The sequence below is a fragment of the Salvelinus sp. IW2-2015 genome, linkage group LG17 (assembly GCF_002910315.2).
Source record: "Salvelinus sp. IW2-2015 linkage group LG17, ASM291031v2, whole genome shotgun sequence".
NCBI lineage: Eukaryota > Metazoa > Chordata > Actinopteri > Salmoniformes > Salmonidae > Salvelinus > Salvelinus sp. IW2-2015.
Window position 1 is genome coordinate 7,329,330 of NC_036857.1, and position 72,089 is coordinate 7,401,418.

Sequence of the window (72,089 nt, forward strand, 5' to 3'; positions counted from 1 at the left end):
TCAGAAAAGTAACAAAAGTAGGCCTACAGTATTTTTATTGATTTATTTCACCTTTATTTAACCAGGTAGGCTAGTTGAGAACAAGTTCTCATTTGCAACTGTGACCTGGCCAAGATAAAGCAAAGCAGTTCGACAACATACAACAACACAGAGTTGCACATGGAGTAAAACAAACATACAGTCAATAATACAGTAGAAAAGGTCTATATACAGTATGTGCAAATAAGGTAGGATAAGGGAGGTAAGGCAATAAATAGGCCATAGTGGCGAAGTAATTACAATATAGCAATTAAACACTGGAATGGTAGATGTGCAGAAGATGAATGTGCAAGTACAGACACTGGGGTGCAAAGGACCTAGATAAATAAATAAATACAGTATGGGGATGAGGTAGTTGGATGGGCTATTTACAGATGGGCTATGTACAGGTGCAGTGATCTGTGAGCTGCTCTGACAGRTGGTGCTTAAAGCTAGTGAGGGAGATATGAGTCTCCAGCTTTAGTGAGTTTTGCAGTTCGTTCCAGTCATTGGCAGCAGAGAACTGGAAGGAAAGGCGGCCAAAGGAAGAATTGGCTTTGGGATTGACCAGTGAAATATACCTGCTGGAGCGCGTGCTACGGGTGGGTGCTGCTATGGTGACCAGTGAGCTGAGATAAGGCGGGGCTTTACCTAGCAGAGACCTGTAGATGAGAACCTTTGGAGCAGTGGTTTTTTTGGCGACGAGTATGAAGCGAGGGCCAGCCAATGAGAGCGTACAGGTCACAGTGGTGGGTAGTATATGGGGCTTGGGTGACAAAACGGATGGCAATGTGATAGACTGCATCCAATTTGTTGAGTAGAGTGTTGGAGGCTATTTTGTAAATGACATCGCCGAAGTCGAGGATCGGTAGGATGGTCAGTTTTACGAGGGTATGTTTGGCAGCATGAGTGAAGGATGCTTTGTTGCAAAATAGGATGCCGATTCTAGATTTAATTTTGGATTGGAGATGCTTGATGTCTTGAGTCTGAAAGGAGAGTTTACAGTCTAACCAGACACCTAGGTATTTGTAGTTGTTCACATATTCTAAGTCAGAACCGTCCAGAGTCGTGATGCTGGAGGGGCGGACATCCTGGTATTGCTCTTTCCTTATTGAAATGGGGAATAAAGGAAGAATGGTTTCATTTTCAATAAAGACACAATGAAGACATTGTTAGATTGAATGTATGCCTTTAATACAGTCTTTATCTCTGTATTACAGCAAGTCAAATAAAGATTTGTGCAAAGTGGAAGTGTGACTTCTTTCCCCAATGATTTCCTAAGGCTAGTTATCAGTTATTCTATACCAAGGCTAGATGAGGCTGAATGGCAAAAGAATTCATGTCCTTGGTACATGAAGAGAGGAAAGAAGGAGAGGAGAGCTGAATGAGCGGTGTCGTATGTGCCCAGTGTATTCCTGGGTGATATTATTTTGGGAGTGGGACAGAGCTTGGACAGTGTTTTTACTCATTCTTTGAAAAAAATGTTGTCTGCTTTTTTTAATGTCTATATTTCTGTAGATGTTTTTTTTAATCGTCATTATCCTTCCCCCTTGAAAACATATAGAGGATTGTTCCACTGATGTTACCTGCATGATCAGAGGTCAGGCAGACTAAATTAGATTAGACAGGTCCTCATGCATGTTGACTGGCAACAGGTGTTTTTATAGCATGAAGTCTACTGCAGAACTATGTGTATGTGGTACCACCCATTGTGGAATAGTTTCTGTACAGCATATATTGTAGCTAATACCTCACGAGAGATGGATTTACATGCAGGGTCATTACATGCAGGTCTCAGTTAACCCATAGTTTGCCTCCTTGATGTTTAAACCACATTCTAACCTGAAAGGGGCAATATGATCCTGTTGATAAAGACTCTTTTGGGGGAGAGTTTCAGCCTGGCTTTTATCAAAACGTAATCCATTTAAGTTATTATTAAGACCATTGAAGATGTAAAGAGTTCATCTTGCATAAGAGCAGGAAATAGATGTGTGTGAATACAAAACCAAATGTGGATTTTTTTCACTGTGTAGACAACCAACTAACATCACCCTTTGGATCTTTTTCTAACATTCCCCTTTGGATCTTTTTCTAACATTCCCCTTTGGATCTTTTTCTAACATTCCCCTTTGGATCTTTTTCTAACATTCCTTTGGATCTTTTTCTAACATTCCCCTTTGGATCTTTTTCTAACATTCCCTTTGGATCTTTTTCTAACATTCCCCTTTGGATCTTTTTCTAACATTCCCCTTTGGATCTTTTTCTAACATTCCCCTTTGGATCTTTTTCTAAACATTCCCCTTTGGCATCTTTTTCTAACATTCCCCTTTGGATCTTTTTCTAACATTCCCCTTTGGATCTTTTTCTTCATTTATATTGGGGTTGTTTTTTCAAGCCATTGTATGCGTACAGAGAGAACTTGAATTAAAGAATGTAAATAATAATCCAAACGTCTCATCTCACTTCATCATAACATCTCTCGCTCTCACCATAAGGTCACTTTAAATTGTTGATACTTTTTATAACCTATTGCACATACAAAAGTGGGATTTTATGTTATTCACTCAAGACCACATTTTTTTGTGTTTTTGCACCATCATATTTTTCCCATTACTCTGTTTAAATGTCCAATAAAATGTATGTACGAGAAACAGCTTGACCTGGCAACCTTTGGGGAGATAAGTGGAATTGAAGAGTCTGACATGGAATATATACCCTAACCTGTGATCTGTGTAAGAGGCCATATCTAGTGAGAAATTGTCAGTTGTAACCCACTCGGTTGTGGCTTTCAGCCCTCTCAAAATATTACAAATCATTGGAGCTTCAAATGGGTTAATTAATAACCTTTGGGATTTAGGATGTTGAGGAAGTGGCAATGAAGAGACTAACATGGAATTTCACGCCTAACCTGTGATCTGTGTAAGATGCCATATCTAGTGAGATATTCTCAGTTGTAAACCCATTAAGCTGTGGCTTTCAGCCCTCTATCAAAATAATGAAAATCATATGAGCTTAAAAAGAGTTCATTAACAACCTTTGGGGTCAAAGATGTTGAGAAAACTGGCATTGAAGAGTCTGACATGGAATATAATGCCTAACCCTAACCTGTGAAAAATGTATGTACTACCACAATATCCGGCCTACCCCCAATTCAGTAGTGGTCTTCAGTGAGGGGCACAGCTGCATGTTTCTGTCCTCCATGACATACATAGAAGATCCTAAATCCATTTCATTAGATCAGAACAYGATGGATCAACAGGGATTCATATTTCTGGTTTACAACCAAAAGTATATTGTGTTCATTGTTTTCCCAGCCTTTATGTGATGGGATTAAGGACAGGTGTCACATGATGGATTAAACATGTTTGYAGAATTTGACCTAGTGGTTCCCAACTTGACTTATTTGACACATGCTATACATCACGAGGAAAATGCAGTTTAAAGTCATTCACCTTTGGATGAAAGTGTCCTATATCAGTCAGGTTTTCACTGCAATCCATTAGGGAATCACATAATGACTGTGTGGACTCTATGAATAAACCTGCTCTTCAACATGTTTGGCTTGCAGTATGTTCGGCTTGGAGTCTTGCATCGGAAGTTATGGTGATGACAGTAATACTGGAGGAGGTCCTTGGTAAACAGGATATAGATTTAGTATTTTGTCAGGCCTTATTTATTCAATTTGCCAATGTCCCCCTTTCTGAGAATATAGAGACACCAACAAAAGGTTGGTTTAACCTCACAAAGCAATCATCTATGAAGGAACAATATATTTTCTCATGCTATTTTAACTAGCAGGGATTCAACAGCCTTAGTCAAGGGTTTCGTAAAATTGGTTTTATTTAATCTGGTATTTTTTCATACAGTATATGAACTGTTCACACACATACTTGTATATATGGTTTATGAGGTCAATCAGTTTATAACATGGTTTATGGGGACCCACCCTTTCCATGGTCCTATTGATGAAATACATTTTTTTATGTAGAAGATACATCGGACTTCAGATTTGTTCAAAGGATCATATTGGAATAATACGCTTGTAAATACACACACACTTGACATTTTACATTTTAGTAATTTAGCAGACACTGTTATCTAGAGTGACTTACAGGAGCAATTAGGGTTAAGTGCCTTGCTCAAGGACAGATTTTTCACCTAGTCYGCTTGGGGATTCAAACCAAGAACCTTTCAGTTACTGGCCCGACGGTCTAAACCGCTAACGTTTCTCCAGCCCCAGATTTGATATCATTCTCCTTGCTTTTACTCTTGAGTAGGGCTGGATGGAGGGAAACTTCAACCTGAAAAACAAACACATTTCCCACACACATGCCCAGGTTGTAAAATGCATTTAACACAACAGTTGTTTGGCACAAAACATTTACACAACCGTTGTGTCAAATGCTTTGTTCATCAGTTTTACAATCTGAGTGTGTATGGAGGCCATTAAGGAAAAAAAGACACTGTGTATTCAAGCTGTAATTTCAATAAGATTGAGATTTGTAAAGTCATATATTGGTTGGTGGTGACATATGACTTACTTTTCTTTTAGCTCCTAGGAGCATAGGGCTTCAACAGCATTGAGTAAGGGTTCAGCCCACAGGGTCCTGGAGACACGTGATGCATGCAGCCCCACCACAACAACCAGCCTGGTCTCATAGACTAGACGTAACATAGTAAATGTAAATCCGGGCCGCTCCAATTAGTATTATATGTTACATTTGGTATGGTTACATAAGACAGATGGTTACTTATGGCCAAAACAAAAGAAGGGTGGTTGGTCGGGGTAGATAGGTGGGCATATAACGCAAACTTCTAGCAACCCAAAGGTTGTGAGTTCAAATCTCATTAAGGACAACTTTAACATTTTAGCTAATTAGCAACTTTTCAACTACTTACTACTATTGAGCTACTTTGCAACTCCTTAGCATGCTAGCTAACCCTAACCATTCTAGCTAACCCTAATGTTAAACCATTTTAGCTAACCCTTCCCCTAATCCTAACCTTAACCCTTTAACCTAACTCCTAAACTTAACCCTAATCTAACTAGCTAAAATTCGGAACATATCATACGTTTTTCAAATTCATAACATATTGTACATTTGGCAAATTCGGGAAAAATATTGTATGTTTTGCAAGTTCGTAACATATAATACGAATTGTAATTCGTAACATATCATACGAAATGGGTGATGGACATTCACAAAAAATACATACCATACCAACTTAACATATCATACTAAATGGTGTCTCGGATTTACTTACAGAATAATACAACATGCTCTGAGACCAGGTTGCGATACTGCACAGTCAGGTCCAAAATTATTGGCACCCTTGATAAAGATGTTTCAACGGCGTCATGAACTTTACCCAGCACAAGGACATTTTTGCCAAAAACCTGGTTGCCTCCGTTAGGAGGCTGACTCTTGGCCGCAAGTGGGTCTTCCAGCAACAAAATAACCCCAAGCACACACCAAAATATCGAAAGGTATTGAAAACAGTGGTGCCTTGTTAGACAAAATATTTTTCTATAAGCAATTGTATTAATTTAAAATAATATAATTTCCCCATATTTTTGAGCATACAATGTAGCTCAGTATTTGTATAATTTAATTTACACAGTATTTTTTGCTCACCTTTATCAAGGGTGTTTTTTTGTTATTTCTGCGGCCCAAAATGCTTGATTTTGCGGCAGCTTTCTGAAATTCTGCAATACATTTTGCGATGTTTTTTTTCACGTTAATTTCATATAAAGCAATAAATAAAGTAATATGTGCTCAGTTTTAGGACGGATTTAAGCATAATACATAATACAAAAACAATTAGAAACATCTAGTGCTCAATTCTGTTTATTTTCCTGAACAAACAGCTCTGTCATAATCCACTCACACATTCACTCACATACACCACTCCTCTCCATCAGGTTTGGGGCTTGCTATCAACACAAGATGCACCTCCTATTCCTACTCACTTTCTCTCTCTCCCATTCTCTTAAAAAAGCTGATCAATCACTTTCAATTTGAGGATCGATATTTCTTTCTTAAAAGTTGTCTTCGTTAAGGGAGATAAAGAACAGAACACGTAAAAAAATAGACTTGTGGTTGATTATTACTCAATTTCTAAAAAATCCCAAAAGATTGTGCTTTCGTGATCCGTATTAAGTTTCACAGAGAGTTAAAACCGCAATGCTGACAAATTGCACTCAGTGCTTTGAGCAGCGCTCTCCATAGACAGTCTGGGGAGAGCAGAGTGCCGACCACCCTACTAAAGCCAAGGTTAGCGGAGTAAAAGTTTGAGGAAAACGCCACTCACCTTGATTCTTTCAGCGCTTGCCACAGTCTTCCCTGCTACCACTTTAGTCATGGTGATCTGCCGCTGCTGTGGGCAATGTTCTGACATTCTCATATGCTTTTCTGATTCGAAGTGACTGTTGATTGTCGACTTTCTCTAGTTTCCAAAAACATTGGAAATTGTTTTGCACGATCGTTAGCTGTTATTTTAGTTGGCAAATGATATTGATTTCTGTTCATTGTTCATTGTATTGGTCAAAATTGAGGGCTCTCGCATAATATGCCCTGATTGGTTGATTTTGCATTTAATTATGAGATCGCAGAATCCTGGAGGGACTGATTAATAGGCTAGGTTGTAGCAACCTGGTGTAGCAAGCTGATGGGTAAAGGGAACATTTGAGTATCATGTAGTAGCCTAAACCTATCGATGTTACATTGAGCTGGGTGAATGGAATATGCATGACAGTCATCCAATATGCTGTAATATAAATACAAATAACGCTCATAAAAAAATAATAATCTTAAACGGCACCTACCGCAACTGAGTGGAACCGCCAACCGGATGCTTCACATTTATACATCCAGTGAAATATCTGGCTCATTGTTCTGTTTGTGGTTGCTATATATCTAACTATCTCTCTGTACCCATTTCTGATGATCCATTGATCTCATCTATGATGTCTTGATGGCTGGTGTCGGCAGCTACATGCACATATCTTTTACAAATTGTTAGTACCAATGAGAGTAGAGCTACTGAATTCGGACATCATATACACATGTGGCATTGCGTTGGCAGCCATATTGGACTTTCTATCCATCCCTGGAACCAGGACCACATTCCTCACCAGCGCGGCAGTATCCTACTCGAAGGTATTCTTTCAAAGTGTATGTCAGATACTGAGTGTTGAAAAATAATAATTAGAAATAATATATGCTCCTCTTTTCTACTGTATGTATGTTATTCATAATTAATTAATTATGTGGTTGCTAGCTACATTCATAAAAACATTGAAATAAAAAAAATCTACATATTTTCGCGGACCACCTGCAGTACCTCTAGGGGTCCTCGGATCCCAGGTTGAATACCCTTGCTCTATAGTATTGGCTGGCTGAAACCAATCACAGTATATGAAGGCTGAAACTAGTAGACCCTGCTGCCGTTAGGTGTTTCCGCAAGTTCATTAGAATAAGTCTTGTCCATAAAGGATATTGCACATATCACTTCCTTCTTTTTCATCCTCTATTCTAGCTGCCACCCGGAACATATTGAACAGTTGCACAGATACAACATCGGCTGTGATTCATTTTTATTAATTTGCGAAAACATACTATTTCAAGCATTTTATTGCCTATTGTTCTGAACGAACGAAAGCACAGGACAGACACCAGCGGGAATTATAGATACATTATGGCGACATCAAAGGATTGTTTTCAAAGTAAGTGTACGCCGCCCCATAAGAATGTGATTTTCATGTAAATGTTGGCTACTTTGTGAAATCCATAGACATTAAAACCAGGTACAACCGCCTAGAAAAACTGTAAACCGCAATATGGTTTACCGTATAGTGAAAAATGTATTTYCATGCTTGTTTTCGCATGCCTGTGCGTCTGTGTCTACTCTGTGCTCCAATATGTGTGTGCCAACTTTGCGTTGATGCGCGTGCATGTGCTTGCGTCACCTAACAATGTCCCTCTGTTTCTCAACGTTCCTTTTTTCAAACTGCTGTTTTCTATCGACAGCTATCCACACAATGCACAAGGCAGCACTGCTGGCCCATAGAAAGCAGAAGTCAGAGGACACATCAACCCTTCTTGGAGGCCAGTTGCCAAATAAAGTTGTGCATGATAATAATTACATTCCACTCATGACTACTGGTCCTGATGTGTCAGAAAAACAGATGCAAGAGAAACCACAGTCATTTCAACATGCCATTCTAATGGCATTGCCCAAAGATAGACACCAGCCGAAACCTGTTATAGTGGTTGGTCCAGCTGGAGTTGGCAGAACCACTGCCTTGGAGAAGCTAATAGTGGACTGGGCCACTGGCAAACATCTCCAGCACTTTTCCTGTGTCTTCCATTTCACATTCAGGGATCTGAATGCCCATAAGGGGGTGCTGTCTCTGCAGGCATTGCTGCTTCAGTGCTACAGTCACCTTTCCCCTGAGTCCCTGGCTCTAGTCCTGCAGAATCCAAAGTCTCTGCTGTTTCTGTTTGATGGGCTGGATCAGTACCAGCACAGCCTGGAACCCCCCACATCCCTGACCCTCTGCTCGGACCCTCAGCAGCCAGCCTCAGTCTCTATGCTAGTGGCCAGCCTGGTGCATGGACCTCTGCTGAAAGGGGCAGCCATACTGCTGACCTCAAGGCCTACCGCAGCCAGTCTTGAGTCTCTAGATGGCTACCGCATGGAGCTGTTGGGGTTTCTGAAACCCCAGAGGAAGGCCTATTGCGACAGGTTCTTCTCTGATCCAATTGTAGCCAGTCAAGCGTTTGAGAACATAGAAAGGACAATGGGGTTCTATGATTTCTGCACCTCTCCTAGATTCTGCTGGATGACATGTTCCATTTACAAGTCTCTGATGGAGGCTGGAGAGATTCTTCCTGAGACACTAACCCAGGTGTTTGTTTATATCACCATCCACCTTATTCGGGCACTGTCATTGGACACGACCAATGCCAGAGACCTGGTGACCTCCCTGGGTAGAATGGCTTCCCATTGCTGTCTTGGCCCAGATTCAAACTGCTCCAAAGAAGAAATGGCCTCAACTGATGTACAACAGTTCCTAACAACTCCAACATCAATGAAAGATTTCCTGCACGTTGATGGTGACCTGGAATCGGACAACTGCATTTTCTCCTTCCACACCCAGAAGATCCAAGAGTTTTTCTTGGCTGCATCCTTCTACTTAGACGAGTCAGAAGCAGTGAGTGTGGAAGAGCTGTTGGAGAACCATGAGGGTTGTGTAGAGTTTCTCGACCTTTACCTGGCAGGGCTTTCTGAGCCCTCTCAGAGGAAGCCTCTGGAATCTGAACTGGGAGAGTTCAACACTGACCACATCATGGACTTCAGCAGCTGGTTTAAAAGCACCTCTCGGAAGGCACTGGAGAGCTATCACACAGACAGACACCTCCATTACTTTCATCTGCTCCATCAACGTCAGAATGAGAAGCTGGTGAAGGAGATCATCACTCCGTCTGCCCGTGGCATCAGCTATGGCGTTCTGGGTGTACATGACTGTGTGTCTCTCAGCTATATAGTGACATGTCTGGGGGAATGGGATCAGCTGAATCTGTACAGCAGCAAGGATTTAACTGAGGAAAAAGCCAACCTTTTGGTTCCTGCCATACGTCTCTCTCATAAAATAATGTGAGTAATTGAGGAAACAGAAAATCAATGTGATTTGTTGTCTAGTATTTTGTTGCTAGTAAGTGTGACCCAATTCAGTTTGGTAAATGATATGATACAGTGGCAATCAATACCTCTCATCTGCAACTAGAAAGTAAAACAGAAACCTAAAGCATGTTTTTCAGATCCTACCATTGTGGGACCACATACATGCATACAAATAATCAAACAAATTATGTATCTACTGTAACGACCCTGGTTTATAAGTGTGGATCGCAATACTACTATTCTACAGCTATACATATTACTGCCTGGTATGGCAACTGCTTGGCCTCCGACTGCAAGGCACTACAGAGGGTAGTGCGTACGGCCCAGTACATCACTGGGGCCAAACTTCCTGCCTTCCAGGACCTCTATACCAGGCGATATCAGAGGAAGGCCCTAAAAAATGTCAAAGATTCCAGCCACCCTAGTCATAGAGTGTTCTCTCTGCTACCACACAGCAAGCGGTACCGGAGCACTAAGCCTAGGTCCAAAAGACTTCTTAACAGCTTCTACCCCCAAGCCATAAGACTCCTGAATAGCTAATCAAATGGCTACCCAAACTATCGCATTGCCCCCCCCACCCCCTCTTTTACGCTGCTGCTACTTTGTTTATTATCAATGCATTGTCACTTTAACTCTACCTACATGTACATATTACCTCAATTACCTTGATTAACCGGTGCCCCCGCACATTGACTCTGTACCGGTACCCCCTGTATATAGCCTCGCTATTGTTATTTTACTGCTGCTCTGTTATTATTTGTTACTTTTTAAAATATTTTTTATTACTTAACACATTTCTTTCTTAACTGCATTGTTGGGCTTATATTAAGGGCTTGTAAGCATTTCACTGTAAGGTCTACCTGTTGTATTCGGTGCATGTAGGGGCTCCCGAGTGGCGCAGCGGTCTAAGGCACTGCATGTTAGTGCTAGAGGTGTCACTACAGACCCTGGTTTGATCCCGGGCTGTATCACAACCGGCCATGATCGGGAGTCCCTTAGGGACTCAGCGTTGTCCGGGTTAGGGGAGGGTTTGGCTGGGGTCATTGTAAGATAAGAATTAGTTCTTAACTGACTTGCCTAGTCAAATAATGGTAAAATAAATCAAAATGATCTCAACCAGCTTCATGAGGTCACCTGGAATGCATTTCAATTAACAGGTGTGCTTTGTTAAGAGTTAATATGTGGAAGTTCTTTCCTTAATGCTTTTGAGCCAATCAGTTGTGTTGTGACAAGGTAGGGTGGTATACAGAAGATAGCCTTATTTGGTAAAAGACCGTCCATATTACTTTAATCATATTACTTTTTCATATTACATCATTACTTTAAGACATGAAGGTCAGTCAATCTGTACATTTCAAGAACTTTGAAAGTTTCTACAAGTGCAGTTGCAAAAACCATCAAGCTCTATGATGAAACTGGCTCTCATGAGGACCGCCACAGGAAAGGAAGACCCAGAGTTACCTCTGCTGCAGAGGATACGTTCATTAGAGTTAACTGCACCTCAGATTGCAGCCCAAATAAATGCATCACAGAGTTCAAGTAACAGACACATCTCAACATCAACTGTTCAGAGGAGACTGCGTGAATCAAATCAAATGTTATTTGTCACGTGCCGAATACAACAGGTGTAGATCTTACAGTGAAATTCTTACTTACAAGCCCTTAACCAATGATGCAGTTTTAAGAAAATACCAAAAAAATAAAAATTAAGAAAAAAGTAAGCGATAAGAAAAACAAATAATTAAGAGCAGCATAACAATAGCGGGGCTCTATACAGGGGGTACCGGTACAGAGTCAATGTGCGGGGGCACCGGTGTCGAGGTAATTGAGATAATTATGCATAGATAATAACAGAGAGTAGTAGCAGCGTGGGGGGGGGGTGCAAATAGTCTGAGTAGCCATTTGATTAGTTGTTCAGGAGTCTTATGGCTTGGGGGTAGAAGCTGTTGAGAAGCCTCTTGGACTTAGACTTGGCACTCCGGTATCGCTTGCCGTGCAGTAGCAGAGAGAACAGTCTATGACTAGGGTGGCTGGAGTCTTTGACGATTTTTAGGACCTTCCTCTGACACCGCCTAGTATAAAGGTCCTGGATGGCAGGAAGCTTGGCCCCGGTGATGTACTGGGCCATACGCACTACCCTCTGTAGTGCCTTGCGGTCAGAGGCCGAGCAGTTGCCATACCAGGCAGTGATGCAACCTGTCAGGATGCTCTCAATGGTGCAGCTGTAAAATCTTTTGAACATCTGAGGACTCATGCCAACTCTTTTCAGTCTCCTGAGGAGGAATAGGTTTTGAATCGGGCCTTTATGGTCAAATTGCTGCAAAGAATGTGATTGGGAGTCCCATAGGGCGGCACACAATTGGCCCAACGTCATCTGGGTTTGGCCGGGGTAGGCCGTCATTGTAAATAGGATTTTGTTCTTAATTGACTTACCTAGTTAAATAAAGGTTAAACAAATAAAAAATTTGACTATTAAAATTTGATTCGATCTTTTGTCGCAAACAAATGATCTGTAATTACTGTTCCTTTCCAGATAGTGGAAAGAGACATATTACAGTATGATTTACTGTATGCATGGTATGTAGGTTACTGTACATTGTATAAATTAATTCCAAAACATTTACGTAACAAAAATGTCACATTTGTACAATTTTAACAGTTCTTAAAGGGGAAATCTGCAGTTGCTATATTCATTTTAGGACTTATAAGTTAATGATATATACCCATTGATTCTTGAAGAATATAAATGCCTCATGATTTTAGCTCAACTGTCTTACCCCATCAGAACCCCAAATATAAGCATATTTTACTCCCATGTTTGTAAACAACAATTGGAAACAAACACTAGCCTCAACATGGTTAAAACTAGAATTTTGATACCATGGATGGTCAGTCCTTGTATCCATAGCTCTGTCTATGAATTTGAGTGGTTACATTTCTCCAGCCCCATTCCTCAGTTTTTTACCAACACTGGTGGGGTGGCTGCTTTGTTATTGTTTCAACTGCGGATTTGCCCTTTAAAACATCACCAAAGCTGCATATTCATGCACATCTCTTCATTTGTTTTGTCCACAGCCTGGTTCAGAGCTCTCTTAGTGCTGGGGCTCTCGCTCACCTGGCCTCAGCCCTCAGCCAGGGAAGGACCACAGAGCTGGATATGTCCTACAACCCCATGGGTGACACAGGCTTCAAAGTTCTTTGCACAGGACTTGGGGACTGCAACATACAAACATTAAAGTGAGTTCCATCTTACTTCACAGAATATGACATTTACAGTGTTTGCATCATGCCATTCAAATGTAATGCACAATCTAATATTGATGGCGGTGTTACAGTAAATTACGATTTCAAAATGTTCTCAATTTCAATAGGTTATTGAAGACGAGGTCCCATACTACTCATAGACGGAATATAAAGCATTTAAAACATATGGCACCATAAACTTAATTATTACACTATAACTTCCTTATAACAGGGTTGTATTGGCATTTGGCGCATGCTATTGAATTACGTAATAGTAAAGTCACTTGATCTGTTTGTTGTATCTAAATGGATGATGATTGGTTTCTGTAGACTTCCAGTGTGCGGGTTAACAGAGGCTTGCTGTGGGGACCTGGTGGCAGTCCTGACCTCAGACAAATCCCATCTCCGCGTGTTGGAGCTGAGGGGGAATACGCTCCATGACCAGGGGCTCAGGAAGCTGAGCCATGCACTGGGAAGCCCTCACTGCAAACTGCAGGAGCTTCAGTACGTACTCTAGCAAAGATATTGTAATGGTATCATTTTGGAAGAAGAATACATCTATGACTGACAGTTCAAATATCATTATTAGCCTGTAATTAGTTGACTTTGTGAAGGTTACCGAGGTGTGAGTTGACGGGGGGGTCCATGGAGGCCTTGTCAACTGCACTGTGCGTTGGCCAATCAGAGCTGAGAATACTGAACCTGGCACAGAACTGCCTCACCGACCAGGGGGTGGATTGGCTGGCCAAGGCTCTCCAATATCCCTGCTGCCAACTGCAAAGCCTGATGTAAGGACCAGATAGATAATGGATGCAGTTATTATAGTTATAATAGCTCACTCAAGTCTCTAGGACAAATAAAAAACAACACATTGCTCAGATATGGAGATTTGTGATATGACATGCAGAGTATCTCTCCTGATTCCCTTTCTGCTCTATCCCTTGCCAGATTGTTTGATAATGAGTTGACAGCTGCGTGTTGTGCTGGTGTGGCTGAGGCCTTGCAGTCAGAAGGCTGTAGGCTGACTGAGCTGGATCTGTCTGTGAATGCGTTGGGCCAGGAGGGGGCACTGCAGCTGTGTATGGCCCTCAACAAGCCTGGATGCCCACTGGAGAAACTGCGGTACTACAGTCCGCAGCATGCTTGTTATGTATTGAGTGTATTATCTGTTGTAGTCTGGGAACCCCTTGGAAAAGAGACGATTCATGCCTTTGTATCAGAACCAATTAGGGTTTTCTGTTGCAGCTTGGTACGCTGTGAGTTGACTACCCTGGTCTTCAAGGAGTTGGGCGTTTTGCTGAGCAGTGGGACCTCTGGACTGAGAACACTGTCTGTGGGCCTGAACAAAATAGGAGACGAAGGAGCCAAACACCTCTGGGTCGCACTGGGAAACAAACGGTGCAGTCTGGAGCACCTGGAGTAAGTGAACAGACAGTGTGCGTCTCCGGATCAGTGTAACACTTGAATCCTCTCACTTTGTGTGTGTGATATGTCACATCAAAGATTTAGAGGTATATACCAAGGCTAAGTCCTTGGCAAAACTGAGATAATGGTGTGTGTGTGTTAGTGTTGAGATGATCCAGCTGACGGATGCCTGTGTTGGAGACCTGAGTGCGGCGGTGAGGGCCAGTGGCTTCCTGAAGAGCCTGGTCCTGAAGAACAACCATCTGACTGACACCTCAGTCCCAGCCCTGGTCCAAGTCATGCAGGATAGTCGCACCATGCAGGAGATGAAGTGAGTGAGCCAAGTAGTGGTGGATTCCACTGATACATTGTAGTAGTATTGATGGTTCTCTATACAATAGTATTCATGTTTTAGTGTTCAGTGCGATTTATATAGGACCACACCAGAGGCTAGTGGGAGGAGCTATAGGAGGACAGGCTCATTGTAATGGCTAGAATGGATTAAATGTTAGTCAAACATGTGGTTTCCATATGTTTGCTGTGTTTGATACGTTCCAAAGAAATCCATTCCAGCCATTACAATGAGCATGACCTCCTATAGCTCCTTCCACAGCCTCCTCTGTACCACACGCAAAAGACACGTTGTTTCGTAATCCCTACTGCTGTTGTGAAATTTGTGCTATCACAATTTGTCATGTGAAAAGTGTAAGGGTTCTTCTGACATTTGCCTTCCTCTCTTTCAGTCTGCAGTATAACGACTTCAGTGAAGACATGTTTGAGATGATGGACCAGTGTGCAAAAATCAAATACTAAACAAAAAATACCTTTTAAAAATGTCACCACCAAAAAAACTTGACTAATTTAGCCTGAGAAGGCTAAATAAAAACCAATCCCTTGACAGTATTTGTTTGATCCCTCCATTCTTTCTACTAGTATAGAGTTACATGACAATGGGCTTCAAACAGCCATGGGCTGAACGGTGTCTGATAGTGAACACATTCATGAGGTTACTTGTGTGCCATTGCTAAAGTTTTGGTTGTCAAAAGATGTTAACTAATGATTTGGTTCAAATAAAGGTTTTTAATGAGAAAAATACAGATCATTTCTACTTTATTTTTTCCCCTCAGATGAGGGGAGGCAGCATATTCAGTAAGGCACACAATCTCTTACAACCATTAAAATATCACCGGTTTCATCTATAAAGCTCTCTCCAAGTAAAAAAAAAGGTGAGTTATCAAAACATTGTAGAAATGAAGAAGCAGTATTTGACCGGTAAAACTTCTATGAAAACTTTCCTCCCCTATTTCTACTATAAGCAAAGGCAAAGTTGTAAACTTGATACAAAGAAACACACAGTGATAAATAGGTCCTCAAGGCAGCAAACATTGTCAATTTTATCATCGTCTTCACAACCCACACCAGTTCTGAGAGGGTTTGTTTTTCTGAAAGTGAAAGAAGAGTTGAAGTTCAGTTAAACAGAGCTGGGACCCAATTAAGTGGCACAGCAGAGGGGATCCATTTCAGAGACCCCCGTGTCCAGTTCATAATCACCTCTCCCTGTGTTCAGTGGTCTTTTGTTCCACCTTTGGTGAAGCCATTGGTCCCGTTGTCTTTTTTTGGTGATTGCTCGCTACCGTTTGGTTGTGACTTGTTCCTGCTCTTGACATTGGTGTCCGTCTCCTCTTCTGAGCTGCTCTCAATGTCACTGCGGTCATCCTTCGCCACCTTTTAAAAAGGGACAGAGTTTGTGCTCAGTAACAATGAATAGTCTGCAAAGGAATCATACAAGGAATCAGATCATCAACGTATTACTGTTTTTCCTCGCTAAACCTAAATAGGCGGTCTGCGTAAAAGGACAAATGTTTTGATATTGGCAAATGTTTATTTTTAGGTCTACAACGTGAGCATATTACACAAACTATCACTGTTGCTACCATAGGTTCACTATTATTCAGACGGAGTAAAGTTAAACACACATACACACCTTGCCCTTGAATATGGCTTTGATGGCGATTCTAGCGATGAGGTAGAACCAGAAGACATGAAGAGACTGCAGGACCAGAAGCAGGCCGTTCAACAGCCACCAGGACCTGTACGGACCGACAATCTCCCAGCTCTCCACCAGCACACTGTATATGATCCTTCAACAGACACACACAACCAAGCACACGCGTTACCAGGGCACCGTCACAAGGAGACGCCAAAGAGCCAAATCCTTTTATAGAAATCTAATGAATTATACATCTATCCTATAGTGCTAAGGACAGAATGGCTGGYGTTAGATAACGCAGCTCTGTGCCTTGTTGCATAATTCAATATGTACCCCCCCTTACCAAAAGGGATAGATGACAAGTCGCGTGATGAAGAAGACGATGCTGAATACTACAAAGCCGGTGTCACAAATCCGCTGGTACTTTGCATAATTGGCCAACTTGGCCAACTTGGGGGGGAAGGAAATGAATAGGCACATGAGTACAGATAGCAAACCAGCAAACATGTTTAATTCTCCTTCAATGACACCTCTCGCTGTACCTTGGTAAACAGACATGTTAAACAGTCAGATTCCAGTTAAACAGGTATTAGCTAAGTGCAGCAGTAATGCACACAGCTGTTCAAACACAGAGTAAACACTCGCCTGGGTGAAACCCCGTACTCACACCCACATACACCATAAATAATATTTCAGTTGTGTGGAACCACCTCAGCCAGTAAAAAGACAGCTCTACACATACAGTATAGCATAGGCCAAAGCCAAATATTTTGAAAAGAAATGTACTTTTTGAATATTGTTCTAATTCTAGACATTCAGTTACATAGCATTGTTTAAATATTCCCCATGTACTGTTAATGAGGAGCTAACATGGCTGCCATAGAATGTTGAAGTGTCATGTAAGTACATCATAATGCAGAAACCGCATTGGCCAACCTTCTAAATACATGGCTCTAGTATAGGCACTTGACATTTTATCTACCTCCAGCACGATGTCGGAGGCATCATGGACACACATGACCATAGTGCCTATTCGCAGCATGTTGTTACAGTAGGAGAAGGTGATGAGAGTTATGGTGGCCAGGTGATGGACAAACATGATGAGGAAATCCTGTCAGAGGACAAAGGTAAACAAAGAAATAGAGGGATAGATAGATAAAGAGGTAGACAAGGGGGGAGAGAGAGGGGGAGGGAAAAATATTTACACACATGCCATTTCATTCCAATAAAACGCATAGAATCACTGAGTGAGTGGAACCAAGGTCACAACAACCTGGTCTATTAAACCATCCCAACAAGTTCATTGACCTGACACAATGTCGTCACCAGCTTTTGAAAAGGCCGCATCTGCTTGGCAATGAGAATTCTTCCACACATGATTAATGATCTCCTAGAAACTTCACCAGATACTTTTAGTTATATATTAAACTAGATTACATGTACTGAGTATATTTTCTTAACTTGAAACGACATTGATTTTGCAATGTGTTTGTCTTCATTGCTCCTGCTTAAGGATCTTTGCATTTGTAATGGTGTACAAAGATGCTAGGGTCAAACATAGGAGTATTGGAAACCTTTACAACCTCATACAACATGCAAAACTTGCTAAGTGATATAAATAAAAAATCTTCCTTTCCCCTTGACCCACTACCAGAGAACAGCACAGTGCTAATGTAATTCTACCTCTTCCAGCAGCACCCATGTGACAATGGATTAGGTCTACTCTCAGTAGGATTGGACTCTGGGCTAGTGCTTCATACATAAACTCCTGTCCCAAACTATGCCTCTACAGAAACTCACTGCTGCGTCTAACCTGTTCATCAGAGTTTACACAGTATCGTAGGCCTTCTATTACAAAACAATAATTACCTTGCTAACCTAGAGTGAGACGAAAGTGTCTCTGAAATGAAGTAACAAAAACAGGACATACTGGCACCAATTCTTGCTAAACGACCAAAGACTTTCCAGAAAATCAAGTGGATTTAAATAGCTTGCATACCAGCTACAATAGATTGGCCAATTAGCATGAATGAAAGCCACTGACTGAAGTGGTGGTAGGATTAGTGTTTTTGAGAGAGGGGAGCACAATAGCTGCATTTTCAATGTCCACCTACCCCACTACAAGTCCACCCACTGTGCCCCTCCAACCCAGTCACCTGACTCACCTTCCTTTTGATGTCTGTAAACTGGGAGAACATGAGGGACCAGTAGAAGGCCAGCTCAGCTACATAGTAGTTGTACTGGCCAGGACTCAGCGTCTGTGGAAGCAAGGTGTGGGCCATATTGAGAACATGAACAACCCCTATGGTTAGGAATTGAATCTTCATCTGTTGACTATTTAGATGAATGATCATGGTATTTAGGTACTTGGTATGTAGATCCTTCACCTGAAATGGGTAGTTGTACCAGCATTGCCGTGTGTCCCACATCCAAGGAGACTAGAGGAGGACATGCACATGTCAAAGATAATCAAAGAGGATAACAATGCTTATCAATATGACTTCCTCTTGAAAGCAATCTGCATAGTCAGCATGTTATTCTTATTGTTACTTTCTTTCCTATAGTAAAACATTTTTTAAAAGGGCTCCTTTCAATTTAAAGTGTGTTTGAATTATATTAAAGTTATTTAGAGTAGTGCAGTAGAAGTCAATTCAACTCACCACCCACAGATAGCGAATTGCATAGGTAAATATACCGGTATAAAACGTCAACCTCCACCTATGATGCAAAACAAAGAGCAAAGGAAACATAAAGAAAAGAAACAGAACAGCAATGCTGAAGCTAGTGCATCTAGATTGATTAAGACTTTTCAGAACCTACATGCTCTCGCAGAACTTTGTGAGTGTACTGGGCTTGTCCTGGTTCCTCCGGAGTCGGAACCATCTCTGGACTTTCCGCACATCCCAGTCCAGCTGCTTAGAGAGCCCCTCGACCCGCCGCGAGTCTGGACTCTGAGGAAAAGGCGCAGGAGACAGAGACACTGCTTTAGTGTCAAAAACACTACATTGCTGCCCTGCTAAACAAGTCAAAGGAAAGTTGGCTACAGACAAAACAGACTGGCATCTTAGAGCTAATTGGCTTTGGACAGTTATCAACAAAATCTGATTACACTTTCCTGAGTAGCAAGTAAAAATCAAGTTCATCAGTGTGGAATACATCTAAGATAGGTTGGATTTTTATCATTTCCACTTATTTATTTTTTTACTTCCACTAATCCACTTGCATTTACAGAACATCCCGTTCATTTACATGTGGTGAATTGCTTTTACACCGTGAGCAATAACATAAGAAACATTTCAGGTCACAATGCTGCATTTGTCCACCCAGCAGCAGCATATGAGACCAATGCTTTAAGTACCGTTGTGGATGTAAACACCCTCTCCAGGACAGCGTTGGGCTGGGCTCGCCGGCTCTCTCCAGCCTGAATCTGAAGTATGTTGGCACAGGGCTTGGCTACTAGCCTAAACACACACACAGCACCAGAGAGAGAGAGCAATATTAAACATGGACACAGGGTTGGCTCTACAGTACCTACAGTTCTCCAGAAACCTCAGCAGAGAAGATCACGGCTTTCACCAGGGACCTATTCCACAAACAGACAGGGCGCCTTCACAGTTTACCCACAAATGTATTGTATGTGCAGTGGGTGTATGTGTGTAAGAGAAAAGCAGTTAGAATGAGAAAGGGTTGTGGAGGAAAACAGACAGTCAGAGGGAGAGTATGAGGAGGAATGTAGCACTAACTCTAAACAGAGGAGGCTGATGAGCTGTCATGTGAGAGGGAGGTGGGTCAGGAGGAGAAAGCTCCTTGCTGAGAGTGAGACAGATCTCAGTTTGCTGGTTAGTGTCTATCACAAGACCTCCCCGACCTCAGTGTACTGCCTCTGACCCATTCAAACATTCACTTCCTTCCTATCACACAATCCAATGTACTACCTAGGCCTAAACATATGCCCAGCTAACATTTCAGAAAGCATCTGTTCAGGAGAGGCCTTGCTATGCAGAGAATTCAAATTACCTATTTGGATAAGCAGACAGCCAGCATCCAATTCTACTGTGGTACACAGAAGAGAACACCAGTAGTGCATATCATCAATAATCTTGTGTTTCCATTCCTTCACCCTCATTTACAATAATCTGAAATCATATGGATAGTTAATAGAAAGCAGATGGGGCAGTAGGCAGCCTAGTGGTTAGAGCTTTGTGCCAGTAACCAAAAGGTTGCTAGATTGAATCCCCAAGCTGACAAGGTAAACATCTATCGTTCTGCCCCTGAACAAGGCAGTTAACCCACTGTTCCTAGGTCGTCATTGTAAATAAGAATTTGTTCTTAACTGACTTGCCTAGTTAAATAAAGGTGAAATAAAATACAAATATGGATAGACACATCGACTATTCACTTTTACCAGTTCCTTTGCTTATTTCACATCAAAACAGCCAAAAGGGACACAAAGATAAGGCCTTTGAAAGAAAAGGATACAAAGAGAAGAGCCATTTTAGACGTTAGAGATGCACACAATATAATCCAATGGCCATGTCACTTGCAGCAGTCAGTTTGCGTGAACTTCGTCCCTCTACAAAGATTAGCATCAGTGCAGTTGACCAAATTACTCGCGAGAATGTATTTATTGGTTACAGAGATTACTCAAAGCCTGGTTACTAAGGGACTGTATGGCGTTTAATAGAACACAGGTCAATGAAGCCAGAAGGGTTACTGCTTCTCACACCAGTGGCACAAAAAAAACTAAATTAGGCTACCCTTCAGGTTAAACAAGACACCTATGATCCAAACGTTGTATACTCAGTGGCTATTCGTAGCCTACTGTTGGCCTACACACAGTAGCATACTAATAGTATTTTCCACAATAGTGTTTGTGTCAATAGCCTAAATTATATAGACTAGAGTAGTGTTGGGAACCTATCATCAGAAAACAATGCCTCCTTATAGGCCTATCATGGCCCAAGGGCAGTTCGCTAATTAGTTCCTCTGACTGGCGCTTAATAAGCGCGCGCGCGCACACACACACACACACACACACAATCAGTTTAGCCAAGGACTTGGCCTTGGTTTATACCGCTAAATCTTTGACACATATCAAATGCGGAAATCTTTTGTTTACAAAGACAAGTCAATACACGTTACTTTGTTACATAGCCTACCTCTCAAATAAAACCCTGACAGCCAACACGCCAAAAGCAAGCGGTAAGCATGAGAGTAGCTGGTCAGCTCTGGGGTACTCCTCTCCTGGTGGCGGGTGCTCGAGTTCCGCCCAAGTAACATTCGGTGGAAGCCAGAAACTCTCACTCCAAAACCAAGCTGAGAGCGAATTCATTTTGTGGTGATGCCGGTCCTTCTCAGAACAAAAAAACAACAATATGTTGTGTGTAGCTGTGCGAGGGAGAATCCACCTGTTTCAGGCACTACTTTAGTAGACTTCCCATAAGTGTGTGGAGCTAGAGTCTGCTACTCCTGGACAAGTTGAGGAAGTAGGCTAGGTGCGCGGTGTCACCTCCTTCTTCCCCAGCACCATCAGCTCACTGGCATTTTTGGAAACTCTCCTTCCCATGAGACCGCGTAGTCACGACGATACATTACAGGTAACGCCCATAACTGGCAACGCCCACGATGTGTCAGAGTTTTCGAGCATCCCTTTGTGTGTCATGAATTGCATAATAACTAGCTTACGCAAAACTAAAAACAATAATGTTAGTAATAATTTAACAAGAAAAATACAAAATATGGAGAGAGGCTGCATAACTTTGGGTGTTTTCACATATAGTCCACAACAAAATAACCGATCTCAGTCCTCTTTAAAGAGAACTCGGGTAAAAAAAAACAATAACTCAGTTATCTTTGTACTCACACTACATTTGCCTTTGAATAAGGACTCAACTCTTGCCAGTTCAATTCACATATTTGTGGTCCCAGTCCTATTTGCATTCACATTGCTATGTTTAGAAAGGAACCAATATATTTGTCCAACATTCACTCGATGCAATCAAGGTTTTTACAAAGTAAAGGACAAGCCATTCCATCTGAACGTGTAATCGGAAAGCTAGATACTGTACCTACTTATATTTGGAAGTTAATAGATTGCATTTAGTTAAAATATGTGATAATTGTCATCAGAAGATACTATTAACATCTAAATATTATTTGTAAAAAAATAAAATAGCAAAAGAACAACTGCAGATTAAATAATGCTATAATTGAAAACTGAACACCCAATGTAGGCTTATGTCCCTAGAATAGAATTGACTTTGTACCCTATCTTGTGATTCTCACCAAATATGTTGTTGACTTCTCACAATATTCAAACCCCACAATCGAATAAACAGTTTATGAAATCACACTTTTTTCGCGAATCTGCACATCGTTGTCTTCTCTCGTTTGTGGAACCAATGTTTTTTTTCGTACCTTCATTTAACTAGGCAAGTCAGTGAAGAACAAATTCTTATTTACAATGAGGGCCTGGCAAAAGGCCTCCTGCGGGGACGCGGGCTGGGATTAAAAAATATATACAGTTGAAGTCAGAAGTTTACATACACTTAGGTTGGAGTCATTAAAACTCGTTTTTCAACCACTCCACAAATTTCTTGTTAACAAACTATAGTTTGGGCAAGTCGGTTAGAACATCTACTTTGTGCATGACACAAGTCATTTTTCCAACAATTGTTTACAGACAGATTATTTCACTTATAATTCACTTCATCACAATTCCAGTGGTCAGAAGTTTACATACACTAAATTGACTGTGCCTTTAAACAGCTTGTAAAATTCCAGAAAATGATGTCATGGCTTTAGAAGCTTATGATAGGCTAATTGACCTCATTTGAGTCAATTGGAGGTGTACCTGTGGATGTATTTCAAGGCCTACCTTCAAACTCAGTGCCTCTTTGCTTGACATCATGGGAAAATCAAAAGAAATCAGCCAAGACCTCAGAAAAAAAAATTGTAGATCTCCACAAGTCTGGTTCATCCTTGGCAGCAATTTACAAACACCTGAAGGTACCACATTCATCTGTACAAACAATAGTATGCAAGTATAAACACCATGGGACCACACAGCCGTCATACCGCTCAGGAAGGAGACGCGTTCTGTCTCCTAGAGATGAACGTACTTTGGTGCGAAAAGTGCAAATCAATCCCAGAACAACAGCAAAGGACCTTGTGAAGATGCTGGAGGAAACAGGTACAAAAGTATCTATATCCACAGTAAAATGAGTCCCATATCGACATAACCTGAAAGGCCGCTCAGCAAGGAAGAAGCCATTGCTCCAAAACCGCCATAAAAAAAGCCAGACTACGGTTTGCAACTGCACATGGGGACAAAGATCATACTTTTTGGAGAAATGTCCTCTGGTCTGATGAAACGAAAATAGAACTGTTTGGCCATAATGACCATCGTTATGTTTGGAGGAAAAAGGGGGATGCTTGCAAGCCGAAGAACACCATCCCAACCGTGAAGCAAGGGGGTGGCAGCTTAATGTTGTGGGGGTGCTTTGCTGCAGGAGGGACTGGTGCACTTCAAAAAATAGATGGCATCATGAGGTCGGAAAATTATGTGGATATATTGAAGCAACATCTCAAGACATCAGTCAGGAAGTTAAAGCTTGGTCGCAAATGGGTCTTCCAAATGGACAATGACCCCAAGCATACTTCCGAAGTCGTGGCAAAATGGCCTAAGGACAACAAAGTCAAGGTATTGGAGTGGCCATCACAAAGCCCTGACCTCAATCCTATAGAAAATGTGTGGGCAGAACTGAAAAAGCGTGTGCGAGCAAGGAGGCCTACAAACCTGACCCAGTTACACCAGCTCTGTCAGGAGGAATGGGCCAACATTCACCCAACTTATTGTGGGATGCTTGTGGAAGGCTACCCAAAACGTTTGACCCAAGTTAACAATTTAAAGGCAATGCTACCAAATACTAATTGAGTGTATGTAAACTTCTGACCCACTGGGAATGTGATGAAAGAAATAAAAGCTGAAAGAAATCATTCTCTTTACTAGTATTCTGACATTTCACATTCTTACAATAAAGTGGTGATCGTAACTGACCTAAGACAGGGAATTTTTATTTGGAATAAATGTCAGGAATTGTGAAAAACTGAGTTCAAATGTATTTGGCTAAGGTGTATGTAAACTTCCGACTTCAACTGTCTGTAGGACAAAACACACATCACGACAAGAGATATACCACAACACTACATAAAGAGGTAGCGCAGCATGGTAGCAACACCACATGACAACAACATGGTAGCAACACAACATGGCAGCAGCACAACATGGTAGCAGCACAAAACATGGTACAAACTTTATTGGGCACAGACAACAGCACAAAAGCAAGAAGGTAGAGACAACAATACATCATGCAAATCCACCACAACTGTCAGTAAGAGTGTCCATGATTGAGTCTTTGAATGAAGAGATGGAGATAAAACCTTACAGTTTTAGTTTTTTTTTTTTTGCAGCTCGTTCCTGTTGCTAGTTGCAGCACACTGAAAAGAGGAGCGACCCAGGGATGTGTGTGCTTTGGGGACCTTTAACTGAATGTGATTGGCAGAATGGGTGTTGTCTTTAGAGGATGAGGGCTGCAGTAGGTATCTCAGATAGGGACGAGTGAAGCCTAAGAGGGTTTTATAAATAAGCATCAACCAGTGGGTCTTGCAACGGTTATACGGAGATGACCAGTCTGAGTTTTTGAGTTTTTCTAGCGATAGTTGTACAAAATCTCATCATAAGACACTCCCAAACGGTTTAACTGGGAAATTAATTGAAGTGACCTTGTTCTTTTTCCTAGTTTTTTGTRGTTCATACTATTCTGTAGGCCTATGTATAGAGCTCTCTTGCTTTTCTACCTCTCTTGCTTTCTACCTTTTCTCACAGGATACTTACGGGAAATATAAAAACATATATTGTGTGTCTCCAGCATAAAGACAATACAGTATAAATTGTATAAAAGTGGACATTGATGAGAATTTATTGATCTGGTAGGGCCTAATACAGATTTAGTTACATGTTTAAGGGTAACTACATGACCTGACTAGAACAAACGGGGCCCTAGTTCAACCCTTTAATTAGGTTCCATATTTTCTCCACTCCAGGTCACATCAAATGGTCAGAAAAAACTTGGGTCCCTACAGGAAATATTTTATTAACTCCCTTCTTCATTTRTACTAATCTGTACATGGATGATCAAATGTATCCATTCAGTCTAGGAGGAAAAACGTTGTAGTACTGTGGAAGTCACAGTACTTTGTTGTCACACACACAAACACACACCTGAGTGGCAGTATTACCCTGGTGGTATTTATGTTTTATTTTTTCATTCTGTTTTGATTCACAGTTCTCTAGGTTGTTCTTGAGACTGTGTAGTTTCAAGTTTTATTAGTTGAATGTACAGGATACACGTGGTATACACTGTCCAATGAAATGCTTACTTGCAGGTTCCTTCTCGACAATGCAACAACAATATGAAATAATAAAATGTTTTAGCATAAGTATAATAAAGGAATGCACAATTTATATTACAATATTTACACATGTATCAGGGAAGTGTACTGGCAGTATTTCCCTCATTCATGGATTTCCTAGATTAGTCTCTTTGGTTTTGCTAAATCTATTTTATTATTGTGTCCCATTCTGAACTTCTGGCAAAGCCTCCTAACCGTATTAATGTCACACCACATTAGTTCAGTGTATTAGTTGCATTCTCCACTTCTAACATTACACCAGTTTATATTATGTCATACTCCACATCATTTGTTTCTGTTTATTCTATGTCCTGCATTTATTGTCAACAGTACCCCTTTCAGAGCTCAAAATGTTGCAGCATAATTTATCCTTATGGAAACATATGGTCAGCATGGAGTTAAATTAAAGGGAAATGGCAGTGCCCTACTTGGCATAACAAGGGCACACACACAGACACACATACACACACTCAGAAACTCATACACTCACACACTACCCACTCTCACACAATCTCACATTGGAAGGTCCTATTGTTAGGCTAAGCCCCCATTTCTACATCAGTACCAACTGGCCTGGGAGCAGCTCATTCCCTGAACAAAACCTCCCTCTGTTTCAGTATGCAGCTGCAGCTTCCGAGATGCCCCAGTCAGATTCATGACCTAGTGTGGAAAGACTGGGACCCTCCACCATGAAGAGGGGGGACTATTTGTGACAATTATTGTTTTGATCTGGATGACCTCTATCATTAGATTTTGACTACCCTCAAGGTAATCAACCAGTCATTTTTACTGTACCAGTGGTTCTTTTCCTAACATGCCTTGGAAAATAGCTTGGCAGTCTGATGGATAGTCTTTGTTATTGCATTTGATGTCCCCCTCTTCAGATGGACTATTCCATTTCGCATCTGAAAAATCAGATAGTTGGAAAGAATTCTTCATGCCAGGGACTGCTGTAGCCCCAGCACTGATTATAGCAGAGAACACCTGACCTGAGGTAATATCACATTATTATATGTTTTGAAATGTAATGTACTTATATAGGCTTTATTATTTTCAATTATTATCCTTTCATTTTTAATTGCTTTCATAGAATTGTAATACAACATCTCTTCATAAAGTCCTCAATGTATGTTGTATGCACATTCATTTCACATTCAATTACATTTTTCAGTCTTGTGCTTCATATGTTATGTCATTGATTTCTTCTTCTGCTATGATATCTTGTCAATATTTTATTCTCAAGTTAGCTCATCTCTCACCCCGAACTGTTTGCAAAGTCACTGTACTCATATGAAATGATAATGTATCCTTTTTTGCAGATAAGCAAATGGATCATCAGGAGCTGAAAGAACCCATGAAGGTCACACTCATTAAAGGTGAGTGAGACCTTTTCTTTATTCTTATTACATGTAATTGGACAGATTATAATAACTGACCGGGATCAGTTCTGATGTCTCTAACCAGTCACCTCCTATTCTATTACGGACTTGTGCAAGTCATCCCAGACCTCGTTGCCGAGTGAGGAGGAAAGGGTCAAAGAGAGAGAGACTTTGTAAAGGAAAGACTGGGTGTGGAAACGGGACATTTAAGAGCTCGCATTGCTATAAAAGGCATTGTGTTTAGGGCCACAGTTCTCTGGTTTCAAGTGGAATCAAACCGTAATCTGAAGGAGCCTTTAATACATTAGGGATCACCTCAAATGACTGTTAAATGACAGTATTGACATTTAGGTTGACAGGATTGACAACCAATTCTAACAAGAGAATAACATTTTAGAGAGGACACTGGAGTACCTTGTGTATGTTCCTGATGCATGTCTGTGAGTGAATCAATTGTGCATGATCAATTAATTAGTAATGCCACTAGTCACATAGGCTATACAGAACACATTGGCTATTCACCATAACAACAATAACACATTTGACCTTAGGGTTATCTTTTTTCACAGTTTATAGTGTAAATCTCATCAGAGCTTTATAATATGAAGTTACCCTTATAACATAGGAATCATTACACCTGCAGTATATTCTGTAGCTGTAAACCAAAGCATCAGGCCTAGACCAGAAGATTTCTTTGTGAGTGTTAATGTATAAAAATACAGTACCGGTCAGGGAATCATGAAGCCTCTGACTCAGTTTTGAATGGCTGCCACAATGGTAGCGGGCTTAGACATTAGGGTGGATGGAGCATGACGGCTATAGCCTTCAGCATGATGAGATGTAAAAATAGAAAAAGGGTTAGAAGGATTCTCATTACATTCATTCTGTGGTGCCTATGAGGGAACGTAATGGTCGATGAACCAGCAAGTCTGAGAAATATTTTTAGACGTAGAAAGGAATATTCCAGAGTTGTGTTTTTTCATCCGGCATCATTTGATGACACCAAATATCCCAAGAAGTAATGGCCAACCATGATGTGTCAGTGAGAGATAAACCTTTAACATAGGGATGTCAACAACAAAATACATTCCGGGGGCCGTGTTCGGTTTTTAACGAGATCTGGAGGGCCGCACTGAAAATTGGTTATATTTCCTCGCGGTCAGAATTTGCATAAAATAGTCCTCAAACGTTTTTGGAATTTTATAAGCTCCCTGACTGTCTAGCTTTCATTTTGGTGATTATTAGCGAGCTGAACACAGTCAGGAAACGGTATGGTAGGTCCATTATCATTTTTACACAGTTTCGATTTGGTTTGAGTTATTTTAAATGAAATATCGTTTTTTATTTGTATTTTTTGGGGCCCACAGGCCATATGTTTGACACCCCTGCTCTAACACATCCTCTTACTATCGGACACATTCTCTCACACACACAGCCTCTCTATCTCTCCCTCTCTCTTGCTTTCTCTCTCTCTCTTGCTTTCTCTCTCTCTTGCTTTCTCTCTCTCTCCCTCTCTCTTGCTTTCTCTCTCTCTTGCTTTCTCTCTCTCTACCTCTCTCTTGCTTTCTCTCTCTCTCCCTATCTCTTGCTTTCTCTCTCTCAGTTTCTCTCGCTCTCTCTCACACACGCTGACACATTTAACCTCACTCAGCTCCTCACGAAGAATCCATTTCCTCAGAGAAACACACACAACGAAACTGACTCAGCTCCTGACATATGCTCCGCGCAAACATCCATACACACACCTACACACGTTCTCATGCTCATTCAGCCATTTACAGACATGCACACACATGCACACACACACAAACACGCACTCTCTCAGATAGAGGCCAGAGCATTCCTCCCTGTCTTCACACACAGTGGGAGGTCATGTGCCTGAACAGGGGTGGGGGGGGTGCACCACCAGCCTCCAGCAGACTCTAAGCACTGCTTTGTTTATGGACATTGATTAGCATAACTAACATCTCTGATTAGTTCTCTGGTTTGACGTCAAAGCTAATATTCCACAGTAACGTTTGCACATGTGTATTTAAACGAGCTAGCGAGTGTGCGAGGTTGTGTGTGCATGTCTGTTATCTGAAACACCCATATTGTTAGTTTCTGCACTGATACAGTGTCTGCCACAGTGATGTCATAGCCCTCTGATATCTCCATTTATGGTGCACAGGCTCCATCTGTTATGGCGTCTTGTTTTGGCCTCTGCCAACGCTTGATCTAGGATGAGGTCGTCTCTTTTTACAGCCCTGGCAGATTAGAAGAAGAGTTTTAGCTGGCTTTTATTCCATCTATTTTGAGAGAGAGTTATGCGTTGCTTTCTCTACTAGTCATCTTTTCGACCTATGAAATCATAGTCAGTAGAGGTCATTGCTTTGAAACTGTGAGAAATGTGATTACTTTGAGGGTACATCAAAGGGCTTGACTACTATAAGTGCCCGCTAATATAAGCGGACCCCGATATGTGAGTTCAGATGACATTATTAATTATTCTATTTTTGGGATGTAATTAGTTTATGTAATAGTAAAATTTTTGGTCATCTTGGGAAATTATCTCACATTTCATCCATGGCTAAATGTAATCTGTTGGCAGGGAGTGGGGAGGCAAAATAGTCCAGAGAGTCAGACATTCAGTCAAGTTTGACATTAGCTTTGGAATCTCGCAAAGGCCTAACGAGGGTAATAGAAAGTACGAGACCACATGTGGCTAATGTCAGTCATCTATAATTTTATGATAATATTTGTCCTCATTTGCCCCTACTGTAGATACAGTGGATTGGGAAAGTATTCAGACCCCTTGACTATAGCCTTATTCTAAAATGGAATAAATCGGGCAAAACAGCAAAAACACGCTTTTGACATTTTTGCACATTTACAAAATATTAAAAACAGAAAGGCCTTATTTACATAAGTATTCAGACCCTTTGCTATGAGACTCGAAATTGAGCTCAGGTGCATCCTGTTCAGTGGTGTAAAGTACTTAAGTAAAAAGACTTTAAAGTACTAAGTAGTTTTTTGGGGTATCTGTACTTTACTTTACTATTTATATTTTTGATGACTTTTACTTTTACTCCACTTACATTCCTAAACAAAATAATGTACTTTTTACTCCTTACATTTTCCCTGACACCCAAAAGTACTAGTTACATTTTGAATGCTTAGCAGGACAGGAAAATTGTCTAATGCACACACATATCAAGAGAACATCCCGTGTCATCCCTACTGCCTCTGATCTGGCAGACTCACTAAACACAAATGCTTCGTTTGTAAATGATGTCTGAGTGTTGAAGTGTGCCCCTGGCTATCCGTTAATTAAAAAATATAGAAAATTGTTACATCTGGTTTGCTTAATATAAGGAATTTGAAATTATTTTTACTTTTACTTTTGATACTTAAGTATATTTCAGCGATTACATTTACTTTTGATACTTAAGTACATTTAAAACCAAATACTTTTAGACTTTTACTCAAGTAGTATTTTACTGGGTGACTTCCACTTTTACTTGAGTAATTTTCTTGAACCTCTTAAAGCTAGGGGGCAGAAATTTTATATTTGGGAAAAAACGTTCCCAAGGTAAACGGACTATTTCTCAGGCTCAGATATTAGAATATGCATATAATTGACAGATTGGGATAGAAAACACTCTAAAGTTTCCAAAACTGTCAAAATATTGTCTGTGAGTATAACAGAACTGATTTTGCAGGCGATAACCTGAGGAACTCCAACCCGGAAGTGCTTTTAAAAAACAAAAATCCTTGTTCCATTGCTTGCCCCTCCTCCATTTAAAGGCGTATCAACCAGATTTCTTTTCCAATGGCTTCCTCAGGCTGTATCCAAGCTTTAGACATAGTTTCAGGCTTTTATTTTGAAAAATGAGCGAGATTTATCAAAGCGCGTCAGTGGATGACCAGGTGTCCTTTGATTGGTTCCTGCGCAGAAGAGATTTGGCTCGACATTTTCTATCTCTGTAGAATTGAACAGTTTACCGTCTGGTTGAAATATGATCGATTATGTATGTTAAAAACAACCTGAGAATTGAATATAAAAAACCTTTCACATGTTTCTACGAACATTACGGATAATTTTGGGAATTTTTGTCTGCCCTTCAGTACCAGAACGAGCTTGTGGTTTTCTGAACATAACGCGCAAACCAAATGGCGATTTTTGGTTATAAAACTAATCTTTATCGAACAAAAATAACATTTATTGTGTAACTGGGAGTCTCGTGAGTACAAACATCCGAAGATTATCAAAGGTAAGCGATTCATTTTATTGCTTTTCTGACTTTCGTGACCAAGCTAATTTAAGGCTAGCTTTTTTAGCAGTGATTGATACACTCACAAACGCTTGGATTGCTTTAGCTGTAAAGCATATTTTCAAAATCTGACACGATAGGTGGATTAACAACAAGCTAAGCTGTGTTTTGGTATATTTCACTTGTGATTCCATGATTATAAATATTTTTAGTATTATTTTTGAGTTTGGCGCGCTGCCAATTCAGCAGTTGTTTACGAAAATGATCCCGTAAAAGGGCTCCGTGTGGCAAGTTAAGGTATCTTTACTTTTACTCAAGTATGACAATTGGGTACTTTATCCACCACTGATCCTGTTTCCATTGATCATCCTTGAGATGTTTCTACAACTTGATTGGAGTTCACCTGTGGTAAATTCAATTGATTGGACATGATTTGGAAAGGCGCACACCTGTCTATATAAGGTCCCACAGTGCATGTCAGAGCAAAAACCAAGCCATGAGGTCGAAGGAATTGTTTGTAGAGCTCCGAGAGAGGATTGTGTCAAGGCACAGATGTGGGGAAGGGTATCAAAACATTTCTGCAGCATTGAAGGTCCAAGAACACAGTGGCCTTCATCATTCTTAAATGGAAGAAGTTTGGAACCACCAAGACTCTTTCTAGAGCTGGCCCCCAGGCCAAACTGAGCAATCGGAGGAGAAGGGCCATGATCAGGGAGGTGACCAAGAACCCAATGGTCACTCTGACAGAGGTCCAGAGTTCCTCTGTGGAGATAGGAGAACCTTCCAGAAGGCCAGATGGAAGCCACTCCTTAGTAAAATGCACATGCCAAAAGGCACCTAAAGACTCTCAGACCATGAGAAACAAGATTCTCTGGTCTGATGAAACCAAGATTGAAACCAAGATTGGCCTGAATGCCAAGCGTCACGTCTGGAGGAAACCTGGCACCAACTGTACGTGAAGCATGGTGGTGGCAGCATCATGCTGTGGGGATGTTTTTCAGTAGCAGGGGCTGGCAGATTACTCAGGGTCGAGGGGAAGATAGACGGAGCAAAGTACTGTGAGATTCTTGATGAAAACCAGCTCCAGAGTGCTCAGGACCTCAGACTGGGGTGAATTTGTAACGACCCTAAGCACACAGCCAAGACAATGCAGGAGTGGCTTCGGGACAAGTCTCTGAATGTCCTTGAGTGGCCCAGCCAGAGCCCGAACTTGAACCCGATCTAACATCTCTGGAGAGACCTGAAAATAGCTGTGCAGCGACGCTCCCCATCCAACTTGACAGAGCTTGAGAGGATCTGCAGAGAAGAATGGGAGAAACCCCCCAAATACATGTGTGCCAAGCTTGTAGCATCAAACCCAAGAAGACTTGAGGCTGTAATCGCTGCCAAAGGTGCTTTAACAAAGTACTGAGTAAAGGGTCTGAATACTTATGTAAATGTAATATTTCAGTGTTTTATATTTTATACATTTGCAAAAAATTGGGTATTTGTCATTATGGGGTATTGTGTGTAGATTAATGAGGGGGGGAAATTATTTTATCAATTTTAGAAGAAAGCTGTAACATAAAAAAATATGGAAAATGTCAAGGGGTCTGAATACTTTCCGTATGCACTGTAAGTCTCCACCCTGTCATGTTGGTCTGTCTTCTGCTGAACACTGTATTTACCACCATTCCTTTCCCAGATGAGATGAACCGATCCAACACGGGAACAAGTGACTCAGAGAAAGTCATCAAGCATCTGAACGAGGAGCTTCGTGAGGCCCAGGAGCTCTCCAACACAGGAAAACTGAAATGCATGGAACTGCAAGGTAATGGAAAAGCTTTGGGAATGACACTCACACAACAGTGGATTATAATATAATAGTAATATATGCCATTTAGCAGACGCTTTTATCCAAAGCGACTTACAGTCATTATCCAATACTGTATAAAGATAACAGGCACAAGCATACACACCTTCACACAACAGCTGCAGCAGTGAATGTTCATAGTTAGAGAAGTTAACTTATTGTATTATTTGTGTCATACATTATAGGTCTCCTGGAGGAGGAGAGGAGAGCCAACAAGCAGCAAGCTGACGAGTCTGCAAAACAGTTGAAACTCCTACACGGTAACTATAGACCAAAGTGTGTGTGTGTTGTTTGAAGTTGCCTTGGATCTTCCTTACTAGAATTACTTTTGGGGTGTGTGAGAAATGTGTAGGAATGTGTGTGGGTAGAGCTGAGTTTTTGTATGTATGCGTCACTGTTCATGAATCTAGGCTATTGTATATGTGGTTAAAGTTTGTGTGTAGTTGTGTTGTTGGTTCAGTCCTGTGAGATAGAGAGAGCTTCACCGCCTTTTGGATGTCTTTTGTTGGTGCAGTTCCGGACCGGCCTTGATTTCCACATCCAAAGACATCTATGTTTGGTTCAGATTTTGTCCGGTCTGGACCAGCCTTGATTTGGCCCAAACATAGACGTCTATAAATGACATATTTTAAACTTTCATTCAGAACCAAAAATGAGCTTCATTTCAACATCTGTAAAATACGTATTTTCAACATCTGTAAAATAKGTATTTTCAACATCTGAAAAATAAGTATTTTCAACTTTCATTCAGAAGAGTGATAGTGATGAGGATGTGACTAAGAAGGTGACCAGCGCTGTGGAGAGGGTGACGTCTGACTACCACTCCGGTTCATCCTCAGATGAGGATAGTGACCTCAGGGAAATCGTCCCTCCCCTACCGTCCTCCAAAATTGCCACACATACCAGGTGATCTACCCAGCTGCTCCTTTGTGGCGTCCTCCAGTGCCCAAGCAGAAGAAGATGGGGCCCTTTAAAGGATATAACGGCCCTCCACGTCCTCCCCACTATGGCTTCAGACCCCAAGGCAGACCCACACAGCCCTTCGGACACAATGGCTGGGCTCTGCCTGGCCAGAGAAGGGGGCATGGATACTGGGGTGGCACTCCAGGCCTGACTTACTGTTAGGGACCACTATAGCAAGTGTTGACGTTAGTATTAGCCTTTTCCATGTGCTCAGGTTTCCTGAGCTGTTGAGGGTAACCAAGTATCCGTCTGCTAAATGACAAAAAAATGTCAAGAAAATGTACCTGATTTCAATGTCCTGAAAATAGGTATTTTTTTACATCAGGAAGATATGCCTTTTCAACGTTCTGGAAAATAGGTATTTTAAACATGGAAAATATCTTTTCACCTTTCATTCAGAACCTAAATTGAACCTAACTTCAACATCTGGAAAAATATGTATTTTCAACATCATTTTGCTTACTGGGACTATTCTAGTTTTGCTGGGGCAGAACAGCAAGGACCGGCACTGATATAACTCTTCTCATCCTTAAAAATGTCCACTGTCTTCTGTGTGAGCAGGCCAGCTGCGTCAGCTACAGGACGAGCTGGGGGTCCTTAGAGAACAGAAAGACAGCGCCTCCCTGAGTTCACAAGATGAACTGCACAGATCCCGAGAAGAAGTGAAGACGCTGCGTCGCACCCTTGATGCTGCCACCGCCGATTGGAAGCGGGAGGTCTCTACGGTCCAGGGTAACCTAGCAACCGTCTCCAAGGATATGGAGAAGTGGCGAGAGACAGCCAGCAAGTATGAGCGTGAGATTAACGGCCTCCAAGGTGACCTACAGCAGCAGAGCAAGCAGTGGCAGAAGGCTGCCGAGTCACAAGGTACCAGTGGTGTAAAGTTCTTAAGTAAAAATACTTTGAAGTACTACTTAAGTTGTTTTTTGGGTATCTGTACTTTACTTTACTATTGATATTTTTGATGACTTTTACTTTTACTTCACTATATTCCTGAAGAAAATAATGTACTTTTTATTCCATACATTCTCCCAGACACCCACAAGTACTTGTTACATTTTGAATGCTTAGCAGGACAAGAAAATTGTCTAATTCACGCACTTAAAGAGAAAATCCCTGGCCATCCCTACTGCATCTAATCTGGCGGACTCATTAAACACAAATGCTTTTTTTATGTCTGAGTGTTGGAGTGTGCCCCTGGCTATCCAGAAAATCGTGCCATTTGGTTTGCTTAATATAAGGAATTTGAAATTATTTATACTTTTACTTTTACTTTTGATATTTTAGCAATTACATTTACTTTTGATATGTAAAGTATATTTAAAACCAAATACTTTTACTTTTACTCAAGTAGGATTTTACTGGGTGTCTCACTTTTTACTTTAGTAATGTTCTGTTAAGGTATCTTTACTTTTACTCAAGTATGACAATTGGGTACTTTTTCCACCACTGCAAGGTACTACATATACAATGCATAGAAAATACATAACAAATATTGATACTCTGTACACACAATATTTATCTGAAATAAGGAGTGTTATTTATGTGATTTATAAAGCATTTGTACACAAAGTTGCATCCATGTGAAAGTATATCCACATCAACTTAGTTTGGGCAGCTAATTAGCCCCGAATAGACTGACTAAATAGTTTTACTGAAAGTATCAAGGAGTTGGCTGAAGCAGAAACAGACTATCACCCAGGCTGTGATATAATGACATGTCTGAGCGTCCCTATGGTTTTCTACAGCAGGTGAAATGGAGTCTATGCAGAGGGAGTGCACCAGCCTCCAGAGGGAGGTGTCATCCCTGCGCTTGGAGAAACAGGAAGTGCTGAATACACACCAGAAGGAGAGTGCTGCCCTCAAGGCGGAGAAGGAGGAACTGCTCAGGGCTCACCAGAAGGAGAAGGGGAACCTACAGAATGAGAGTGCTGTCATGCGCTCAGAGAAAGAGGCCATGCTGAAGAAGCAAAAGGAGCTAGAGAAGGATTTGGCCAGGTCAGTCTGTAGTCTGAAACACAACTGGCAAGAGCATCTGTGCCTAAACATCATACACAGATTCGATTGGGCGCAACTCAACTCAGAAATGGTCCCAGTATTTGCACGTCTGTCTCTGCCACTCTCACACTCTCCCTTGCTCTAATGCCCAGTTATCTTTGACTCTTTCTTTCGTGCACACACCGACATACACATATATATACACACACTCTCATTAACAGACCAATACATTTGACATTGAAATGGTCACAATTAGAATACATTGGTCTACAAATCATTCATAGACAGTAACACTGTTCCTGAACCTCTGTCTCTCTCTCTCTTTCTACCCCTCTCTCTCCCCCAGCTCGCGTGCCCAGAGTGCTGAGCTGGGCAGCATTCTGAAGGCCCTGGAGCTCTCTCAGGTGGAGATGGAGAAGAGGCTGGGGGCCCAGCAGGAGCAGCACCAGCAGGACAACACCAAACTTCAGAGCCAGCTGGACCAGTCAGACGGCCGCACCAAGGACCTGCAGAGAGAGGTGGGCACATGCATGCTGTCTTCCTCTCTTCCTTGAAGTAATCCCTGATCTATGATCTGACATGACTGGATAGGCTAAAAAAAGCTACATTATAAACTGGGTGATTTGAACCCTGAATGTTGATTGGCTGACAGCCGTGGTATATCAGACCGTATACCACGGGTATGACAAAACATTTGTTTTTCCTGCTCTAATTACATTGGTAACCAGTTTTGAATAGCAATAAGGCACCTCAGGGATTTGTGGTATATGGCCAATATACCACGGCTAAGGGCTGTGTCCAGGCACTCCGCTTTGCGTCATGCATAAGATCAGCCCTTAGCCATGGTATATTGGCCATATACCACACCCCCTTGGGCCTTATTGCTTAAGTATATAATGGAACGCATAATTATCACAATCCTATCTTGTTAGCCCAGTGGTCACTACATGGAAGGGAGGAAGGAAGTATTTGTTCAAAGTATTTGATGAGGGCCTGGACTTTTACAACCGCTGTTTTATCCCTTTTGAAACAGAAGCCTTACGGTTGCTCAAACTATGCATGTTTTATGAACGCCCTGTAATATTTATAACCTCTCTGTTTTCAGTACGAAGAGACGCAGACCGAGCTGTCAGACCTGAAGGAGAAGTTTGAGAGAACCGAACAGGAAAAGCAGTCGATCACTGATGAGCTTGAGGAGTGTAAAGCTGACCTGAAAATGCTGCGGGAGAAAGGAAACAAAGTGAGTTATCCACTATCAAGACTTTAAAAAATATACTGCGACTAAGAAGAGGTCTTCAACATGCATGCTGTAAATATATATGTTTTGGAAATGTTGGGTTGAATTCAAATGTTGAGTTGAGATCAGTTGAGATGAAATTGACTTCAAGCAGCACCAGTAGCAGGCTACCCCTTCCTTTGAGTTTCAAGTTGAAAAGTTTCAGAGTTTATTCGACACGTGCACAGGATACAACAGGTATTCACCAGAGCATTTCTAATCACACCACAACTGCTCCCTCCCTCCTCCCAACCCGCTTGTCCCTTGACTATTGCTTCTAGACTTAGACACACTTGGACACGCTTGTAGTATGCTAGAATATGGTCAGATACATATTGTGTTGTGTATTTATTGTACCGATATCAATATACGTTGAGTGTACAAAATATTAGGAACACCTTCCTGATATTGAGTTGCATCCCCTTTTGCCCTCAGAACAGCCTAAATTCGTCAGGACATGGACTCTACAAGGTATTGAAAGCGTTCCACAGGGATGCTGGCCCATGTTGGCTCCAATGCTTCCCACAGTTGTGTCAAGTTGGCTGATGTCCTTTGGGTGGGGGACCATTCTTGATACACACGAGAAACTGTTGAGTGGGAAAAACCCAGCAGTGTTGCAGTTCTTGACACACTTAAAACTACTACCATACCCCGTTCAAAGGCACTTAAATCTTTTGTCTTGCCCATTCAACCTCTAAATGGCACACATACACAACCCATGTCTCAATTGTCTCTCCTCTGAAATGGATTTAACAATTGATTTAACAATTGACATCAATAAAGGATCATAGCTTTAACCTTTTAAGCTATCCTGAGTGGCGCAGCGGTCTAAGGCAATGCATCTCAGTGCAAGAATCGTCACCACAGTACCATGTTCAAATCTAGGCTGTATCACATCCGGCCGTGATTGGGAGTCCCATAGGGCGGCGCACAATTGGCCCAGCGTCGTCCGGGTTTGGCCGGAGTAGGCCGTCATTGTAAATAAGAATTTGTTCTCAACTGACTTGCCTAGTTAAATAAAGGTTAAATGTAAAAATTAAAAAAATTAACTGGATTCCTCTGGTCATTCAATGTCATGGAAAGAGCAGGTGTTCCTAATGTTTAATAAACACAGTATATTTGATGAGTTGACCCACTCTCCTGGGGTCAAACTCACCCATTCCCAACGATGTCTTTATATCCCTTCCCTCCTGTAGACCTCCCTATTGCTGCCTGTCCAAGCCATACTCATCGGCCTTATCCTGGCTTTGCTGTATTGGTGCTTCGGCGCATTGTGGTAGAAAGGTACACCGTACTCCTGTCCAGTCAACCCGGCCTACATCTTGCATTGTTTGTCTCTGTCAGCACACTGCATGAAACAAATCTCAAGTCTCGAAATTGAAAAGTCTCTCTCGTTCCTCTGAAATACTGAGGAAAATACGATGTCTCCCCATGACAGAACTAACATTTCTAATATGACATCTTCTCCTCTTGCCTGGATCTTTAATATCTAACGAATCTCTCTTTCTATGGGCTGATTTTTGTCTTGTCTTGCTCTATGTGAACATGTTGCTTTTAACCGTCATTGTTCTCTGTGCATTCCATGACAGCTTTGGCCAATCGGGTGCTGTTAAAGGGCTAGAGCAGCCTGTCAGACGGTGCTGAGGTCAGTGTTTCAGTTTGTGTCACTTCCTATTTCAGAGTGGATGGATCGTCTGGGTGCCTCATGCAGTTGCCGTGGTAGCGACTATGACTGCTGCCGTGCTCTACGCCAGGACCTGAGTGTGAGACACACACACACAAGGATATATGAGTGCAAACATGCACACATACGTACATATGGTCAGACTTCTGTACACTAAACCTATTAAATGCATTGCCTCCTGATCTGTTCAGTTGTTTACTCATGTTCAGATGTTTTAACAAGGAGAGCCCTTTAGTTGAATACTTATAGTTTCATTGATATATTTTAGAGAGAAATTTGAGAAATGAATATCAAATATACTGTACAAATAAAGACAAGTTCAATCTTCCTAAAGTTCTAATTTCAGAAACTCATAAATGCATTTTTGTTTTTCTCTTTATGTTTTACATTAGGACTCTATCTTCTCATAGGATTTCAACAATGAATATAGGCTAAAGATACTGTACACTGTTATCCTCACTGATAATGTTTAATATTACTGCAGAAAGACCTTCTGTCTTCAAGGTCCAACTGCCCTAAACACTTTCTTTGTTTTAGAGTCCAGTAAAATATGTAAATTCACCTTAAACTTTAATTTGCTGCGTTGCAACGCCTAAGCTATGTGTGAATACATGGTGAATGATCTTAGATCATTTGCATACACTCACTCACATAATTCTGGTAAAAAGGGTTAAGGAATACCCAGAGATTAATGATCTTGAGCCCAAAAAGTCAATTTGATGTTAACTGTTGACTATTCAGTAGGCCTACCTCCCTTTTGAATCAATGTTTGCATGCAATTTAAACCTCTAGTATCAATTCATTTGTCATCCAATTAAATTCACCACAAAATATACTGTAATTCAAGCATTGCTTTTTCCAATGTAAATAATTGTGCAAAATGTACTGTATTTTGAAAAAGATAATGGCGGTGATAATATAGTTTAAAGTAAAACTATTTGCTCTAAAATGTACTTTGTGTGACCTTAATTAAACATTCTAAATCTCATAATCATGATTATTTTTCTCCAGTACCACATATTAGACAATAAGTGGAGCCACATGTTAAGTTTGGGTTGGTAGAAACCTCTCATTGACCGTATGAAATCTCAATGTTTACAGTATGGCATGTGAGTCATGTTGAACAGTTGTTGATTTGGCCATAGGCTACAAAGTATCTATCATGCCAGGTTCTTTGAACTTCTCTAGGCATCTCTGATGGATATTACTTTACTATTGATAATCAGAAAAGGTGCTTTTGGAAGAAACAGAGGAAAGTACCTTAAACTTGGACATGTGTTTGGCATTTAGAGGACTCTTGTTTCAGTATTTTGCAAAGATGTAGAGTCACCATTTTTCAATAACACGCATGCACACACACCCCTCAACGCCTTCCTGCAGTCCATCTCAATGAGGACGGGGGCCAGGACAAGACCAAAAAACAGACCCCTGAGCTACGGCTGCTACACGGGCAACATAAGGTGAGATGTTTCTCGCCCATCAAATTATATGTAATAATAGTCTTATCCTGATATTAATCATGAATAACATCAATGCAGGCAGGGGGTGTAGGGATGAAATCAGGCCTGGATATTAGTCATAATGTAATGAACACGAGGGGAGACAGAGCTGGTTTCAAGCGCAGGGCACAGCAGGTGTTTATTGCAAAGGACCACAGGAGGCAACAGGTATCTGGGTCCAGGGGCAGGCAGAAGGTCATACATTGGAGGTCCAAAAGGGCAACATTACAGGCAGGGAAAAGGCTAGTAACGTAGTCCGGGGATTAGGCAATCCGATAGGCTAAAGTACAGGCGTCGTTAGTGAGGCAGGCAAAAACTATCATACATAGGAGTAACTCACGGGAAACCCAGCACTCTGAAATACGTGTCACAAAACAAACAATACCTCACAGTGATGGGGTGCAAAGAAKTGAACTAAATAGTGTGTGATAATGACATGCAGGTGTGTGAACAGGTGACTAGAATTCAGGTGATTGGGATCTGGAGAGAGCTGCGTTCAGGGGATCTACATGTTTGAGGGTGAGTTGGAAGCAGATTTTACACATAGGGCCCCCAGATGGAGATCAGCTTTACATCCGAGGGGTAGTCTTACTGACCTCCATCCAATAACCCGCAATACACATCCTAGTGAGGTCATGAAATCTAGTGTCTGATGCACTTCTTTCTATACTAACAGTTTGGACAATGTTTTGTGTTAAGATAACACAGAGGGAATATTTTGTCCCTCTACAGCAAAAACTCCTGAAATCTGTGAGGTTATCACTTCTCATATTCCACAACTCACCCTCCTTTAAAAGCTCCACCGCACTATGGGGAGACAGACAGATTTGAAACAGAGGAAGGGGAAAAAAGCAACAAGGAACAAGCAACGTTAGTATATTACAGTATGCCATTTACCAAGAGCGAGGTCTCTCTGGCTGAACACAGTGTGTGTAACCTGACAGATGATGCACCATTGAAGAATATCCAGAAGAACACCATCACACGGTGGTGCAACAAGCACCTGAAGTGTGTAAACGGGTTCATAGGTGACCTTCAGTTTGACCTAAACGACGGGCTGACTCTCATCGCCCTACTGGAGGTCTTGAGCCATAAGAAGATGTTCAGGAATGACATGATCCTCTTCCTGGAAATGACTGGACCAAAGCGCAGCACGTGTTCATGATATTTTATTAAATCAGAACACTAGAACAAAGAGGAAAACGAACAGTTCTGTAACGATACTAAACTATTCAGAAAACAACTACCCACAAAACACAGGTGGGAAAAGGCTGCCTAAGTATGATTCCCAATCAGAGACAGCGATAGACAGCTGCCTCTGATTGAGAACCACACCCGGCCAAACACAAAGAAATAGAAAACATAGAAATAAAGAAACTAGAATGCCCACCCTAGTCGCACCCTGGGCTAACCAAAATAGAGAATAAAAGCCTCTTTATGGCCAGGGTTAGACAAGGAAGTACCACACCAGGCCCACATTCAGACAGATGAGGCTGGATAATGTCTCTGTTGCGCTCGAGTTTCTGGAACAGGAGAATGTCAAGCTGGTGTCCATAGGTCAGTGACATGTTGAAATGCTCAGGGATCAATTTCAGTCTGGCAGCCAGGCCAAGATAAGGAAGAAGACAAAGTCACACTTCTTTGGTTACACTTTACATGAGGTTGAATGGGGTTGCATTGTGCAGATACCATATTTATTTTTAACTTCTATGTACCATTACTTGTAATTATACAATTTGGCCAGTTTTCTATGGTTCAGTCTTTGTTTAATGTACCTCACAGTTACTATGTACAGTCATGTCTTTGCACATGTTGCCACAATTTTTTATGTTATAAAAGTGAAGACTAATGGACTGTTTGATTTACCCTGGGAGATGTGTGATACTGTTTGTGTTAGATAACACTGGATCTCCCATCCATTCTTGTGGGTATAATATGGTGCTGCCTCAACAGACAGTAAGGCCGTTGTGGACGGGAATATGAAGGTGATTTTGGGGTTGGTGTGGATCCTACACTACTCCATCTCTTCTCATTTACTGGAGGACGAGGGCCAGGACAAGACCAAAAAACAGACCCCTGAGCTACGGCTGCTGGGTGGATCCTGGACAAGGTGCCCGAACTGCCTATCACCAACTTCAGCCAGGACTGGCAGAATGGCATGGCTCTTGGGACACTGGTGGACGGACTGGCCCCAGGTGAACTATAACTGGATTCATGAAGACAACATCCAGCGTTGTTGTTACTGGGTAAGGCATACTTCCTATACCTTATATAGTCTAGAACCTGATCTTTGATACTCTGTCTTTCTCCCTGCCTGCAGGCCTGTGTCCAGACTGGGAGAGCTGGGACGAGGTACAGCAAGTAGACAATGCCAGAGTGTCCATGCAGCAGGCTGACGAGTGGCTGGGAGTGCCACAGGTGAGTCCTCGGACTATCAACACTCTTGTGGTTTCCACATACTGAATAAACCACTAAATCACAGGGGAACAGGGCTGACATTTCAAAACGTACGTGCCCTGATTTGTTATGAGTGTGCAGCACCCCTCAATATCCCATATGGTTCCCAGTACATTGGTGTAACTCTAGGAATTTGTACAGATTTCATTTTAGGTTGTAACCTTCGGGAACAGCCTCTGGGGGGGTGGGTAATCATCGCTCATTACAGAATTCACCACACAAACAAAGCCTTCAGGAAGTAGAGTCCTTTGCTCATAGTGAAAGGAATACATGAAATGTAGCAGATTTACATCATGCACGTTGTTTTAGCTTGTAGGGGCGATGTCACCTTGCATGTGACCTGAAGAGGCCAGTTTGGGGAATAATTGGTGCTAGCATAATTCATCAGGAAAGGACAAACATTTACATAACCATTGTTTCTCTTTTGCATCCAGGTCATTGCCCCAGAGGAGATCATTGACCCTCGTGTGGATGAGCAGTCCATCATGACTTACCACTCCATGTTCCCCAAAGCTCAACTGAAACCTGGAGCCCCCCTCAATCCCCAATCAGGTTTGTTACTGCTCTACCTCTCCTATGTTAATCAGTGCTCATAACAGGCAATCTGGCTAGCCTTGTTTTTACACAAAGGTGATTTGTGTTTTGAGGTTCTATGGACAAATCCAGGGCAAAACACTGTGCATGTGACCTGTGATGAAGATGAGATCGAGGACAGTCTTCATGTCCCACAAACGCCCGAATAAAAATAAATGCTACCCACACAAGACGAGTGCCTCCCTGCAGTTACTGGGTCCATTTGTTCTGCTCTATTTAGCATTTGGGTCATTTGGCGCTTGTCCATGCATTTGGGTCATTCTGTGCTTGTCCATGTATTTGGGTCATTCTGTGCTTGTCCATGTATTTGGAACATTCTGCTCTTCTCCAGAGATGCAGAAGTCTTGCAGCATATGAAAGGATTTTGTCAATTATTTTGTAAACTGTACTTGAGATTTAGGTACAGTAAATTGTTTTGTTCAGTTAGTAATTTAGAACAGGGTAGCAGCGGTGTAAAAGAGGGAGGGGGCAATGCAAATAGTCTGTGTCGCCATTTGATTAGGTGTTCTGGAGTCTTATGGCTTGGGGGTAGAAGCTGTTTAGAAGCCTCTTGGACCTAGACTTGGCACTCCGGTCCCACTTTGCTAAAGTTCTTTGCCATAAAGAACTGTGCTAGATATGATGTTCATTAGTATTCACTACAGTTATTACTGTTGTATATGGCCTTAAAGTAGGACTTATTACATTTACATTTAAGTCATTTAGCAGACGCTCTTATCCAGAGCGACTTACAAGTTGGTGCATTCACCTTATGTTATACAACTTTCTAGTTTTGTCTTGTCTCGTCTTCTGTTGTAGGGTTGAACCAGGGTTTACAGAGTTGGACGTGAAGATTATTCTATGTGTATATTCCTCTAACCCATTTGATGAAGTCCCAGTCAATGTGGAGGTGGTTCGTAAAGAGCGGAGCCTCTATACTTGCTACTACACTCCAACCACTCTGGCCAAACACGCTATCTGTGTGACTTGGAGGGGTCAGTGTTCCTGGCAGTCCTTTTAAAGTAAGTAAAAATAGAATGTTTAAAATATGAACCATTCAACAAGACAAATACATATATATTTGTCTTTGTCTGAAATTGTCTATTTTAGGTGACCTCTGACAGAGTTAGAATAGAACCATAATTGTATTGCATGCCCTACTGCAGGAGAGACGGACCAGGGATTTTCAGACAGCACCTATTTGTTGTACAAGCTTAATTTGCATGTAACCGGCCCGGCAGACTGGACAGCTAATGCCTCCAATGTATGATGGCCATTACATCCAGAGATATTGCATTACTCTTCATTTAAAGTATATACTAACAGCTTTTATGATAACATTTGATGCTTACATCCTTTTTTTAGGTCAAGGGTGGTTTCGTGGGAACCCTAGCAGAGGTCACCATAGACACAAACAGCTCGGGCAGCCATCGGCTCAAGGTGACAGATGGCCCCAGCCCGCCGAAAATAAAGTGTTCCGATAACGAGGATGGAACTTGTACAAAGATAGTTCCTATAGGGTGGTATATCTGCTCCTCATCGCTGGTGTACACGCTACGGCGGAAGTATGGTTGGGAAGTGGGTGCCAATTTCGCCTCCGAGGTTGTTGTGCATCTGGCTTTTTACAAGAGGCAAGTGAAGGTGTCGGACTGGAGCTGAAAGGGAAGGTATAGTAGATTTGTCATAAAGCCTGGTGACTAAGCTTATTGCAATGGATAGGAGTTCTTAAGGCCATTGTAATGGATAGAAAATGTTTTAAGTTAAAAAAAAAAAAAAAATGATGTCACTATAATATTTTCAGTAATGTTGTGACTGTGACTTTGTTGAATGGTATATATTTTGACAGGAGGTCTGAATGGCCTTGACAGAGAATGTGACCCAGCCAGATTGTTTGCAAATGGAATAGGACTTCTAGGGCAGAGTAACAGTTTCAACATCACAACCAGGTGAGGCAGCCTTATGTTAGGGCCAACACTTCATTACAAAGCAATTGATTACCACTGATAGAATAGCCATTTCAAAGGTATCTGCACAATCAGAATGATATTATGGATATCTCTTGTCATTGTACATTGAAGTTGGTTTCTGACAAATATTGAATTCACAGGGGTGCTCGAGCAGGTGGCTTGGCCATCACTGTGGAGGGCCCATCGGAGGTGCAGGTCACCATCACAGAGAAACAAGATGGATGCTATGTTGTAGAGTACATCCCCAGTGTGCCGGGGCTGTATGACATCAACATCACCTACGGAGGAGAACATATTCTAGGCAATAGTTTTCAGACTGGGAATATGTTAGTGGTTCGTTTGCCATTGATGCCCTTTCTATTACCATTGTTGTTAACGTGAGAACTGTAGAGACACATTTGTTTATCAGATAAGATTTCAACTTAATTTAAACTCATATGAGGCCTACTAGTATTGAGTCATCTAAAATTGATGATATTTATTCAGAACATTAGACAAGTATAACGTACACACTGGGAGTCGAGAAGCAGGTAGTACATTTAATTAAACAAAGAATATGGAATGATACACCATAGGAGTAGCATCTTGACATGAAACACAGACACAATACTGGCTGGGGAAACCTAAGGAAGTGCCAGATAAAAGGGAGGTAATGAGTGAGGTAATGGAGTCCAGGTGTGTCTCATAATGAAGCGCAGGTGTGCATAATGATTGATGACAGGTGTACTTAATGATGGTTGCCAGGACCAATGGTTAGTAACCCGGCAGAGGGGAGGAGTGGGAGTAGACGTGACAAGAAGCTGATCGCAAAGATTTGGTTGATTCCATCCATCCATCAATCAGGTAGCCCTTTCAAAGTATCAGTGAAGAATGCTTCTGATGTCAGTGATTTCAAAATGTCTGGGACAAGCTTGGAGTCAGGAGTTTGTCCAAACTCCTCAGACCTTCACCATAAACTGTAGCAAGGCTGGAGAAGTACTAGCATCTGTGGCTGTTATGACACCAAGTAGTGGGTCCAAATTATATCAAGATACTATACGCACTCATCTATTTCAAATAGACAGCCGTGTTGGTTGTTGCTTGACTAACCAGGTAAGAGAACTTTTGGAGGTGACAGACAATGGTGATGGGACATATTCAGTGGCCTACTCCCCTTCTATGGTGGGTCCTCACTCTGGTCGTCAAATATGCCAATGAAGAGGCATTCTCTAGGTGAGATCATTTTTTTTCAGATGGGAAATGTTTAGTTTTAATATAGTTATGCTGTACAGATGCAGGATCCTAATCTGACCAATTTTCCTCAGCAAGACAATCCTGCAGCAGCAGAAACTGGATTATAATTAACTGACATTTTTGCAGGTGTTGGTACTTTTGTTAGGGCAAATCAAGACTGACTTTTGTAAAGTGGAAATTACTAACTTTAGAAGCCCTTTACACCTCAAATACAGGACATTTGCTGCAACAACAGGGTGATCAAATTTAAGATCTTATATCTGTATGTGAAGCATGATTTTTACAAACATATCCATATTGCATTTCAGTTCTGTCATTTCTTATATGTTGTGTTCCAAGTGTTGCCTACTAATGATGCCAACAAGTTGCATGTGTCGATCAGGCTTGGAGTCAGGAATTTGTGCCCACATCCCTCAGACCTTCACCATTGACTGTAGCAAGACTGGAGAGGCCCCAGAATCTGTGGCTGTCATGACATCTAGTGGTATGCATTTGGAGGTTTTATGCAAATCAAATTCACTACCGCATATCTGGTCATTTATTGTTCTGTTCATGACATTGGATGCTATTTCTATTTACTTTACTATCTTTCTAATAAGGTAATATAGTGCTTGCAAAGGTGAAAAATAATGGGGATGGGACATACTTAGTGTGCTACTCCCCTTCCATGGATTCTCTGGTGGCCAGATGAAGATGAGTTTCATAGGTAAGGCAATAGGATTTCATATTTTAGATGCTGTTAATGTAGACCTGTCATTTTGTGATAAATTAAACTTGATTTTTCTGTATTTAACTGTATTGCAGTCCCTAAAACTTCAAGTTCTACTAACCAATGACTGTAGCAAGCTGAAAGTTTGTGGGCCAGGCTTGCAGTCTGGAATTTGTGCAATGTTCCCTCAGACATTCACAATTGACTGGAGAGACCCCAGAGTCTGACTGTTATGACACCTAGTGGTGAGTATCTGTTTTGCAGTAATCTCTTGAGTTGGTTTCAATTAAGCTTAAGAATTTTACATGGGTGAAGTATTATGCTCTTTTTGATTTAAAATAACCAGGTGAGCTTGTGGCGGTAACAGACAATGGGGATGGGACGTACTCAGTAGCCTACTCCCCTTCCATGGAGGGTTCTCACTCTCTGGTTGTCAAGTATGAGGATGAGTTTTGCAGGTAAGACTTTTTAAAAAAGAACATGATTTTTTTCAAGTGTGAAATACCATTTAAGGAAACAATCATTTTGTTTAACTAGGATAGTCATTTAAGAACATTCTTATTTACAATGATGGCCAAACCTGGACGACGCTGGGCCAATTGTGCGCTGCCCTAATGGACTCTCGATCACGGCCGGTAGTGATACAGCCTGGAATCGAACCATGGTCTGTAGTGAAGCCTCTAGCATTGAGATGCAGTGCCTTAGATCGCTGCGCCACTCGGGAGTGTTAACATGTTCTTTACTGCATTTCAGTCTTTCCCACTTCCAAGTGCTGCCCACAAATCAGGCCAACAAGTTAAGAGTCTCGGTCAGGCTTGGAGTCAGGAACTTGTGCCCAAACTCCCCAGATCTATACAATTGATTGTAGAAAGACTGGAGGCCCCATAGTATGTTTCTGTTATGACACGTACCAGTGAGAATGATTTAATTTCTATCTGACTTTCATGTATTTTTTATTTTATTTGACTGCCATGTGGATTTTGCCATCTTTTACTTTAGGTAAGAAAGTGTTTCTTTACTGTATCTATGCAGGTAAAATGATGCTTATGGAGATGGAACCTACTCAGTGGCCTAGTTCCCTTCCATGAAGGATCCTCATTCTCTGGTTGTCAAATATGGTATCGAAGATGAGTTCTGCAGGTAAGATATGGAACAGTTAGATTCAATGTAAATACACTTTTGTGTGCCTTTTTGACCAGTCCGTTTCAGTTCCTTGTCTTGTGCTCTCATGATGCCAGTAAAGTGAGAGCCAGAGGTCTGGGCCTGGTATCTGGGTTACCTGCCAGCCTATCTTCACAATTCACCATAGATGCAACTGATGTAGGAGAGGGCCATTAATCAGTGAAGATTACTGTGAGTTATAAATTATGATTTACATAAGAGCCATATTATAAGCTTGAACCCCTTGTGGAGGCCACAGTCTAAGGTTTTATCACAAACATGTGATGCTACGTAAAATGTGTTGAAGTGTAGTTTCATGTTATCACATGTTGCTTTACTTGTTACATGTTATCACATTAACTTCAGATATGAAAACATGTGTTTTTGGAACACTTCACATGTGAAATAAATTTTTTCACAAGGGTCTTCATAGCAAAAATTAATGGTTATTATAGCTAGGTATATTAATCTCATCAACACAGTATTTATATTCCATAAATTGAAATGACACTGGCTCAATATGTGCATGGTGTACTGTGGGTCACCTATAGCCCAGATCTACTGCCAAACATACAGACGGCAAGAAAGCAACTTGCTCTAATAATGCAAGTTCCCTAGTAGTGAAATGCTAACTAGATTATTCGTGAAGGGGAAAGCTAATTTCATATTATGCTAATTAAAGTTGATACTACTCACGACCAGTCAGTCTCCAAACAAAAAAAGCTGTTCTGCTTCTGTCCTGGACCTAGTCCACAGAAATCCACCATCCATAGAGATAAGCCTGTTCGAGCTAGCTACCTTGTAGTTGTAGAACTAGCTAGCATTGGTCAGTTGATCCACTCATTGACGTCTCCGAAGATATTGCAACTTGAGTTCTAACTACTTTGCTTTACTCATAGTTACTGTGAATAGTATCTAACTAGCTAGCTACAACTGCGGCTGTAGTCTTGAGACAGCTAGCGTTTTCTGTTCCTGTCTTCTGACTTACTGGTTAGGTTAGTAAGTGGGTGAGTGACGTTGAGCCTGGTGTTTTGCAGGTACTATTTAATGAAGCTGCCACTTGAGGACTTGTGAGGTGTCGGTTTCTCAAACTAGACACTCTAATGTATGTGTCCTCTTGCTCAGTTGTGGAGCGGGAACTCCCACTCTTTCTATTCTGGTTACAGCCAGTTTGAGCTGTTCTGTGACGGGAGTAACGTCACTTTAATAATGGGAATTGATGGAAATTATGTAAAAATGTGCCACTTTAAACAATGCCACTTAATATAATGTTTACATACCCTACATTACTCATCTCATATGTATATGTATATACTGTACTCTATCATCTACTGCATCTTGCCATCTTTATGTAATACATGTATCCACTAGCCACTTTAAACTATGCCACTTATGTTACATACCCTACATTACTCATCTCATATGATTATACTGTACTCATAACCATCTACTGCATCTTGCCATGCCGTTCTGTACCATCACTCAATTCATATATCTTTATGTACATATTCTTTATCCCTTTACACTTGTGTGTATAAGGTAGTAGTTGTGGAATTGTTAGGTTAGATTACTTGTTGTTATTACTGCATTGTCGGAACTAGAAGTACAAGCATTCGCTACACTCGCATTAACATCTGCTAACCATGTGTATGTGACAAATAAAATTTGATTTGAGTAGTACACCGCATGTACGAGACCTTCCGTTTCTGGCTATTTTTCACATGGAATAGCTTTAATTTCTCAGAACAAGAATAGACAGTTTCAGAAGAAAGCTCTTTGTTCTGGCCATTTGAGCCTGTAATCGAACGCACAATGCTGATGCTCCAGATACTCAACTAGTCTAAAGAAGGCCAGTTTATTGCTTCTTTAAGGAGTACAACTATTTTCAGCTGTACTAGCATAATTGCAAATGTTTTTCTAATGATCAATTAGCCTTTTAAAATGAAAATTTGATTAGCAACACAACGTGCCATTAGAACACACAAGTGATGATTGCTGATTAGTGGCCTTTGTACGCCTATGTAGATATTCCTTTAATCTGTTTCCAGCTACAATAGGCATTTATATCATTAACAATGTCGACACGTATTTCTGATCAATTTGATGTGATTTTATTTGAATGTACAAAAAAATCACAAAGGGAAAAAAAAAGAACACTTCTAAGTGACCACAAACTTTTGAACAGTAGTCTATGTATAGTTCCTTGCAAAAGTATTCATCCCACTTGGTGTTTCTTCTATTCTGTTGCATACCACCTGCTAATTTAAATTGATTTTATTGGATTTAATGTAATGGACATACACAAAATAGTCCATATTGGTGAAATAACTAACGGAAAAGTGGTGCGTGCATATGTATTCACATCCTTGCTATGAAGCCCCTAAAATAAGATCTGGTGCAACCAATTACCTCAGAAGTCACATAATTAGTTAGATTCAAACAGGTGAACTTAAGTGTCACATGATCTCTGTATGTATATTAATTACACCTGTTCTGAAAGGCCCCAGAGTTTGCAACACCACAAAGCAAGGGGCACCACCAAGCAAGTGGCACCATGAAGACCAAGGAGCTCTCCAAACAGGTCAGGACCAAATTGTGGAGAAGTACAGATCAGGGTGGGTTATAAAAAAAAAAATATCAGAAACTTTGAACATCCCATGGAGCACCATTTAAATCCATTATTAAAGAAAATGCACCACAACAAACCTGCCAAGAGGCTGACCACAAACTCATGGACCAGGCAAGGAGACATTAATCAGAGCACAAAGATACCAAGATAACCCTGAAGGAGCTCCACAGCGGAGATGGGAGGATCTGTCCATAGGACCACTTTAAGCCGTACCCTCCAGAGCTGGCTTTACGGACGAGTGGCCAGACAAAAGACATTGCTTAAAAAAAAAATAAGCAAACACGTTTGGTGTTCGCCAGAAGGCATGTGGAAGACTCCCCAAACATACGGAAGAAGGTACTCTGGTCAGATTAGATTAAAATGTAGCTTTTTGCCATCAAGGAAAATGCAATGTCTGGTGTAACCCAACACCTCATCACCCCGAAAACACCATCCCCACAGTGAAGCATGTGGAGGCAGCATCATGCTGTGGATGTTTTTCATTGCAGGAACTGGAAACTGTCAGAATTGAAGGAATGATGCATGGGCTAAATAAAGGGAAATTCTTGAGGTATAACTTTTCAGTCTTCCAGAGTATTATTTTATTTACCGTTATTTTACCAGGTAAGTTGACTGAACACGTTCTCATTTGCAGCAACGACCTGGGGAATAGTTACAGGGGAGAGGAGGGGGATGAATGAGCCAATTATAAACTGGGGGATTATTAGGTGACCATGATGGTTTGAGGGCCAGATTGGGAATTTAGCCAGGACACCGGGGTCCAGTTGAGACTGGGACAGATTCACCTTCCAGCAGGACAATGACCCTAATTTTTAATGCTAAAGCAACACTCGAGTGGTTTAAGGGGAACATTTAAATGTCTTGGAATGGCCTAGTCAAAGCCCAGACCTCAATCCAATTGAGAATCTGTGGTATGACTTAAAGATTGCTGTATACCAGAGGAACCCATCCAACTTGAAGGAGCTGGAGCAGTTTTGCCTTGAAGAATGGGCAAAAATCCCAGTGGCTAGATGTGCCAAGCTTATAGAGACATACCCCAAGAGACTTGTAGCTGTAATTGCTGCTTAAGGTGGCTCTACAAAGTATTGACTTTGGGAGGGGTGAATAGTTATGCACGCTCAAGTTTTCCTTTTGTGTTTCACAAATAATATTTTGCATCTTCAAAGTGGTAGGCATTTTGTGTAAATCAAATGATACAAACCACCCCCATCTATTTAAATTCCAGGTTTTAAGGCAACAAAATTGGAAAAATGCCAAGGGGGTGAATACTTTCACAAGCCACTGTGTATTATATATAAAAATAGGTGAATCTCATGCCTGTGTGTCTCTTAAGGTAATGTTTTTTTTGTTGCATGCTGGATCTGTTCTGTGTATGAACTCAGGCTCCAGACACTGACTTGAACTCAGGACGTGATGGGCAGCAGTCGAAATGGAAGCAAAAAGCTTCTCACAGAGATGGCCAGCCTTTGGTATGGACATTCTTCCCTTTCAGAGCGGCAAGAATATATGCAGCTTTGGAGCTGTCTGTTTAATTGATGATGAAACAACATGATCACTATGGGTATGGTGCTCCCAAATTACTCTGACATCCTTTCTATAATTGTCTAGATTTTATATTGTGCTGTTCATGAACATTTTAGCCCTTTGTTGCACCTTTTTAGATAGCTTGATTAGAAGTTGTCATAGCCCATCTTAGCACCTCTCTCTACAGATGAGACACGGCTCTTACATTCCCCTTAGCCGTGTAAACTGGACTGATGCCCATCGACATTGTTCTGGCATACAGCTTGACAGAGGGAGAAATCAAAGGTGAGACATTGAACCCTGCATTCGAGTTTTCTAACTTTTCATGTATCCTGGATGTGATTTACCAGAGATTGGTGGAAAATAACATATTAGCTGTATTCACAATTGCTCTCAAATTATTTCTTAGGTGAAGTATGTATCCCATCTGGTTTTAGAGCCCCGGCTGATGTAACTGATAACCGAGATGGAACCGTCACACTGATGTATGATCACAGAAGAAGGCCTCCAAATGCACATCAAGGTTCATGGCACTGCTCTCCCTGGTAAGAATGTCAGGTTTATTAAACCCATTCCTTACATATAATAGAAAGGCAAACAATAAGCTATCCAATGTCTGATTACTCAAATCTGCATTTTAGAGCCCACTCCAGTTCTACTTGAACAATGCCAGTAGTTCTGACACTGGCACATGGGGCAGGCCTAGTCTATGGCATGGCAAACAAGATCGCAGCCTTTACCATCTTCAACAAAGACTCAACACACTGTAAGAGTACCATCATTAGCAAATGAGAAATAGTTACTTTTGAACTTAAAAGACAAAACACACAATGAAACTAACACCACACCAATGGTTTCTGAATCATACTGGAAGGCAGATACTATACATGTTCTTTAACTTCTCACGAGTCACCAACCCTGATCCGGTTAGCGACCCACCCATGCGGTTCCCCCCACTGGTAGCATAGCTAGCATAGCGTCACAAGTAACTTGTAGCATTAAATATCATTAAATCATAAGTCAAGACCCAATGAAAGATACAGGTCTTTGAATAAAGCACATTTCAGATCTTTAAAGTTTTACAGGGAACACATATGTAAATCTATTAGCTAACCACGTTAGCAAATGACACGATTTTTTTACTCCAATAGTTTTTTCCTGCGTCAGTAGCTATACTAATTCGACAAATAAAAAAATATATAGCCATAACCAAGAAACAACTTCATAAATGACAGTCTGATAACATATTTATGGTATAGCATAGTTTGCATGTGATTTTTCAGGTATAAATCAAGTTCTACATTGCAGCTGCAATCTGAAATAGTGCTGACCAGCCAGAACAATTACAGAGACCAACGTCATATAACGAATTACTCATCTTAAAACATTTCAGAAAAATACAGAGCGTACAGATATTGAAAGCCCAACCATCTGGTGAATTCAAAAATTCAGATTTATTAAATGTTTATAACGAAAACAAAATGGCGCTAAATTAGCTAGCTATACCAGGCAGATTCGGCTGGCGCCCAGGCCAGTTACATGCACAACAGATATGAATAAATCGTAAATTGGTCTCTTATATGGCTGATCTTTCATCAGAATGTTGATCAAAGTGTCCTTTGTCAAGATGAGTTCGTTGGTTCCGTTCAGAATTGTTCCTTTCCACTCCATTTAGCACAGGTACTGGTCGAGTGGCACGGATCTCTCAAACGTTATAAATCAGACAACGGAACACACAAAACTCCCGAAAAATTCAATATCTGATTAAACTATATTGAAAAAACATACATTACGATGATCTGGTCATGTATCAAACAAACTTCGAGACGGAGTAGTTTTCATCCATAATGGCGCACACAGAGCAATCGCAGCTACAAGTCACGATTAGAGAACCGGAAGTTGTCGTCACGCAGCCAAAGAATTAGCTCTCATTTCACGTCATCCGCAGATAAACAAGATATTTTCCTTGACGTCTCTTTGACACCCAGAGGAAGGCCAATGAGGTGTGTTTGGGTCATAGGGGGCACGACCATATATAGCAGAGCGTTGAAGCTGGCATACACATCTTGCTTTTTTCGTCTTGGTCATGGAAAGTGCTGTCAAATGACTTCTGTATCACTCAGAGACAAAATTGAAACGGTTTTAGAAACTAGAGATTGTTTTCTTTCCAATGGTATTATTTATATGCATATAGTAAGAGCAATAATTGAATAAGAGGCAGTTTAATCTGTAGAGCAAATTATGCTAATGGGAAAATAGCACCCCCTGTATTCTCAAGAAGTTAATCACCAGGTGAACTGGACTTTTCCCTCTGGTCCGTTTAAAGTAGAGATTCACCTCATGAACAACAGACCGTACATATACGGTCACCTACCTGCCAATGGTTTCTGGTGACTACAGAATCCTAATACGACACAACGAGCACATCACAGGTAGTCCCTTCACGGCAAGGATCGCTGGTAAGCAGGAGTATCTACAGTATGTGGTTGGTAGGTCTACAGGGTAGGAAGGGTAGAACTAAAAGTGAAATTAAGAGAATGTAAGTACTTCACCTTTTCTTTCTCACCTGTCTCACATGTCCCTGTGCAAAGGCTGGTGACAGTGTTGTTCCCCGGAGGTCCCGCAGGGTGATGTTTGGCACAGCGACTGACTTCAGCCTGGACATCACAGAAGAGGATATCCACCTGCTCACAGCCAGTATCGTGTTTCCATCAGGCCTGGATGTGTCCTGCCTGCTGAAGAGGCAGCATGACAGACACACAGGTCAGGGTTCAGGAGTTGAGGGAACTGGGGGCTAAGAGTGAGGACCGAAGCCATGTGGACTACAGGAGAAGGCAGGCAGAACAGGCCCCCATTGATGGGGCTGTCGTGGAGTGGGTCGAGATGTCCACATCACCATCGAACTATCATGGTCCAAAGACAGTTGTGAAGAGGGCATGACAACTTTTTTTCTTTTTCAGGTGCCTGAAAAGATTTGGCATGGGCCCCCAGATTCTCAAAGTTCTACAGCTGCACCATTGAGCATCCTGACCAGTTGCATCACCGCCTGGTATGGCAACTGCTTGGCATCTGACCGTAAGGTGCTACAAAGGGTAGTGCGTACAGCTCAGTACACTAGGGCCAAGCTTCCTGCCATCCAGGACCTATATACTAGGCGGTGTCAGAGGAAAGTCCAAAAATTGTCAGTCTCCAGTCACCCAAGTTATATATTGTTTTCTCTGCTACCGCAGGGCAAGTGGTACCGGGGCGCTAAGTCTAGTACCAAAAGGTTAACAGCTTCTACCCCCAAGCCAGACTGCTGAACAATTAATTAATCAAATGGCCACCCGGACTATTTACATTGTCACTTTACCCTTACCTACATGTACAAATTACCTCGACTAACCTGTACCCCTCACATTGACTCGGTACCGGTACCCCCTGTATATAGCCTTGTTGTTATTTATTGAATGTTTAAAACATACAATTATACTTGCAGTGAAGCTGCTCAACAAACGCATCACATTAGTTGTCTAACAGACTCCCATCCAGAGCGACACACAGAAGCAACCAGGGTCAACAGATCTCCCACAAGGTCAAAAAACGGGGACCTAAACCAGCAATCCATCAGCCACTGGCCCAGGCTCCCAACTGCCAGACCTCCAAGATCCACACTCCCACCACAGTTCCCCAAGAGCTGCCCCTCAACCATCTGAGACCCCCTCCCCCCAACAGTTATTTTTACTTTTTTATTATTTTTTACTTTAGCATATTTGGGAAATGTATTTTACTCTTTCTTGAATTGCATTAAGGGCTTGTAACTAAGCATTTCACACTAAGGTCTACACCTGTTGTATTTGCACATGTGACAAATTAAGCTGGATTTGATTTGGAAATTATTTCTGTGGGATGAATGTAAAATTAATTGTTTTAAAGAACAGTCTCACTCTTCTGCTGTGCAGGTACATATTTCATCCCGAAAGAGGTGGGAGAGCATTTGGTCGACATGATGGACAGCATGTGGCCAGCAGTCCCATCCCTCACCATCACCCAGTTAGATTGCAGACCCCAGAAGGGTCAAGGTCTTTGGACCAAGGCTCGTGATGGGGAGCGCACCTTTTGAGATCTCAGACTTTGTGGATACACAAGATGCAGGTGTAATGTACACTACATGATCAAAAGTATGTGGACACCTGCTCATCGACCATCTCATTCAAAAATCATGGGCATTAATATGGAGTTGGTCCCCCTTTGCTGCTGTGACAGCCTCCACTCTTCTGGGAAGGCTTTCGACGAGATGATGGAACATTGCTACGGGGACTTCCATTCAGCCATGAGCATTAGTGAGGTCGGGCACTGATGTTGGATGATTAGGCCTGGGGTGCTCCCTACCCAACTGTAGACCCCTTGCTCCCCCCTAAAGGCATTCAAAATTGTTTTAATAATGTGCTCCTGGGAACCCATTCCAATCACCAGGTGCACGGCTGTCCATTTGCAATATATTTCAATGGGCATTTACCATCACGAATTTGACATGCTCAGAAATACTGCAGGAATGCGAAATTGACTGGCCCGATGAATTCGGGATGGCCGGGCAGGGATTCTGGTTCCTCTCCATCGCTCGTTGGTGTTGATTTCAGAATGTCAATTTGGTGATGGTCTATCACTGTTTAAATATATTGCAAATGGACTAAAGTCAGCCAGCAAGTCACTGTCCATCAGTCAATTGGATATCATTCTGACACCACACCCACTTTTTCCAACTCGTTTAGAAGCCAACTATCACATATTTCAGAGCAGGCCCAAAATTCACAGCGCCTTCAGTTTAACCTCTTGAGAATACAGGGGGTGCTATTTTCGCATTAGCATAATTTGCTCTACAGATTAAACTACCTCTTATTCAATTATTGCTCTTACTATATGCATATGAATCATACCATTGGAAAGAAAACAATCCCTAGTTTCTAAATCCGTTTCAATTTTGTCTCTGAGTGATACAGAAGTCATTCAACAGCACTTTCCATGACCAAGAACATAAAATCAAGATGTTTATGCTGGCTTCAAAGCTCTGCCTATATATGGTCGTGCCTCCTATGACCCGAAACACAACTCACTGGCCTTCCTCTGGGTGTCTAGAGGACGTCAGAGGAAAAATNGTTGGTTATTACTGCATTGTCGGAACTAGAAGTACAAGCATTTCGCTACACTCGCATTAACATCTGCTAACCATGTGTATGTGACAAATAAAATTTGATTTGAGTAGTACACCGCATTGTACGAGACCTTCCGTTTCTTGGCTATTTTTCACATGGAATAGCTTTAATTTCTCAGAACAAGAATAGACAGTTTCAGAAGAAAGCTCTTTGTTTCTGGCCATTTTGAGCCTGTAATCGAACGCACAAATGCTGATGCTCCAGATACTCAACTAGTCTAAAGAAGGCCAGTTTATTGCTTCTTTAAGGAGTACAACTATTTTCAGCTGTACTAGCATAATTGCAAAATGTTTTTCTAATGATCAATTAGCCTTTTAAAATGATAAATTTGGATTAGCTAACACAACGTGCCATTAGAACACACAAGTGATGATTGCTGATTAGTGGGCCTTTGTACGCCTATGTAGATATTCCTTTAATCTGTTTCCAGCTACAATAGGCATTTATATCATTAACAATGTCGACACTGTATTTCTGATCAATTTGATGTGATTTTATTTGAATGTACAAAAAAATCTTACAAAAGGGAAAAAAAAAGAACACTTCTAAGTGACCACAAACTTTTGAACAGTAGTCTATGTATAGTTCCTTGCAAAAGTATTCATCCCACTTGGTGTTTCTTCTATTCTGTTGCATTACAACCTGCTAATTTTAAATTGATTTTATTTGGATTTAATGTAATGGACATACACAAAATAGTCCATATTGGTGAAATAACTAACGGAAAAGTGGTGCGTGCATATGTATTCACATCCTTTGCTATGAAGCCCCTAAAATAAGATCTGGTGCAACCAATTACCTTCAGAAGTCACATAATTAGTTAGATTGCAAACAGGTGAACTTAAGTGTCACATGATCTCTGTATGTATATTAATTACACCTGTTCTGAAAGGCCCCAGAGTTTGCAACACCACAAAGCAAGGGGCACCACCAAGCAAGTGGCACCATGAAGACCAAGGAGCTCTCCAAACAGGTCAGGGACCAAATTGTGGAGAAGTACAGATCAGGGTTGGGTTATAAAAAAAAAATATCAGAAACTTTGAACATCCCATGGAGCACCATTTAAATCCATTATTTAAAGAAAATGGCACCACAACAAACCTGCCAAGAGGGCTGACCACAAACTCATGGACCAGGCAAGGAGGACATTAATCAGAGGCAACAAAGATACCAAAGATAACCCTGAAGGAGCTCCACAGCGGAGATGGGAGGATCTGTCCATAGGACCACTTTAAGCCGTACCCTCCAGAGCTGGGCTTTACGGACGAGTGGCCAGACAAAAGACATTGCTTAAAGAAAAAAATAAGCAAACACGTTTGGTGTTCGCCAGAAGGCATGTGGAAGACTCCCCAAACATACGGAAGAAGGTACTCTGGTCAGATTAGATTAAAATGTAGCTTTTTGGCCATCAAGGAAAATGCAATGTCTGGTGTAAACCCAACACCTCATCACCCCGAAAACACCATCCCCACAGTGAAGCATGGTGGAGGCAGCATCATGCTGTGGGATGTTTTTCATTGGCAGGAACTGGGAAACTGGTCAGAATTGAAGGAATGATGCATGGCGCTAAATAAAGGGAAATTCTTGAGGTATAACTTTTTCAGTCTTCCAGAGTATTTATTTTATTTTACCGTTATTACCATAAGTTAGACTGAACACGTTCTCATTTGCAGCAACGACCTGGGAATAGTTACAGGGGAGAGGGGATGAATGAGCCAATTATAAACTGGGGATTTTAGGTGACCATGAATGGTTTGAGGGCCAGATTGGGAATTTAGCCAGACCGGGGTCCAGTTGAGACTGGGACAGATTCACCTTCAGCAGGACAATGACCCTAATTTTTAATGCTAAAGCAACACTCGATGTGGTTAAGGGGAACATTTAAATGTCTTGGAATGGCCTAGTCAAAGCCCAGACCTCAATCCAATTGAGAATCTGTGGTATGACTTAAGATTGCTGTATACCAGAGGAACCCATCCAACTTGAAGGAGCTGGAGCAGTTTTGCCTTGAAAGATGGGCAAAAATCCAGTGGCTAGATGTGCCAAGCTATAGAGACATACCCCAAGAGACTTGTAGCTGTAATTGCTGCTTAAGGTGGCTTAAGGTGGCAAAATCCGTTTCAATTTTGTCTCTGAGTGATACAGAAGTCATTTGACAGCACTTTCCATGACCAAGACGAAAAAAGCAAGATGTGTATGCCAGCTTCAAACGCTCTGCTATATATGGTCTGCCCCTATGACCGAAACACACTCATTGGCCTTCCTCTGGTGTCAAGAGGACGTCGAGAGGAAAAATTCTTGTTTATCTGGACTGACGTGAAATGAGAGCTAATTCTTTGGGTGACGACAACTTCCGGTTCTCTTAAATCGTGCGACTTGTAGCTGCGATTGCTTCTGTTGTGCGCATTATGGATGAAAACTATCTCCGTCTCAAGTTTGTTTGATACATGTGACCAGATCATCGTAATGTATGTTTTTTCAATATAGTTTAATCAGATTATTTGAATTTTTTAGGGAGTTTTTTCGGTGTTCCGTTGTTAGATTTTAGTATCTTTTGAGAAATCCGTGCACTCGACATCTGTGCTAAATGGAGTGGGAAAGGAAAACTCTGAACGGAACCAACAACTCATCTTGACAAAGGACACTTTGATCAACATTCTGATGAAAGATCAGCCATAGTAAGACCATTTACGATGTTATATCATATTGTTGTGCATGTGATCTTGCCGTGGCGCCAGCGCGATCTGCTGGTATAGCTATGCTAATTTAGCGCTACATTTTGTTTTCGTTAAAAACATTTAAGAATCTGAAATATTGTTTGGATTCACCAGATGTTGGGCTTTCAATATCTGTACGCTGTGTATTTTTCTGAAATGTTTAAAAATGAGTAATTAGTTATATGACGTTGGCTCTGTAATTGTTCTGGCTTGGTCGGCACCTTTTCAGATTGCAGCTGCAATGTAGAACTGTGATTTATACCTGAAAAATGCACATTTAAAAAAAAAACTATGGTATACCATAAATATGTTATCAGACTGTCATCTTATGAATTTGTTTCTTGGTTAGTGGCTATATATATTTTATTTAGTCGAATTGTGATAGCTACTGACGCAGGGAAAAACTGTTGGGAGTGAAAAAATCCTCTCCTTTCTAACGTGGTTAGCTAATAGATTTACATATTGTGTCTTCCCTGTAAAAACATTTTAAAAAATCTGAAATGGTGGCTTTATTCACAAGACCTGTATCTTCTCATCTGGTGTCTTGGACTTGTGATTTAATGATATTTAAGATGCTACAAGTTACTTGTGACGCTATGCTAGCTATGCTAATCATGTGGGGGGGGGGTGCTACCGGATCAGGGTTGGTGACGTGAATAAGTTAAACCATAATAAAAACATGTAGTTACATTCTAGCTGCGGGTCCAGTTCTGACATTGTGTAGGCCTAGCTGAGGCGACCCCGAAACCCAAGTTTCGGCTCGATAGGTCATTTGGAGCCCGAGCAGCGACCTTAATTGGTGCAGAAAATCATTTTTTTCCGGGCGTCGCTAGTGGTCCTTGAATGAGCTATTGGACAGAAACATTAGGGTCCGTCTCTATGGACCGAGGTGGTTTCAATGCACCTAGTCTTGCGACTCTGGGACTTTTCTAAATGTCGTCTTTTTCGTGATGGTCAAAATGAATTGAAGTTATTGCAAACGTACGAGGCTGTTTCTCGGTCTGAGAACCTTCTAGAGCCACAACTCACCATGCACTATCGACTTGATCTCTAGAACAGGTTTCAGAGCTCTAGGTCTGATGGTTCTTTGATAGTTCGAACAAAGGTAACTATTGCAGGCTCTGTCTCTAAGCCCCACACTGTCACTCCGTCCTTGCTGTGTGTGTTTTTTCTTTGACATCTGTTGGGAGAATTACTGATTACAGTTCATGAGGGTTGCCTAATCACACATGAAGTTTTGGAAAGATGTGACTTTCTAACCCTTCAAAACAGCCCACGTGACCCCAATTTTTAAGGCACTTCCGGTGGACACGGGAAGCTGAAGGTGAAACAATATCCTCCGTGGGGTAGGCTCTTACAGTTTTAAGTCTTTACGTTAAGAACTGACTGATTTAGAGGGTTGGATGAGTGTGTGATTTCAGAAAATCACAGAAGTCTCGCAGAGCTCTGAAACCCGCCTTAATGGATTCGTCTGAACATGCCGCAACTGGATCTAACTTTTTGGAGAAAAAAAACATTTATTTTATTATCACCAATTGTACATTGTATGATTTCTCTTAGATGATGGTAGATAAATGGCTGGTTCTATTTTTCATGTACTTTGACGTGAAGCTGTCAAATTAGCGCGCCTATTTGTTTTTGACTTTACTCCAGAAAAATGGCCTTAACTCAAAAAGCGTTGAGGCCTCGACGCCATCTTGTTTCTGGGCAAACAGCCCATTAGTCCAAACCTATGCTCGCCATGTTTCGTCTTCGAAGCCTTTTCCGATTAGGAGAAATGGCCATGTCGTGGTTGGTGATGTTTTGTACATTTGCAATATGATTCCATTCGCCATCTGGTGGAATTTACCGGGACAGCGGAAAAATTACATTTTATGAAACTGAATGTCCGAGAGACTTCGTTCGATGACTTCCCGGAAGATCTGGCCCCGGTGCACGACCCGCCACCAAATTTGAAAAACATTTGCGTACGTCTAGTAAGGGACCGTACATTTGCAATATGGAGATTCTCATCGATCATACAGCAAATGCCAAAAAGTGCCCATGTATGTAAAGGAATTACAGGAATAGCGATAAAATTAATCACTTACCTTTTGTGACTGCAACCATGAAGATCTTCAGTCCCAGCTACACAATAATTGTTTTTTGTTCGATAAAGTCCCTTTTTTATGTCCCAAAAACTCAATTTGGTTGGTGCGTTTTGTTCAGTAAGCCACTGGCTCAAAGGCAGTCACGACATGCAGATGAATACATCCTAATAGTATCGGTAAAGTTCGTCAACATGTCAAACGATGTTTATAATTAATCCTCAGATTGTCTAAAATAATAGATAATATTTCAACCGGACAATGGCGTTTTCAATCGAAAGGAAAAATAACGAAGGGCGCGCAATCGGTCACTCGCGCCAACCAGCTCTGCTTCTTTCTACAGTCCACTGAAAGTGAAAGAATGGTCTCATTCTTCCTAATTTTTCAGAAAACAAGCCTGAAACAATGTCTATAGACTGACATCTAGTGGAAGCCATAGGAACTGCAATCTGGGTCCTATCCCATACTGTATAGGCATTCAATTGAAAAGTACCCACATCAAAAATATCCCTCTTCCTGGATGGATTTTCCTCAGATTTTCGCCTGCCATATCAGTTCTGTTATACTCACAGACATTATTATAACAGTTTTGGAAACTTTTGTGTTTTCTATCCAATAATACCATGCATATCCTAGCTTCTGGGCCTGAGTAACAGGCAGTTTACATTGGGCACCTCATTCATTCAAAATACTGCCCCCTACCCAAGAGAGGTTAAAGTACACATAAATGCATGTGGTTCTATGGTACTGTACTGAGTGCAGACGTTCTAGTTTGTGTGTGCCTTGCACATGTGTTGTATCTATCTTTCTTTCTGTGCAGCTGATTTCATTATCTGGGCTCGAGAGGCAGGTGCCGGTAATGGAGGGCCCAGGTCAGGCGCAGCCCACCTTTTGAGGAAAGGGAAGATGGCTCCTGTGGGATCTCCTACGTTGCTCAGGAACCAGGTATAGAAAAATAGGCCTCACCTCCACGTTGTCCCCTGACGCATTCAATGGAAAACAGAGATTCACCAAAAATTATGCTTTTCCTCTTGGTGACTTTTTAAATTTAACTAGGCAAGTCGGTTAAGAACAATTTCTTATTTATAATGACGGCTTACCCAGGCCAAACCCTAATGACGCTGGGCCAATTGTGCGCTATGGGACTATGAAGTGTCAGTCAAATTCAATGTTCAGAGTGCTCGTCATTCACAGTCCTTACCTGGTGCCATTGTATGGCTCTGCTGGAGATGATGCATCAGGGTCGGGACAGACCAAAGGTATCAATCAGTCCTATTATTTTATGGAGGTTTACTGTCTTGTGTCTTTCATATCTCATTTAGAGTGGTAAATTAGGCGCACAAACTACATACGGATAATATCGTAACATTTTATCACCCATCACAGGTCATCTGATGAGGAAGAGTAATTAATGGCTGTTTTGCGTCCTCTCTATGGTCCTCCTTCCAGTCTGATACCTGTAAGGTTGTCAGTAGCGGGCCAGGCCTGAGTGAAGCCTGTATGGGAAGGAGAAACATCTTCAATGTAGACTGCAGTAAAGCTGGTGAGCTGACATGGAGCTAAAGATGGGGACAGAGATCAAAGATCTCCTTTTAAAGATTGTACTGTAGCTCTGTTTTTGACTTCCTTGATCATGCAAGTGTAACCCTCTCACCACAGGCTCGGATGAAACAGCATGGGAATAATCTCAGTAAATTAACAAAATGTAGTCGATAGGGGAAAAAACTAGACTAGTTATATTACTAATAGTAATCTATGACTTAAATATATGTCTCCAGAAAGTTCTCCCATGCAATACGAAAGTGACTCAAGGAAAATACAACCACACACTGAATACAATTTGACTTGGATACTAGTAAATCTAAATTATCAGTCACAATCAATCACAATATAAGGAAATAAAAATCTAAGTGTAAGAAAGTATTTTTGCTAAGTGCAATTCGAAATCTCTATGTACAAGTTTAAGCTCAACAACAGTGTCATCTTCCCCTCTCAGCTTGAGCAGAGGCAGGAGTCCCAGAGCCCCAAAAAGTTCCTTGCAACAGCAAACCCAGAGTTCACGTAATTGGCCCAAAAACTTAACCAGGCTTCTAATTGACTAAACCAAGTCTGATTACTTCACATGAATGTAAGGTCAAAATAATTAAGTAGACAGTACAGTAAATAATTAAACCAACCTCTCAGGTAGCCTAGTGGTTATAGCATTGGGCCAGTAACCAAATGGTTGCTAGATTGAATCCCCGAACTGACAAGGTAAATATCTGTTCTGCCCCTGAACAAGACAGTTAACCCACTGTTCCTAGGCCGTCATTGTAATTAAGAATTTGTTCTTAACTAACTTGCCTAGTTAAATAAACAATTATTGACAGGTTTTATTTGAAGCTTGCACATGAAAGCCACAAGTGTTTGATGCATTTACAAAATTATGCATTTTATCTAAATGCACTACACTTAATTACGGCCGACGGGTTCAGTACCCGTCAATGCATTCTGTATTTGAAAGTAGGTTCTTTGAATTCTCGTACGAAAACTTTACCTAACGTCATTCATTAATAACTTAGTTACCATACCCAGTCTTTGTTTATCTTTGACTTTTTTTATCTCTGCTTTGCTTTTCATATTGTATTAATGTATATGTTTTTGGTATTAGAGCTCATCTGTAAAAGAGACCTTTGTCTCAGGATGACTCCCTGCTAAAATTGGCTCAACAGCAAAGACTGTAGTAAAACGTAATCTTTCTAATACATGGTTTTAACATATTACACAATAATGAATTATATTGTAAGTTTTAAACCCTAATGAAAGAATGGTGAGTACAACAATCGGAACTTCATTTCAACTTTAATACCATAAGGTACACTGGAAGAATATACACAAATGGCAATGACATATTGTACCTGTAATGTTTAGGTGAGGCCATAAAAGCTCCTCCCTCGGTTGACATACAAGATGCTACTTGATTGGTCAATTCAGAAAGTTGGGTAGGCCGTGTGTAAAATATGAATGACATTGAACATAGACTAGGGAAGATAAGCTTACAGCTGTCTAAGGAAGTGTTCAAATCATCAAAACAAGATTGTATGGTTCGGGAATATATGTGAAACGATACATCCAACTATTGTGAGAAACAATTTCATAAATGTATGAGTAGCATCTGGGGAAGTAGCCAAAGTTTTTTATTTTTTAAAATATTGGTGAGAGAATAACACCAGTCTCATATGAGCCATCTGTCTTCTCTATTACCACCTCCCCTCTCCCTCCCCTTCTGCTAAATCAGCTAATTTCTCTACTGACTCAGCGACACTTCACGTTGCTTTTGTTACTAAGTGTTAGTAATATGCTGGTTATTATAGGTGATAGTTAATAATTACCCAATTAATATAGGTTGTTAGTATCCAATCATGGCATGCATGTACAGCCTAGAGAGTCTCAGAGCATACACAGACCAGCTGGCTGGTGTGTTTATGGACATTTTCAATCAATCTCTATCCCAGTCTGCTGTCACCACATGCTTCAAGATGGCCACTATTATTCTGGTACCCAAGGCAAAAATAACTGAACTAAATGACTACTGCCACATAGCACTCACTTCTGTCATCACGAAGTGCTTTGAGAGACTAGTCAAGGATCATATCACCTCCACCTTACCGGCCACCCTAGACCCACTTCAGTTTGCATACCGCCCCAACAGGTCCACAGATGATGCAAGAATGCTGTTCATTGACTGCAGTTCAGCATTCAACACCATAGCACCCTCCAAGCTCATCATAAAGCTGGAGGCCCTGGGTCTCAACCCTGCCCTGTGCAATTGGGTCCTGGACTTTTTAATGGGCTGCCCCCGGGTGTTGAATGTAGGAAACATCTCCACTTCGCTGACCCTCAACACTGTGGCCCCACAAGGGTGCGTTCTCAGCCCTCTCCTGTACTCCCTGTTCACCCATGACTGCATGGCCATGCGTGCCTCCAACTCAATCAAGTTTGCAGATGACACAACAGTTGTGGGCAACAACAACGAGACAGCCTACACGGAGGTGGTGAGGGCACTTGGAGTGTGGTGTCAGGAAAAGAACCTCACACTCAACGTCAACAAAACAAAGGAGATGATCGTGGACTTTAGGAAACAGATGAGGGAGCACCCCACTATCCACATCGAAGGGACAGCAGTGGAGAAGGTGGAAAGTTAAGTACACATCACAGACAAACTGAAATGGTCCACCCACACAGTGTGGGGATAAAGCACAACAGTGCCATTTCAACCTCAGGAGGCTGAAGAAATTTGGCTAGTCACCCAAAAACCTGACAAACTTTTACAGATGCACAATCGAGAGCATCCTGTCTGGCTGTATCACAGCCTGGTACGGCAACTGTACCGCCCTCAACCGCAAGGCTCTCTAGAGGGTGGTGCAGTCTGTACAACGCATCACAGGGGCCGTACTACCTGCTCTCCATGACACCTACAGTGCCCGATGTCACAGGAAGGCCAAAAAGATCAAGGACAACAACCACCTGAGCCACTGCCTGTTTACACCGCTACCATCCAGAAGGCGAGGTCAGTACAGGTGCATCAAAGCTGGAACCGAGAGACAGAAGCTGTTTTTCAATCTCAAGGTCATCAGAGTGCTAAACAGCAATCCATAACTCAGAGGCTGCTGCCTACATTGAGACCTAATCACTGGACACTTTAATAAATAGATAACTGGACACTTCAAATAATGCCACTTTAACAATGTTTACGTATCTTACATTATGTATATACTGTATTTATTGCACCTTGTCTATGCCGATCGGCCATCGCTCATCTATATATTTATATGTACAGATTCTCATTCACCCCTTTAGATTTGTGTGTATTAAGTAGTTGTTGAAAGTGTTAGATTACTTGTTAGATATTACTGCAATGTCAGCACTAGAAGCACAAGCATTTCGCTACACTCTCATTATCTGCTAACCATGTGTATGTGACCAATAAAATTTGATTTGTGTGAAGCTCAATGACCTTGAATCTCTGTGAGCTGTAAAGGAGGGGTTTTTATCTCACTGAATTGCTGAGGTGTGTGTCTGTCTGAGAAATTCCTCTTCAATTTAGTAACAGTCAATTTCCCCAACAATATCACTCTATATGCAGCGGAAGTGATTCTATTGTTTAAGACAAATATAGAAGATACAATGTATACAAAACATTAATGCATTGATTATTTTTATGATCTTGTCTTTTGTCCTAGGTGTTAACTTGCTTCTGGTGAGGCTGCATGGTCCCACTGTGGTGTGAGGACGTGTCAAACACCTTGGCAACAATGGCTATGATATCAACTATGTTATCAAGGAGGGGAAGGCTATATATTGGCTCTGAAGTGGGGGGAGGAGTATATTCCAGGGTCTCCTTTCCATGTCATTGCCTCTGTTGGGGTTTGTTTCCTTGACAATCATTGATACATTGGTGACATTATCATTACAATATCTTTAATTAAATCATTCAAAAACCTGTTATGGCTGCAAGCCCGACGCCGGTACACCTATGACAACATCCAGCTCAAGTGCAGGGCGCGAAATTCAAAATCTATATTTTTTTAATATTTAACTTTCACACATTAACAAGTCCAATACAGCATTTGAAAGATAAACATCTTGTGAATCCAGCCAACAAGTCCGATTTTTAAAATGTTTTACAGAGAAAACACCACATATATTCATGTTAGTTCACCACCAAATAAAAAAAGAGGACAGACATTTTTCACAGCACAAGTAGGATGCAGGTAGCATGCACAAGCCAACCTAACTAACCTAGAACCAACCTAAATAACCTAGAAAAAACTCCCTCAGATGACAGTCCTATAACATGTTACACAATAAATCTATGTTTTGTTCAAAAAATGTGCATATTTTAGCTATAAATCAGTTTTACATTACTGCTACCATCATAGCTACAGTCAGAAATCGCACGGGAGTAGCCAGAGAAAATACAGACACCAACGTCAACTACCTAATTACACATCATAAAACATTTCAGAAAAATATATGGTGGATAGCAAATGAAAGACAAAGATCTTGTGAATACAGCCAATATTTCCGATTTTTAAAATGTTTTACAGCGAAAACACCACATATATTTATGTTAGTTCACCACCAAATAAAAAAAGAGGACAGACATTTTTCACAGCACAAGTAGGATGCAGGTAGCATGCACAAGCCAACCTAACTAACCTAGAACCAACCTAAATAACCTAGAAAAAACTCCCTCAGATGACAGTCCTATAACATGTTACACAATAAATCTATGTTTTGTTCAAAAAATGTGCATATTTTAGCTATAAATCAGTTTTACATTACTGCTACCATCATAGCTACAGTCAGAAATCGCACGGGAGTAGCCAGAGAAAATACAGACACCAACGTCAACTACCTAATTACACATCATAAAACATTTCAGAAAAATATATGGTGGATAGCTAATGAAAGACAAAGATCTTGTGAATACAGCCAATATTTCCGATTTTTGAAGTGTTTTACAGCGAAAACACAATATATCGTTATATTAGCTTACTACAATAGCTAACACACAGCAGCATTGATTCTAGTCAAACGGTAGCGATAGCACAGTTCGACAGATATATGAAATAGTATCCCAAATTGGGTCCTTATCTTTGTTGATCTTCCATCAGAATGTTCTCCAAGGGGTCCTTTGTTCAGAACCGTCTTTATTTGGATCCAGAACGAACTATTTCCCTCTTGAATTAGCAAGCACACTGGCCGTGCGGTGCTAACCTCTCCTTCTTGAACTAATTCTTGCGACGCTTCACGTCTAAAGTCCAGAATAAATTTCAATAATATAATTAAACTATATTGAAAAAACATACTTTAGGATGATATTGTGACATGTATCAAATAAAATCGAAGCGGGAGATCATATTCACCTATAACGACGGTTTTCCAGGAGGCGACTCCAGATCCAACTTCGCGCCRTCCKKKAAAWWWHTATGSCGCACTTCTCACTCCAAGAGGTTGTATTCAATCCCAGAACGAGATAATCAAGTCATTTCTGCTCTCACTTCCGCATGACACCCAGGGGAAGGTGTATGACGTGTTTCTACAGTCCTAAGTGACATGCCCTTTTATAGACAAGCTCTTGAAGAGAGACATCGCTTTTGGAAATCTCACTTCCGGATAGGAAATGGTCTGTAAAAAGAGTTCTGTTTCACTTAGAGAAATAATTCAAACGGTTTTAGAAACTAGAGAGTGTTTTCTATCCAATAGTAATAATAATATGCATATTGTACGAGCAAGAATTGAGTACGAGGCCGTTTGAAAATGGGCACCTCTTTCCAGTTATTCAATACGCCCCCTGCAGCCATAACAAGTTAATGTAATTGCAGACAGATGTTGACATCAGGAACATAATGCATGTTCCTGAGTAAGTCCTGCAAAATATAAAAGGTCCCAAGTTATTTTATTAAACCTGAAGTCCAGCCCTTGTGATGTCACTGCATACGTCATTACCTTATACTCTTCAGACCAAGCCCATGCATATACAGCTATATAAACTTGCAAGAGAGATATAATAGTTCCAGTGTTTTCTAAGGCCTAGGCAAAAAATGTCCACTCCAGTTAATTTATTGTGGAATGTCTGACTAGTCTCTTATCTCCTACACTCCCCTGCAGAGTTCTGTCTCAGTCACACATTTCTCAGAGGGGTCTCTTTTATAAGAGGCTTAGAGACCAGAAAACAACTCTAGAACAACACTAAACCTCTATAATGAATATATATTGTTAATCTGTAGTCTAGGACCCTATAAGTGTAATGAGGGCGGGGTCTTATAACCCCTCCCCTTCTATTAATACAGCATAATCAATTATTATAATACATCAAACATTTGGTACAGCCCCTATCATGACCCATAGGTGAACTCCTGACACCGCATAAAGGAGTCTCATTCTGGGGCTAGACAACATAAATCCCAGAGCAAAGAGATTATAAGGAGAGGGGGAGAGTGGAGGAGTTTGGGAAATGGAGTGCATGAAAGCAATTCTTTACAGCAATTAATTATAATACTTATCATCGAGAGAAAGAAATTATGCATATCCTTCTGAATCTGATTCTTGGATGTATAGCAATCATTGCAGTCTTCTGTTATATTTGGGCAACTAGAGTTCTTAGTCAATAGATGCTTTTATACTGTGAAAAAACTATAAACACTTGTTTTTTTACATTATATATTTTATTTCAACACTTTGAATGGACTTAGTTTGCTTTGTATTGCATAAATTACATCACTCAGACTATAGACACATTTAACTGAATGTTTAACCCTTTAACTGTCTGTCACGTCTACTCCCCCTCTCCAGCTCTCGACGTCGTCGGTTTACTAACCACTGGTCCTGGCAATCATCATTACACATGCCTGGCATCATCATTACGCGCACCTGCGCCTCATTATGAGGCACACCTGGACTCACTACACTGATTACCTCCCCTATATCTGTCACTCCCTTGCCTCCATTCCCCAGGCAGTATTGGTTATGTGTTTCATGTCCAGACGCAACTTCTGTTTTGTATCGTTCTGTTTCTTATATTATTAAACTCACCTCCTGCTTCTTGACTCCCAGTTTCTCCGGTACACTGTCTCTTCTGGAAAAACATACAGAGCTCTACCAGGCGGCTGAGAAGTTAAAAGATGGTGATTAGGAATACCACATTAGAATAGCAATTTGCAAACACTGAACTGCAGCAACCCATAAGGATACAAATTATGGAAATTGGTGCAGGAGGGCTGGGGGAGTTAACCAATCAAGTTCAAATGACGATTTGTGTCCACTGACAACATGCTCTACCAGCCTGTTAAGAATAGGGTTAAAGGGATAAGTATTGACTGATTCTATGAATTATGTGTCATTTGGAATAATATGAATTCACTTGCGAATAGAAACATTTGGAGTCATATTGTAAAAAATTCAGTGAAACATGCAACTACAACAAAGCAAATTATTTCCCTAATGTGAAGCAATAAAGGTTATGAACATGGCATCTTTGAACTGTAATACATCACAGAGGGAAACGTGTGCGTCCCCTTTAAAAAATTGACACAATTATTTAGCAACAGATCAATAGGAGCTCTCTTTAAACCA

The 72,089-nt window shown here is 41.2% G+C and overlaps 3 protein-coding genes, 1 long non-coding RNA gene and 1 pseudogene across 5 annotated transcripts; 4 read left to right on the top strand and 1 right to left on the bottom strand.

Annotated features, from left to right (window-relative positions):
• The first annotated feature begins 7,534 nt into the window (after nucleotides 1-7,534).
• On the top strand, nucleotides 7,535-15,449 carry LOC111976764 (NACHT, LRR and PYD domains-containing protein 12). Its single transcript, XM_024005872.2, has 9 exons — nucleotides 7,535-7,744; nucleotides 8,049-9,678; nucleotides 12,781-12,942; nucleotides 13,279-13,452; nucleotides 13,563-13,736; nucleotides 13,897-14,070; nucleotides 14,194-14,367; nucleotides 14,516-14,683; nucleotides 15,096-15,449. Exons 1-9 carry the CDS (start codon nucleotides 7,717-7,719, stop codon nucleotides 15,163-15,165), a joined length of 2,754 nt encoding a protein of 917 aa, XP_023861640.1. The 5' UTR covers nucleotides 7,535-7,716; the 3' UTR covers nucleotides 15,166-15,449.
• A 454-nt stretch (nucleotides 15,450-15,903) lies between these two features.
• LOC111976765 (ceramide synthase 5) lies at nucleotides 15,904-21,966 on the bottom strand. Its single transcript, XM_024005874.2, has 10 exons — nucleotides 21,502-21,966; nucleotides 19,701-19,803; nucleotides 19,163-19,293; nucleotides 19,003-19,060; nucleotides 18,730-18,780; nucleotides 18,508-18,600; nucleotides 17,325-17,453; nucleotides 16,686-16,792; nucleotides 16,337-16,493; nucleotides 15,904-16,077 (listed from the first exon to the last, which is right to left on the bottom strand). The coding sequence occupies exons 1-10, from the start codon at nucleotides 21,672-21,674 to the stop codon at nucleotides 15,916-15,918; spliced, it is 1,164 nt and encodes a 387-aa protein (XP_023861642.1). The 5' UTR covers nucleotides 21,675-21,966; the 3' UTR covers nucleotides 15,904-15,915.
• A 4,754-nt stretch (nucleotides 21,967-26,720) lies between these two features.
• slmapb (sarcolemma associated protein b) lies at nucleotides 26,721-39,403 on the top strand. Of its 2 annotated transcripts, XM_024006587.2 has the most exons (10): nucleotides 26,721-26,810; nucleotides 27,136-27,192; nucleotides 33,133-33,258; nucleotides 33,486-33,560; nucleotides 34,825-35,130; nucleotides 36,012-36,261; nucleotides 36,608-36,779; nucleotides 37,367-37,501; nucleotides 38,734-38,821; nucleotides 39,218-39,403. In XM_024006587.2, exons 2-9 carry the CDS (start codon nucleotides 27,144-27,146, stop codon nucleotides 38,815-38,817), a joined length of 1,197 nt encoding a protein of 398 aa, XP_023862355.1. In that variant the 5' UTR covers nucleotides 26,721-26,810; nucleotides 27,136-27,143; the 3' UTR covers nucleotides 38,818-38,821; nucleotides 39,218-39,403. The 2 variants fall into 2 exon arrangements, with proteins under 2 accessions (XP_023862355.1, XP_023862356.1); XM_024006588.2 differs by lacking the exon at nucleotides 38,734-38,821.
• A 2,203-nt stretch (nucleotides 39,404-41,606) lies between these two features.
• LOC111977172 (filamin-B-like) lies at nucleotides 41,607-45,691 on the top strand (annotated as a pseudogene).
• Nucleotides 45,692-45,860: 169 nt separating this feature from the next.
• On the top strand, nucleotides 45,861-49,038 carry LOC112081268 (uncharacterized). The gene is made up of 5 exons (XR_002896431.2): nucleotides 45,861-47,434; nucleotides 47,550-47,656; nucleotides 47,755-47,904; nucleotides 48,006-48,117; nucleotides 48,692-49,038. It is a non-coding gene; the product is annotated as an uncharacterized lncRNA (long non-coding RNA).
• Nucleotides 49,039-72,089: the final 23,051 nt, after the last annotated feature.

Bases quoted from the DNA above. Each gene is read 5' to 3' on its own strand.
- slmapb (XM_024006587.2), top strand. From the start codon at position 27,144: ATGGATCATCAGGAGCTGAAAGAACCCATGAAGGTCACACTCATTAAA. The intron at 33,561-34,824 runs GTAACTATAGAC...CTGTGTGAGCAG, and splicing joins ACAGTTGAAACTCCTACACG to GCCAGCTGCGTCAGCTACAG. The intron at 37,502-38,733 runs GTGAGTTATCCA...TCCCTCCTGTAG, and splicing joins TGCGGGAGAAAGGAAACAAA to ACCTCCCTATTGCTGCCTGT.
- LOC111976765 (XM_024005874.2), bottom strand. From the start codon at position 21,674: ATGAATTCGCTCTCAGCTTGGTTTTGGAGTGAGAGTTTCTGGCTTCCA. The intron at 19,061-19,162 runs GTAGGTTCTGAA...TTTGCATCATAG, and splicing joins ACAAAGTTCTGCGAGAGCAT to GTGGAGGTTGACGTTTTATA. The intron at 16,494-16,685 runs GTAAGGGGGGGT...TGTCTGTTGAAG, and splicing joins CTTGTCATCTATCCCTTTTG to GATCATATACAGTGTGCTGG.
- LOC111976764 (XM_024005872.2), top strand. From the start codon at position 7,717: ATGGCGACATCAAAGGATTGTTTTCAAA. The intron at 7,745-8,048 runs GTAAGTGTACGC...TTCTATCGACAG, and splicing joins ATCAAAGGATTGTTTTCAAA to CTATCCACACAATGCACAAG. The intron at 9,679-12,780 runs GTGAGTAATTGA...TTTTGTCCACAG, and splicing joins CGTCTCTCTCATAAAATAAT to CCTGGTTCAGAGCTCTCTTA.